This window comes from Pelecanus crispus, chromosome 7 (assembly GCF_030463565.1).
Source record: "Pelecanus crispus isolate bPelCri1 chromosome 7, bPelCri1.pri, whole genome shotgun sequence".
Classification (NCBI taxonomy): Eukaryota; Metazoa; Chordata; class Aves; order Pelecaniformes; family Pelecanidae; genus Pelecanus; species Pelecanus crispus.
Window position 1 is genome coordinate 45,344,300 of NC_134649.1, and position 60,948 is coordinate 45,405,247.

The 60,948-nt window shown below is 41.8% G+C and overlaps 4 protein-coding genes across 10 annotated transcripts in view; 1 reads left to right on the plus strand and 3 right to left on the minus strand.

Annotated features, from left to right (window-relative positions):
• The window catches only part of EOGT (EGF domain specific O-linked N-acetylglucosamine transferase), a 17,066-nt gene extending 9,454 nt beyond the window's left edge, over nt 1-7,612 (minus strand). Inside the window, exons 1-7 of the mRNA XM_009479764.2 lie at nt 7,403-7,612; nt 6,363-6,463; nt 5,693-5,801; nt 5,507-5,601; nt 4,270-4,374; nt 3,019-3,125; nt 1,101-1,204 (exon numbers count right to left, since the gene is read on the minus strand). Coding sequence (XP_009478039.1) covers nt 1,101-1,204; nt 3,019-3,125; nt 4,270-4,374; nt 5,507-5,601; nt 5,693-5,801; nt 6,363-6,463; nt 7,403-7,612 — 831 coding nt within the window. The remainder of the gene's footprint in view (nt 1-1,100; nt 1,205-3,018; nt 3,126-4,269; nt 4,375-5,506; nt 5,602-5,692; nt 5,802-6,362; nt 6,464-7,402) is intronic.
• A 4,654-nt stretch (nt 7,613-12,266) lies between these two features.
• On the minus strand, nt 12,267-30,529 carry TMF1 (TATA element modulatory factor 1). Of its 2 annotated transcripts, none has more exons than XM_075713442.1 (17): nt 30,388-30,529; nt 26,526-27,766; nt 24,634-24,737; nt 23,637-23,763; nt 22,568-22,673; nt 21,775-21,917; nt 21,037-21,203; nt 20,715-20,871; nt 20,125-20,217; nt 19,355-19,511; nt 18,432-18,624; nt 18,027-18,096; nt 17,851-17,943; nt 16,669-16,779; nt 15,878-16,024; nt 15,274-15,399; nt 12,267-14,376 (listed from the first exon to the last, which is right to left on the minus strand). In XM_075713442.1, the coding sequence occupies exons 1-17, from the start codon at nt 30,527-30,529 to the stop codon at nt 14,233-14,235; spliced, it is 3,321 nt and encodes a 1,106-aa protein (XP_075569557.1). In that variant the 3' UTR covers nt 12,267-14,232. The 2 variants fall into 2 exon arrangements, with proteins under 2 accessions (XP_075569557.1, XP_075569558.1); XM_075713443.1 differs by having other exon boundaries at nt 26,520-27,766.
• Nucleotides 30,530-31,714: 1,185 nt separating this feature from the next.
• Nucleotides 31,715-47,701, minus strand: UBA3 (ubiquitin like modifier activating enzyme 3). 6 transcript variants are annotated; one of them, XM_075713561.1, is made up of 18 exons: nt 47,664-47,701; nt 47,486-47,527; nt 44,433-44,553; nt 43,361-43,441; nt 40,283-40,365; nt 39,657-39,737; nt 38,957-39,000; nt 38,590-38,654; nt 37,577-37,732; nt 37,349-37,451; nt 36,737-36,850; nt 35,531-35,584; nt 35,044-35,080; nt 34,883-34,964; nt 33,853-33,953; nt 33,668-33,731; nt 33,507-33,561; nt 31,715-32,477 (listed from the first exon to the last, which is right to left on the minus strand). In XM_075713561.1, the coding sequence occupies exons 1-18, from the start codon at nt 47,681-47,683 to the stop codon at nt 32,389-32,391; spliced, it is 1,392 nt and encodes a 463-aa protein (XP_075569676.1). In that variant the 5' UTR covers nt 47,684-47,701; the 3' UTR covers nt 31,715-32,388. The 6 variants fall into 6 exon arrangements, with proteins under 6 accessions (XP_075569676.1, XP_075569673.1, XP_075569671.1 ...); XM_075713558.1 differs by having other exon boundaries at nt 47,653-47,689; XM_075713556.1 differs by having other exon boundaries at nt 36,737-36,847; nt 47,664-47,684.
• Nucleotides 47,702-49,957: 2,256 nt separating this feature from the next.
• On the plus strand, nt 49,958-60,240 carry ARL6IP5 (ARF like GTPase 6 interacting protein 5). The gene is made up of 3 exons (XM_075714328.1): nt 49,958-50,133; nt 57,946-58,163; nt 58,488-60,240. Exons 1-3 carry the CDS (start codon nt 49,958-49,960, stop codon nt 58,658-58,660), a joined length of 567 nt encoding a protein of 188 aa, XP_075570443.1. The 3' UTR covers nt 58,661-60,240.
• The last annotated feature ends 708 nt before the right edge of the window (nt 60,241-60,948 follow it).

Genomic DNA, 60,948 nt, shown 5'->3' on the forward strand with positions numbered 1-60,948 from the left:
TGAAAGAGTTGTTTGATTCAATAATGAGATGTAAGAAGAAGAGTTGCTTCTCAAAGTAATTTACAGTGCTGTCTGACACATCTGATCTTTTCAGAAAGTCATCAGAGCTGGATTAACAGGTCCCTGTATAACGTCTAGAGAGCTTGCTTATCTGGCAGGCACATTTATTTTGGCTTTCAAAATGTAAGAGAACTAGAAAAAAGGGTCTCTTCTAGCCAAAGAGGTTTCTCGTTAAATAGCAAGCAGGGGATATTTGCAGCTCTCTATTGAATATTAGTTGTCCTAGCAGTAAATACTCAGAACGAAAAAATGTTATGAGAACAAGACAGGCGTGGGACGGTATCATAGTCAAGAACTGTTATTTCTGGACCTGATTATACATGTTATCTGGCACGTTACAAATTGCTTAGTTTTTCATTGTTTAGTTTAACACTCTCCTACACAAAACTTAAACATTGGCCAGTAAAACTAATATTACTCTTAAATACAGTCATGTTTTCAACTCAGCAGTACAGCAGAAATAGCCCCACTTAAAAACTTGTTTTATGTGTCATCATGGCATTCTAAGAGGTGACCGAGAGAAGTAACTGCAAGGCAGCTATTTAAAGGAATTAAGTATTAGACCCTGTTTTGATATATATGAGGATTTCATTTAGTAGTTTTCTTTACTACAGGCTGCACATTACTGATTTAGAAAGATGGAAGGCTCCATTTCTTTTTAAATACAGAAGGAAGTTTTGAGTAAATCTACTTCAGTATTCTCAGAGAAAAATGTCTACAGAAAACAGCATGCAATGTTCAAATGCCACATATTAGAAATACAGATCATGTTATTTTTGAGGTCAGACCAAAAAATGGCATAAATATGTACTAGCAAAAGATGAGCTACGGAGCAGTGTTCAAACAGCACATGCTTTATTGTAGAAAAATCTGTTACCTAACTATTGTTCATGCACCCGTATTAACAAGATCCAAAAACTTATCAGTTCCACAGGGCTAAGCCCATAAGAAAGCTAAGGATTGGCTACTGAAAGCTTCAGAGTCTCTATAAAGCAGAAATACAATCCATTACAAAGAGGTTAAAAGCACAGCAGACTTACAGTGTCCCACATGACTATGTTGACATCAGTACTGAAGGAATTATTAATATGCTGTGTAATATAAAGATTGACGAAATCACAGAAGTGATGGTACATATTAACACCTGAGAAAGAAAGAATTGTTAGCAAAATACTGCATTACTTGCTCCACTTTTTATTGGTTCATGCATTTTTTCCTTAGTAGTATCTTGCATTTTATATTAGTTTTCCCCTGCTTCTGACCAAATGCTTCTTATACACCCTAAAAAAAGCAAACCTTTAAAGGGAAGTAATCAAGGTAAGAAATCTGAAGTAAAATGTGTCTTTAAAAAGTTCAGAGAAATTAGAAAAGCAGCCAAAAGACAGCATAAGAAAAAGGTAAGTTTCACATGCTGTTTCTCGTTACAGTCTGCAGCTGCTTTCTGAAGTAGATGACAGCCACTACTGCTTCAACAATAGCTAGTTAGACAGAAAGGAAACATTAAGAACAGGCCTTCGGCACTGATCTTAGCTCTGCTTTATTAGGGTCAAGGGAAGCTCTGTCTGCAGGACTACAAGACAGAACTTGCACATGCACATGAGCCAAAGCCCAAGTGATTCCTCAGGTTTCTTCTCAGAGCATTCTTGTTCATTCTTGGTTTCGTAAGTTAATACCTTAACATCATGGTGGATAAAAAACTACTGTGAAACAAAGGAGGTAACGTAGTCCAGTCTCCTTCCTAGTGAAGACCAGATCCCAGTTTTGGAACCATGTGCACACAGCCCCTGTTCCTAAGCTTCTGACCAAAAAGAGCTGCCATGGTAAGAACTTGCTGTTGGGCTTCCTATACCATTCAAACAGCAATTTTCCCCCGCCTCCCCTAAAACAAAGGAGCTGGACAAAATCACCTCCTGAGCCACAGCTAGACCACCCTGCTCAAAGGTACAAATTGACAGCACAGCAACTCTTCCACCATAGCTGTTCAGGCGCCTGCAACAACTTTGCTTAAAATACATGATAGTGGCCTGCAGGGGAAGAGGGGCCATCCAGTTTGCAGTTGCAGTATGTCACAGGGTCAGACCACAGCAGACAACCATCCGGTTTAAACCACAGCTTACCCCACAGCAGCTTGTTTGTACGCCTACAACCTGATCAGCCCCTTTCATTAACATTTGTCTGCAAAATATGTTGCATGAACGAAAAGGTTGGTGAACTTCAAAAAATGTCAGATACCACTGGCTGATTCCTGAAGATGTTTGGGTGCTGCCCCTCCCATGAATTTTGGTACAGTGTTGCACTGCATTCACCTCAGCTCTCTGTAATGAGATAGCTAATTTCTTCCTGTACTGGCTTTTCACCTAAATTTGAAACTTTAAGATTTAAACAGGGTTGTGTTTAGTTTTGTGCATTTTGGCTTTTCTGGGGTGGGTTAATAAACTAACAAAACTTATCCCCTTGAACTTTGTTTTTGAATACCGCTTCCTCTTCCATGTCATTCAATACACATAGAATCCTCAGTTCCTGAACACATACTACAAGACACGTATATCCATACCTTGTGTTTCATGGTACGAAAACTGTCATCCAGAAACACAGCCAAAAATCAAAGACTCTGTACAAGACTCTGCGTTACTCTGTACTTTGGCACAAAGTCAAAGACGCTGTCAAAACACAGTCAAGAGTCAATGACTGTGTGAAACAAGCAGCAGAAAATTTTTTCAGATTTATTTATTTATTATCTGTGGCAAAATGTAAGGATTTAAATCCAAGGTTCCATGTTCATCAGTGGAACTACAGAAAATAGGAGTTTAAAACTCACATCATTTTTCAAAAATAAAAATATATTACAAATGAACTTGACAATCACAAAGGCGTAACGTAGATGGGTAAGCTGGATATGGGGTCTTTTTACTGCAGTACTGTAGGATAACAAAAAACTAAACTAAAGATACCAGTTACCTGCATCTAATTTCATGAAGTATGTTGGCTTTTCAATAACAACATCACACTTCTCATCTTCTAGGGGCCTGAAGTTTAATGCAGTAAACGTCTGGAGTTCTGCAAACCTACAAAGATTCAATCACACAGAACATGCTTTGTCATTAACACACTTAAACAAATGTACTTCATACATCTAAGATTTAGTAACTGTTCACCCAGTCCATTTGATTTAGCAGGACTGCTGAAAACTGATAGAGTCTGACAATTAAAATGATCTGAAATTGTAATGGAAGGTTCTTCAGGTTATGAGCTTCAAGAGGTTAAACACTGCCTTTGATCTCAGGAGCGAACAGCATCTTTGATCTACAAATCAAGGCAGCAGAGATGTAACAAAGAGCCTTAGAGCCTAGATCTGTGGGTCTATCCAACTTCATCTGCATTGCCACAGACACTTCAGCAAGATCTTCATACTTTGGTCAGACTAATGAATGTAGATGCAATATTTATTATTCCTAGATCTTAACAAGGATGAGCAGTTGAAATGACAACAGCAGGTAGAGAAGAAAAGTCTTTTCCTCCTCTGCAGCTATTCTTAACTGAAATTGACCATCAATGCAAAATGAGAAAAAAAATGAAAACATGAGAAAAGCATAAAAATGAATTCTTATATGGACCTTAATGGCTCCAATTCCTTCATGTTTCATCAATTAACTGGCAATGCAGCTTTGAAGTGCTAACATGCAACCCGTGATACTTAACCAGCTACCACAAAGCACCCTCTGCGCTTCCTGCTCAGCCTGTACGCTGTTGCCCATTTCACATTCCAAACACAGGCTCCCTCGGAACACTGTATGAATATATATCCAGATCAGTCGTTGCATTAGCCCCAACATCACCAAGGACTGCATGAACTAAGACACAAGTGCAAACTTCAAGGCATTTCACAACAAAACAATTGTCTTCTCCTATAGGCAGATCAGGCATTCAACCAGCATCTTGTCCAGAAAACACCTGAAGGTTAGAACTTCAAATGACAAGACACTTCCAGCTGTAACTCAGGCAGGACACAATTACACATCGCATAGTTCAGAACATTCTGCATAGATGTAATTACCAGAGATATCTTACATGAACTCTCAAATTGACCTTAGAAAGGAGCAGCTATTTCTTCAGTATGAAATCCCCTACACACAGCTGCTAGTGCCGGTGAAAAAAATAAAAAAGAATTAGCGAGTGAACTTGGAAGCAGCCTTGACAAGCGATTCTTACCAAGACTGCAGAGGGCTCTTGCGCTGACCTTCAGCCAGAAATGCCTGAACGTCAAGGGTGCAATGACCTCCAATTTCTCCCTTCTGGAAAAAGTCTTCTTTGAATCTAATGCAAATTAGTAAAAGTCTATCAGCTTTTGTGCAACAGTGCTACAAGCGCTCTGCAATCTCAATTACACACTCAAGCCAGTGCTAGTTAATCTCAATTCAGCAAGGTACTTCGTACATATTTAAAACCTGAGCATTTTCTTCAGCATAAATCAAGCATTTCCCACAATTCCCAAGTAAAGATAGTGGTGTTCTTGGACTTCTACCCACCAATTTAGAAAACAGCACTAATCCCTCCAGAATGTTATTAGGAATCATTTTCACATACCCAAATGAGTAATTTAATTAGATTTTCCTACATGATTACTTACAGGAGCATCATTAGTTGGTTTTTTTGTTTGTTTTTAATAACAATTTCTCACTGAAATTCACCTCAGATTTCACAACCCAGTTATAACCCAAGAATTTTATACAACATACAAAGAGTGAGGTGCAAGAACAGGTTTCACAAAAACAAACTGCCAACTAAAAGCACTGTCTAAATTAGCTTTTAGGATAGGCTGAGAACATGACAAAACCCATTCTGAAGGGTATCAGCGACACAGTCATGAACCAGCTCTTTTCAAGTCAGGTGCCCAAGACACTGACTTCAAAGATAAGGCTGAAGGAAAAATGAGTGATGCCAGCATCAGTGGTATGTCTTTTTTTTTTTTTAACCCAGTTTTCCAATACATAGCATTTTAATTTGTGATGTGGAAGATCCAGGTTCAGATCTCTCTTCAGCCTCAGTATCTAAAAATGCAATTCCTGGTTCTGGTATAAAGGCACCCAGCATAGGAAAGGTCTTCTCAGGCCTCATACAGAAACAATTCTAGGTTGCGTATCACCTGATCAAGAAAGGATGTGACTGAAGACAGAGAAAAGTCTTCCTCTCTTCCACCAGAAGGGAGGAGTTCAATCACCCATCATCATTCCATAAAACTGAGACCTCAGGTTTTTAAATAACCTGTGCTGCTGACAGCAGCAGCAGACAGCAATCAAGAGGTGTAGACCTCAACAGGACTTCAGCAACAAGTCTCTGATCAGCAGTAAAGCCCATGGCAACAAGCACACTCGCTTTGTTAAACAAATTCTGAAGTCCTTTTCCCTGCCATCCCTTGGTTTTACTATAACATAAGCAAATCAGAGACCTGTCATGGTTTCTCTTTACAGTTCGTAAATCAATGTACAAGTTTGTTGCTCTGCAATGCTGAAGGTACTGAGAGCAGGTCAGAGATGAATCTCCCTGTTAAGAAAAGAACAAGTAGGATTTTATCAGTATCAAAAGTTATGTTTACTAGTAAGTGAAAAGTATAATATCTATCAGAAATACCTACTGTTGCTGCAGGCTTACAATGGGTTTTCATTTCACTGAGCCTCTCTCGAATGTAACCAAAGTCAGCTTGTTTCCAGAATATCTGTTGGGCTGTCTCAATGTCACTTGCCCTGATGTATGAAGGAGAGAGGGGGAAAAAAGAAAGGGGGAAAAAAAAAAAAAAAATCAACATCCATTGCTCAGTTCTAGTAATAACTTTAACTTTTTTCCCACTGAAAGTGGAACAGAAGACCAGCCAGTTACTTTATTGACATTTAAGATGCAAAACAGGAAGCAACTTATCAGCTGCATGTAAGTGAAAACATCAATGACAATTTAAAGCTATTCTCCCGTAAAAGGGTATAAATTTTTTTTGAACATTTTCCCTCTGTTTTTAAAGCTAAGAAAGGAAATACAGAGTTATTTTAGGAATCTGAATTCAAGGCTAAATCAGAATAATGAAAACATTGTGGCAGGAAGCATTTCAAACAGTATTTTCTTCCTTAAAAAGTTAAATTTTTAAAATCATGTGGAAAGACATACGTTACCTATAAATACACACACATCTCCACAAAGAATCACGCTTTAAACTCTAAATATCGCAATAACATTAACTTCACAGCTAATATGAAAAGAAGCCCCATACTCTTTTTTTAACGTACTGTACTTTATACATTTAAAATGAAACTTACCATCCAGTCTCAACATAATCACACACTGGGTAACTGAACCTGTAATCTGATTTACAAGATTTCTCATAACCCCAGCAGGATCTTAGTTTCTTCAAGTATTTCTGTAACACAGAATAACTGAATCAGGTTACACAACAGCAAAACGGGAAATGAGTTGTTAGTTGTCAGCTTATAAACTACCTCTTGCTAGTAAATATTGCATTAAAGGCTGTTTTCAAACTGAGTTTCAGAAAGAATGCTCAGATTCTTTACGCACAACAGAAGCTCCAAAGAGGAGACACATGCGCTTTATCCTTGCCTTTAATATGTCTGCTTCAGGACAACCACTTCTCCTGACTCAGTGAGTAGGATTCCAAAATTTTAACATCGCTGACAGATACAGGTAACAAAGCTAAGCTCACACAAAGCACAGCGCTCCAAGCCACAGGCTGAGTGTACCACTGCTCCCCAGAAACATCGGCTTCTGCGGTGCTGCAGAAAGTCAGAGAAGGGGGAGCAGAGCTCCCACCCCCAGCTCTACGAAGCAGCTCCAGCCTGAGAGACACCAGAATTGCTCCCGAGCCACACGCTGCCCAGATCCTCAGGTTTACTGTCCCTGCTTCAGGTGAATGAATTACATGCAACCACAGGGTAAGATTAAATCAGCATTTCATTGATTTGCCTATACTCTTGGCACTTCTGCGAAAGTACTGCAGCATGTTAAAAATCACAGGCCTGGAAATGACTAATTGTACTTAGTTCAAACGGCTTTCACATGCACAAGAGTCATTCAGATTAAGATCATCATTTCAGGTCTGTAACAATTAAAAGAGGGGGGAGAAAAATCTTGCAAAACTGTACGTTAAAAACCCAGTCTTGTGACAGCATCAGATTCAGGAAGAGCCCCACACAACTATTTCAAAAGCAACAATTCCAATTCCCAGTTGAACCAACTAATTGGCAAGGAGACCGATTCATCACCATCTTTAACTGCTATGACTCCAAGAACAAACCACCCCAACATTACATTTGAACAAACAAACAAAAAAAACCAAACCTACTTTATATGGGCAATGAGAATCCTGCTTACAGATGCCAGCAACATGCTGGTTGTTGTGCAGAAAGTATGGAATATGCTCATCTGGCAAGTTGATGAGTTTGTAGCTATATAATGGCTCTTCTGGAATGTTTTTGAATTCAGTAAGATTTTCAGCTTGGGAATTAGCCAGAGTTTCTTGCAGTAGCAATCCAAACGCAAGCAACATAAACATGGCAACCTATGAGTTTTGTACTTTAAAAAAAAAAAAAAAAAAAAAAAGACACTTAACATAGCAGCGTAACACATTTCAAGCATACAAGACAATATTCAGCCAAAGTCAGTCATATGCTCAAGGAATTAGTACTTGTATTTCTGGGGTGATTTCTTTTCCCTATGAAAAATAAACTTTCACTAAGCGACTAGACTGTACAACCTCAGGATTATCTTTGAATCATTAGTCATTGAGGGTTATTACGCACTACCGGCTCACAGTCAAGCTAAAATGGGTGTGTTTACTTTAGCTAGATCCCAAGGGATCCTGAGAGTTCAAATGTGGAAGCTAAGTATAGAGCATATAATATCCAGTCAGCAGGAAGAAAACGTGGAAGTATTAGGGGGGAGGGGTGAGAAGAGAAGGATTTTTAGTTTAAGTATAAAAATAATACGTTCCCCACTTTGGAAGAAACTAATCATTAGCTGAAAGAAAACTCCACAGTCACAAATAAACGGTCAAACTTAAGTCTGTTTCAGGATGCTTGTTTTTAGTAGTTAACATCGTGTTAAAGAAACTTTGAGTACCGAGTTATACACTTAAAATTAACCACAGGCCCACACATTTTCTATGTACTCCGAAGCAGAGTGGGTAACTCTGAAGCAGACTGGATAGCCTTCTGGTAACACAACCTTCTCATCAAACACCCCTGCTTTGAACCATTAAACATCCTGAGGAAAAAGAAACCCCTTTTTTGGCATTATAATTTGCCAAAAAATTTGCATGCTTGCTTGCAACTTGAAGCCTTTAGCAATATTCCTACAATACAAGCAGTTTTACCTGTTCGGTTTGAGGAGAACAGCTTCAGATTTCCCAAGTACACAAACCTAGTGGTGGGGAGGAGGAGAGCCGAGTTAAATACCTCCTGCAAAAGGAGGCTCCTCCGAACAGCGTCCTGCTTCTTCAGAGACGCTCACAGCGGCGAGAGCAGCCTCCCGCCGCCCGGGAATGTTTCCGAGCCGTCTGGGAACTCGGATCCCTGCAAGAAACCGCTCGCCCTTCCCCGCGGCACGCCCCGGGCCGTGTGTGGGGGGCATCCCGGGAGGACCACACCGCACCCCATCCCCGGCTCCCCAAAACGGCGCGGAGCCCCTACCCGTCCCCGGGGCCCTGGCTGAGGCTCGGTCGCTGCGGGAAGGCGCCCGGCACCCAGCGCCAGGCCCGGACGGTACCGGACCCAGAGCCGGGCGCAGCCCCCGGCCCAGGCGGGACACGGCGCCTCGCCGGCCCCCAAGCCCCTGCGAGACCCAGCGCGGAGCCGGCGCCAGCCCCACCCTGTCCCGCCCGAGCCGCCCCCGCGGGGCTCACCCACGCCCCGAGGCCGCGGCGGGCACCTCCTCACCTCAGCCCCGGCGGCCCCGGGCAGCCCCGCGGCCCACGGGACCGCCCGCTCCTCCCGTTACCCGCCGGCCGACGGCCTTAATCCTCATGCCGCCGCGGCAGCTGGCGGCCGTCCGGGGAGCGGGGGAGCGCTCACGGCGCGGCCCGGCCCCACCAGGCTCGGCGGGGGAAAGGCGGCCGCCGTGAGAGGGCTGCGCCCGCCGCCGCGCCCCTCCTTCACACCCGCGGGCAGCGGAGCGGGGCGGGCGGCACCGCCACACCCCGGCCCGGCCCCCCCGCCGCGGGGAGCGACCGCGGCCTGAGGGCTGCCGGGGCCCGCCCCACCTGGAGGCGGCGGCAGCGCCGAGCCGCCGGGGCAGGAGGGAGGAGCCCGGCCGGGCCGGGCCGGGCCGTGGCGGCGCCGCTCGCCGGAAACCGGGCGGTGGAGGGGGGCGGTGGGGGTGGGCCTGCGCTGCCGCTCCTCAGCGCCCCGGCCCGGCCGCCCTCAGGTGGGGCCGCGGCAGTGCCCGCCAGCGTCGCCTGGGCCGCGGCCGCCGGGGGCCGGGCCGTGCGGCACCTGCCCGGGGAGCGGCACCCCCGCCCCGGCACGGCCCCGCGGCGGGAAGGCGGTGCGGGAGCGGGGGGGGGGGGGGGAGCGGGCCGCCGTCCTTCCGCTGCCGGAAAGCCAGCGCTGCCGCCGCTCGGCACCGGGCGCGGCGTTGGCAGGGAGCGGAGGGAAAAGGCCTTTTCCTGCCGCCGCTCCGCAGGAAGCGCAGCCGCCGGCGCCCCATTGTGCGAGGCCTCTCCCCGCTCGCCTCCCCCCCGGGAGCCCGGCCCGCCCGGCTGCGCACGGCCAGCGGGAGCCCGGCAGGGAGGTGCGGTCCCGGCGGCCCCGCCGCCCTCGGGAGCTTTCATGTGCACAGAATCCTGGCATGGTTTGGGTGGGAAGGAACCACCCCCCTGCAGCGACAGGGACAGCTTTAACCAGAGCAGGGTGCTCAGAGCCCCGGCCAACCTGGCCTGGGATGGTTCCAGGGATGGGGCCCCCACCGCCTCTCTGGGCAACCCCTTCCACTGCTTCACCACCATCAGCGTAAACAATTTCTTCCTTATCTCCAGTCTAAATCCATTCTTCTCTAGTTTAAATCCATCACTCCCTGTCCTGTCCCAACAGGCCTTGCTAAAAGCTTGCCCCCCCTTCCCGCAGGCCCCTCTCAGCACTGCCAGGCCGCACTCAGGCCTCCCCGCAGCCCCCTCCTCTCCAGGCTGAGCACCCCCAGCTCCCCCAGCCTGGCCCCGCAGCAGAGGGGCTCCAGCCCTCGGGGCATTTTGGTGGCCTCCTCCGGCCCCGCTCCAGCAGCTCCATGTCCTGCTGGTGCTGAGGGCTCCAGGTGAGGTCTCAAGCGCAAGCAGAGAGGTTCATTAACCCTCTGCTTCACCTGAGGTGCCCATGGGGTGCACAGCCCCATTCCTGCGCTGCCTTTGGCGGCAGCCTACAGCATCGTAGCTAGCGATAGGACAAGAGGAAATGGGCTTAAGCTGCGCCAGGGGAGGTTTAGGTTGGAAATTAGGAAAAATTTCTTTACGGAAAGGGTGGTCAGGCATTGGAACAGGCTGCCCAGAGAGGTGGTGGAGTCACCATCCCTGGAGGCGTTTAAAAAACGGGTAGATGTGGCACTTCGGGATATGGTTTAGTCTGGTCTACCCTTGATTAGTCTAGAGTGGGCTTGGTAGTGTAGGTTAATGGTTAATGGTTGGACTGGATGATCTTAAAGGTCTTTTCCAACCTAGATGATTCTATGATTCTATGATTCTATCCTTCATGCTTTTACTCTGTTCCTGCTCTGCCAAGCGCTCCGACTCCCACCACAGAAATGGCCTCTTCCCCCTCCTTCACAGCTGGAAAATCAGGTACAGATGTCTGTGACAAACACCTGACATGGAAGACCGAAGGACCCCCCCCTCACGGCCACCTTCTACTTGAATGAAGGAAATTAGTCTAAATTTCACATTCTCTTTCACCCCATTACTGCAGTGATTTTGTAAACAATGCTTTATTTATAATGCCCCCTTGTACCTAAATATCCACAACACCACAAGATTCTAACTGGCATTTGTAACTCTAAATTCAAACTACATTTGACATATTCCAACTTTAGCAATATTTTCCTTTCATACCACTAGGCTCATACCTACCCACCCACCCACCACAGGACTATTTTTGTCTTAAAGAGAATCAGAGCACACTCTTAGCACAAAATTTTATTTTGCCCTGACCTATGCTTTTTACAGTTTATACACATTTTACAACTAGAAACCAAGGGTTCCAATTTCACCGTGCAATAACCCATTTCATTTCATATTCAGGATCATTATAGCCCTTAGTAAAACATACACAGATGAGTTGCAACGAAGTTGTAGCAGTAGCAATTAAGAAATTAATAGAACTAACCCTCTCTCACATATGGATACCTAGGATTTTGAACATCAGCTCCTGTGTTGATAAAGGATGCAACACAATGCCCAGAGAAGCGAGCGCCAACCTCACCCCAACCCGCTGACGTTACCTTCCACAGACGAGGAAATAAACCCCCTCAGTGTACTTCGAGTAAGCCTTTAAAATAGCATTTCTTCATACTTGCATATGCAGTGAAAATGAGGTATAGATTAGTTGCTTTCAGAAGGAATATTCTAAAATAATTAATTTAACCAGAAGTAGACATTAGTATTCTGACCTAAGTCCTTTCATTTTGCATGTTACTTTTCTAGGCAACCTCAAAACCAGCAATGAACTTAAGGTGTCTGACCAGACGTTAATGTTTCTTCAAAACAAGCATACAAAATTTATATCAAAGATGACCAAAACAGAATAAAGTCTGTTACCTTCCAGCAGCCACTTTGTTTTCTAAGGCTTTGATGATTAAGAAACAGTAGGCCATCTGATTCTCATGTGATAGTAAAGATTGCACTAAATGGGAATAAAGAATCCAGAAAGTCAATACAAATATTTACATCTACTTTTGTAAAATTTAAAAATCTAATGCTCTGACAAATGCTTTTGTATCTAAAACAGTTAATGCTCACTGCATGTTAAAATTTCGCATTTACCTAAGCTCTTCCTGAAAACCCCGGATAGTCTGACACATACTCAAAGCGGCACCTCTGTCAGCCCCAAAGGAGTATCTACTCACACATCACACAGGAAATGTTACCTTCAAAAGCCCTGGCAGCAGTAAGGTCCAAATAAAAGTTCAAAGGATTTTTAAAAAAAAAAAAAAAAAAAAGAAAGAAAAAAGTGCTGCATTTGTCTGCCAAGACTATAAAAAAAGGGGAAAAATCAGCAATTTATTGATTCACTGCAGTAGATGACAGCTGAATAGAAATTTCTAATCTTTGACCATCATAAAAAGTTGTTTTTTAAGAAAAGGCTGAACTTCTAACATTTGCACATCCTAATTCTAACACCAAATCAGTAAGTTCCAACAAGTGCTTTTATATGGAGGGTTTTCTGTGGGTTGTGGATTTTTTTTTTTTTTTTTTTTAAAACTTAGAGCAACAAACCATGCTTCAGGATGAAGGCGAAGTGTTAAATTCTGTGCTTTTTTAGAAGAAAAATGGTTTCACCTTCATTTCCAAAACTGAAACTAAGACAGTAAGAGATTAGTTCCTTCCCACCTCCCCACGGAAAAAAAGTCTTTTATCTTTCAAAGCAGTTAAAGTTTCTATGACAGATGGAGAGTTAAGACAAATTTTAGTGTTCTATGGCTTTATTGAAATCCTTAGAATAACTGCCTGAATCTCAAACTGAACTAGGCTCTTCCACAATTATACCCTTGCCTGTGTAACTTCAGCAACTAACCGTTTTCCCAATGAGAAATAAATCCCTAAAGCCCGTAGAAAAGTGGTATTTCTGAGAGGCTTTTCTCCAGAAGCAACTTCTCATCATTCACATCCTTTGTCTCTCTCAGGCCACTGAATACACAAGCAGGAACAGAGTCCTCTAACACAAATTGCAACGCGCACAGATGTGAAAAAAACCTCTCACAACAGAGGCAACGGTACGATAAGCAAAGAATTTCAACTGCTGAATATTTCACACGAGTACTTATCACAGCTACAGTTCTGAGATGCAGCAAAACATTCGCTGTCTGGAATGCAGAGAGGAAGACGCAAGCTTCTTCCCCCGATTCTCAGCATTCCCAAGGGTCCAATTCAAACATTTTGTCTGACATTACCAAAAATGCAGCTGAACTTCAAAGCCACGTGGATGCTATTTGACCAATACCTTGCTTAAGGAATGGCATGAGAAATACTTTGCAGCCACTGGAGACTTGCTTGAAAACTATATTAAGTCACAGTACAATTTTGCAGAAAGTCTGAACCTTGCTACTTATATACAAGGAACCATGAGAGCAGCAGCAATTAATTTAAAAAAAGAAAAATCATTTTTCTGCATTCTTCTGAAGTGTTTTAGCTACTGTTAAAAATCAACATCCAAATCTAGAACAAATATGGAATAGTTCAGATTTCTAGTAAAAGTTAAGACACATTTAGAGTGGAGCTGCTGTCTCTAGACAGCTCATGAGGCAACACAAGCAATATACAAGATGAAGCTGTGATTTATAAAGTCTCATCTGAGTCTCGCACTCTCCTTAGAGGACTTAGCATAAAATGGTCAGATAAATCTGGTTTGTCTAAGAATAGAGAATTATCATCCTAACACGCTCGGGTGTTGCAAGTACAAATACAAGATTTTCCTGTCATAAAAAAAAAATCCACCAATTATGCTTCAGATAGCAAGCCACTGCTATTTTGTTATTAAAAATTTACTAATGAGATTTTAGAAAAACTCATATTAAGAACACTTAAAAAAGACTTCTAATGTAATTGTCACAGAAATAGAGAGTTTATGAATCCAGGGCTGCTTTAGTACAACTCATGCCTTCCAGTGCTGGTCTCACGAGGTAACAATCATTGTTTCTGCTACTGTTTACAAGTAAAATGGTCCACTGTTTAGGAAAAACTTAAATAAAGGGATGACTGAGAAAAAAAAAATTAAATATTGCACAAATAATTTAACTGCAGACAGTACAAGACACTTAAAGCATTGATTTTTTTGTCAGCATATGAACTCTATTATATAGTCACACTTTCTATAATACAGGTTTGGTTTTTTTTACAAGACATTTTAAATTCATCATTTACATAAACAATTATCTTTACAATCTCTTATCATATAATGTTAAGAGTTCCAGCAGGAATTAATTTTGTCTTTGTTTTAAAAGTTCATCTATCTGAGTCTTGTACATGTTTTTCACATCTTCCAGATCCAGTCGGAGTTCTTCAGCTTCCTCCGCTTTCTCTCCATACATCTGAAGAATTGTATTGTATCTTTGATCCAAATCCTGTAAGGACATGTAGTTTGTCATCTGACTTTTTCAACTTAAAAGGTGCTGCTAGGATAGTGTTTTATACTACCAGGGAAAATAAGTGTAGCATTGTTTTATCAAAGTATAACTACTTTACAATGAAGCACATAGTAAACTCTTCAAAAATACTTTGACTCTCTGAATATGGCTACATTTATATTCTAGATATAAAAGGAAGATATTCCAAAGACAAAGATCCTTGACTACAAAGAATTAGTGCTGGCTTTGGAGGACGTACTGAAGCACCTTGAAGTTCAACTGCTATAAGCATTAAAAAAGTTAGCAAACTGCACTAAGTTTTACTACAGGAATGACCACAGTTTGTGAAATGCTTCATCGGGAAATTCAACATTCTGCATTTAAAGAACAATGATCATTTCCAAATTTACTCCAAAACTATTTCCAGTATTTCAATTCAAGTTGTTAAACATTCAGAGGATTAAAATATTTGTCCTATTACCTGTATCAGTACTGCACACTCATTCAGCTTCTGCATCAAACTCTTATAAATCCATGCTACTTATAAACACACCCCCTCTTCTAAACAGACTACTACCAGACAAGTGTGTTAAATGAGAGAAACAAACAAAAAAGTGTTCTCTCCCTGATTTAGCATGCAATCTTAACACACAATGCACATTTCTAACAGCTGCTTTTTGAAGTGACTACCTACTCATGGAGTAGGCATTTTCAGATTCTAATATACAAAACCAAAAAACAACCACCACAAAAAAAAAAAAAAAAAAAACAAAAAAACCCAGGCTCTTCAGTCATTTATGGTTAGGGACAGATTTGAATATAATCCTAAATTCATTCCTAAAAAACCCCAAATATGTCAATTTTACATCAGATTTACAACAGGAATACACTTACCTTTAACTGTGCACGTAATTTTGGTATTTCCTTCACTTTTTCTTCAAGTTCATCATTTTGATTTGTTAATTTAACGAGTTCTTCTGCCATTATTGATCGAGTTTTCTCAAGGTTTCCAATTTCGAGCTAAGGTAAACACTTTCAACAGTTAGGAGGAGGGAAGAATTTACCATATTTATAAAACACTGCATCAAAATATTTTGATACAGTAATGAAGGCTTATTCTTAAGCCAGACTATGAAACAGCACACTCTGGAAGCACTGTCACTGTCTTCTCAAATCTGATCAGTGGTTTGTTTTTTTTCTTTTTCAGATAGACAAGTTCAGTTTTCTGGATAGTTTCTTGCCAAAACAAAAAAGGAAGCAACAAACCCTTCTCTTGCTCCTCCCCACACATATGTCCACTGGCTATCCCGGTTAATAGGATTGTCATGAAAAGGGAAGAGTGAATGCACTCTGCTGCAAGGAGAGGGACCAAGCTTTCTGAATATAAAATTGATTGCATATATTTTATATTGAACACAAAATTTGAAGATAATCTTGATTGCATTAGTATTTACACTTACAAATTCTGTGTTTGGTTATGTAAGATTAATTACAGTACCTGCAGATGTGAAATCTCTCCTTCTCTTAGTTTTAGCTGCGATTGAAGGTTTTCAATTATACTTGAACCTGCTCCCATCCTTATAGCATCATAAAGATTGCTCCCACTAGTAGCTATTGGCCCAAATGAGTGATCGTGAGGATCATCCTACAAACAAAAGGTTAAAGAAACTTAAAATTAGACAAAAATGTGCACCCTTTGGAATCTTCCCTCTCCCAAAGTATCACTTAATTTAGGATTTAAAATTATACTGCTACTAGGCCAGCATTCCAATGCTTCAAGTTTGTTTTTATAACAAAAGCTTAAGGTGAATAGGTACAATCTGAGATATCTCCTTACTGACAAGTCCTCATGTCACCTATACAACTGCCATTTAAATTGGATATGGATAACCGTATCCATAGGAAAGCTGCAGAAGCAGCAGACTTCACGCAGACCACACCAGTCAATGATACTGCCTAGGGAGCACAGTTCTGCCCTAAACCAGGATTGGTAGTAAAATTAAATCAATTTATTTAACTCCTACTAGTGTTATTCAATTCTTCTAGATGAAATTAGAACATATACATGTATATACTACTCTGCAATAAAAGTTGTAGCTTCACACTTTCACAGATGTTTTATAATCATACACATCTTGTAAGCAGGTTTTAGATGTTTCTGCATAGGAATTACCTCGCCTAAGGCCAATATACTCTCAAAGAGTCATTTTCTACATTAATAAAACTTCTTGAAGAGGGGAAAAAAAAGCAGTCTGTCAAAAAAAAAAGCCAATAACTGATACATGATACCTGTGAGAGGAAAGATGTCTGAAGACCTGCCATGTCAACTCCGCTTATGGAACTAGAGCGTGACATAGTTGGAGTACTTGAAACAGTTTCAACTGTAAATGACTTCCGATCCTTAAAAAAAAAAAAGAAAGAACAACCCCCCATACAACATCACCAGTTAAAGAAAAAAGTCTACAAAATGGTGAAAGACAGATTCTGTAAAGAACAGACTGCCCTTTTCCACCATCAACTATAGAACATAATATGACAGCTAGCCTTTCCCCCACCCCTAAGACATACAGAAGTTCAACAATGAAGAATTACTGTGCTACTAAACACTTCTAGCCTACATTCAAATCCTCAGACTCTTCAGGAAACGAAGACAGAAGTTGCAAATTACACCAAAGCAATTTCTCTTTCAAGTAGCCAAGGGAGATTCAGAGGCAGTTTTGCATGCCCAAATGTATCACAGGAAGACTATCCTAAACATAGAAGCATGTCTCTTTTTAGAATGCATGTTAATACTTTTTTTTTTTAATAAAGTGTATGAATTCAATTCTGAGATTTCTCACATCTAATACTTTACTGACATACCCTCCAAACAGATTAATCTCTTTTCACAGGCAGCATCTGAAAGTATGCTAGCCTCTGAAGGATAAAGCAGTTAGACTTTAGAACTGGAGATGGTAAGAAACCAGGAACAGAAACAGTTTTACTTGAATATCAACTGCTAATTAGCAGTAACAAAGGTCCTGACTATTAAGGACTGTTCTGTGACTTGTGACGTAAGCTGGACAGCACACGGTACATTACACAGTCACATGAAACACAAAACAGGAATTCAGTGGAAGCAATGCTAGTAGTTTAAACAAAGAAAACCAGTAGCTTCAGAAGAAAAACAATCCAAGAGCATTCAAAAAAATCAGAAGATTAAACCAATCATTATCGGTATTTTAGCTCTTCTCAGGTTAAACAGACTGTTACTCAAGACTCACGTCAGTGAGTATCGCCCAAGCACTTATTTCACTGGAAACAAAAGGCAGTCACAATACAGAAAAAGCCAAGTCCCTAATGCCTTGCCCAACAGCATATACTGTACTGCTCTAAGTCCACTTTGTTGCTTGTGACAGTTTCAGGTTCTAGATACCTACTAAGACAATGATAGTATCAATACAATTGAACAGAAATGTTAGATTTTGGTACCTTCTCCTTGGCTGCTTCTTGCACGAAAATCGCCTTCTTTCTTTCCTGTTCAACTTTCATCTTCTCCATTTCTAACTGAGTAGCTAGCAGCATCTACAAAAATAAATACAAGATGTTAAACTCCTGCGCGCTCAGAATTCAATGATAACATAGCTTAAAGCTGAAGTAGGCAATACCTTTTCTTTCTTTGCGTCTTCCAAGGTTTTTGCATACTCATCTTTGAGTTCTTCAAGTTCAACCTCATACCTATGTTGAGGAAAGAAAAAGGTAGAGAAAGTCAGTAAATAAATATTCTGTGTTTACTTTAGATTCATATACTTTTAAAACAAACATAGCTTCCAAGCTTTAAAACATTATAAAAGTAATATACTTCACAGAATCTTTAGCATGAAACACAATATCCTTAGAAGCTGGGCAACTTTATCAATAGCGGCCATTATTTTGCACAGTCATATCAACCCTCAAAAGAATCAAGTCTCCCAACTTGCCAAGAGATCTGCTGCAGATGGTTATGTAAGAGACAGCTTACTCCATTTCACTACAATTTTAAAGAGACACTGCGAACCAGAAATGCAACTCACCTACTGTTTTCGTTTTCCATTTTCTTCAATCTGTTTCTCTCCACTTCCAGCTGAGCCTGAAGGCGTGTATTTTCTTGCCTTAAAAGACTATTCTGAGATTCAGTAGAAGACATCTGAATTTTATTAGAAAGAAGTTCTTCTGTAGCAGCCCGTTCTCTCTCAGCAGCTGCTGCTAGAAGAGTTTGAGACTCACCTAATATTAAATAAAGAGAAGCATGGAATTTAACTTTTTGGATCAAACATCTATAATATGGGCAATTATTTAAGCATCAAAATGGAATTTGAGATTTTTTTTTTTAGATGAAACTAATTTTTCTTTAAAAGAAAAATCAAAAAACCCACCACGCAAACCAGAACTGTTTTCTGATTTAGAGGAAATTAAGTATTTTCTACCATACAGTTAGAGGAACAAAGCAACGCAGAACAAGGAGACTTCATACTCTTTCAGAATGCAATATACAACTACAGATTGCCTCCACCTTTGGGCATTTTATGCATATTTCATTTAAAATAATAGATTACTGTATTAGCAAATACATGTCTCATTACCTATGCAGTTAGCTACATAAGTGATTTGAACCTTTACAATACAGGATCTAAGCACCAGGCTTGAAAACTGAAAATGCTGGTGTACCTCCAGCATCTCAATGTCCACCCTTCCTTCAGATGCTGTAAAGACATGTACACCTTAACACCTCTATCTTATAATCTTACATTTCACTGTCTTTTAAAGAGAATCAGTAAATTACCTGTCCAAGAACCTTGGCCACATACCATTTCCTTATAGAAAAACATTTTGTGCTCATCAGTCCTGACCCACCATCTACGCTTTGGGCAAGTGTCAAGCCCTCTTCATTTACCTTCTGCCATCTCACATCTTTACCAAGACCCTCACAGTTCAATAAAGGCTAAAAACATCTTACCAAGTCTGTCAGAAAGGTTCTTCTCCAATTTTTCCCACGCGGAGGTTTGTGCTCCCAGCGTAGCTTGCAGATTTTCTATCTGTCGGAGAAGTGGCCGTGTAGCAGATGTAACACTTTGACTTAGTTCTTGGTTCCGGCTCTCTGCTTCTTGGAGCCTCTGCAATCACAAATTAAATATAATTAAGCTTTAAAATCATATGATGGATTAAAAGATTAATACAGAATTCAGCTAAACACACAGCAGTTGCTTTACATTCAAAAATTCATATGTTCAGACTCACAATAAAGTGTGAGATTTCAAGAGTGAAGCCTAACATTTTTAGATACACAATAGAGTAACAGCCCAGAAATTTACATTTCAAGAGCCCTCTGCACATCACTTGAAACATTTTGGCAACAATCTATCTATCTTCTGGACCTTAAGAACAAGAAAAATATCCTTAAGAAGCACCTAAAGAGTAATTTAGAACATATGTGCTACCAATTTTAGAGGACTATTACAAACTTAATGGTTGTACTTTGTCTTACAGTATAAGGATAGCATTACCTTTAAAAGGCATCATAAAAATTATGATTTTGTTTTCAATATGTGATTGAAAAAACATTTCCTTTAACATTTTTATTGTTGTTCTACACAGGACAAATACTGCAGGTAACCAGGAAAACAAAGCCTCTTTTTTAGGCTATTAATGTCATGCTAGCCTTTCATTTTCAGTTTTTAGAAGCACTCCTTGCAGATACAAGTTGGCATCATCTACTTGCTATAGCACCTGTTGCAGTTCACCGATTTCATGGCGTAAATAGTCTTCTTTTCGTGCTGCCTGCTGCTCTGCACGTTGCAGTGCTAGCCTCAGGTCTGCCACCTAAGTAAACAAGACATCGTCACTAATCTCTTACCAAAAGTTACAGTACCACCTATTCATTGCTACAGTCCTATACCATTTTTAAACATGCTAGACAGGGTATGTCTGCTTAGAATTTAAAGGCTTAAGTTTGGCATGCACATAAATAGTTACACTCATTTATCTATCAGTAAAAATTTTATTCAACTAAATTTTTTGAACTTTGCATCACAGTAAGAGCACTACAAACTTAACACAGAGCCTGTCAAAGTCCCTTTATTTAGACAAGTAAAATTAAAAGTATTTTTAAATAACATTAAAATTTTAAAAGCTTAGCACAACTACCACTAAAGACTGAACGAGTTGGGTATTTACCATTTACCACTGGGTATTTGCCAAGCACACAAAAATGAGTTCCACCTTATATTGCACCTGGATCATTATGCCAGATGCACACACACCAGAGTACATTCACTTTTTCCAATTTAAAAGTTTTATTCACTGCATTTAAGACCCACCTGAATTGCCAAAGCTTCTTGTTGCTGTCGTGCCTCATCCTGGGCCTTCTCCAGAGCTAACCCAAGCTCTTCCTTTGCCTTCATTTCCCGACTTAGGGCTGCTTCTTGTGCCTCACTGTCCTTTGTAGCATTAGCTTTATGAAGATCTGCAAGTTCCCTGGGGAAGTAAAAAAAAAAAAAAAAAAGCAATGCTTTTGACAGTTTATACAATGCCAACAGTGACTTTGCAAATGATTTCATTATATATTAACACTTCACAAGCGTTGCACAAGAAATAGAAGCTGAATGTATGGTTGAAGACAGGCACACGTAATCTGCTTACTTGTATGCACTGTCAAGTGCTGCCTGGACACTTCTGTTCCGTTCTTCAAGGTCTTCCACTTCTGCCTGAAGTTTAGCAAGATCCTTTTCTTGTCGCTCTACAACACTGTTTAGTTGTTTAATGCTGTCTCGATGTTGTTTCTCAAGATCTTCCTTGCCATCAAGCACCTATTGGAGTGCAGACAAGATGCATGAGACTAACCCCAGTTCATGGGGTATACAACGCCATCTGAGGACAATGGCAACTCTGGCAACCAATTCAGGATGAAGTTAAACAAAACAACTAAACCGATCCAACACTTCGCCAAAAGAGAAAGTTTTTTCTCCCATCTTCCCCAGAGGAGGGGGCTGCTCTTCACCACAGTTTCACATACTTCCTCATACTGGGTCTGCTGCTTGTAAGGTCTCCATTCGATCACTAACTGAACCAAAAAAAAACCAAAAACCACCCAAATTTTGCTGCTACAGGTTTTCCAACTAAAGTTTAGTGTACTGAATTTGGTCAGCCCATCTGAAAGCCAGGAGTGCAAGTGCAAAGAAGCAGCTGGAAAGATACCTGACCACAGTTTTAAACTGCTCCGAGAACACACACAGAAATCACATCTCAGTGTTCCAATAATACGAAGTAGAGAAGTCTCCCAGAAAAGAAAAAAATATCAGTCTACCTAGAGCCTCCCCAAAAGGCTACTCTACAGCTAATACAAAAAGCTTTAAAAAAAAAAAATCCCAAATATCTCACCTGTTTTAAATGCTGCAACTCCTCTTCCAACTCCTTAATCTTTTTGTTCTGTTTTGTGTTAGTATTTTCTCTCTCCTTCTCTTTGGCTCTTAATTTCTTAATAATGTTGGAATTGTGCAGCTGCTGCTTGGAAAGCTTTTCTCCTGTGAAGAAAATGAACGTAAAGCTAGTGCATACTGCTGTTATTCTATGAACTCCCTCTATTCACACCCCCCCCGCTCTTCAGTCCTGTGAAAGTAATAATCAAATATGTATGGAAATACTTACTCTTACATTTTTTCATCCAAGTTCTTAAGTTTTACATCTACCTTATCCTGAGATGACCTTGCTACACTAAGCTATGGTGAGACAGGATAGGCAGCAAAAGGCTTTGAAAGTAAAGCAAATGAGCTCATCATATCAGGAAAAAAAAAAAATTCAAAATGTCCTGTTCATTTAGTAACTATAGTCTACTTCCAAAATCAAAGAGTAGTGAGGGAGACCCTGTAGAAAGGCCATGAATAATGCCCTAGTTAGATTTCTCCTGAATGGAAAGTGGAGCAGTGCACTGCACGCTGGTTTTATCTCACAGCAACTTTTAATGCATACTGCAGAAAGTACCCCTCTAGCCATATGTATTCGGCTGAACCCTCCTGTTGCTCTCTGCTATTTGCTAAATGGTTCAAATGTTCAGAAACATCTAACATGCTTCAAATGTTGTATTTTTTCCCACATAAAGAAGGCTCATATGTGAAGGCAGTACACTTCAAATTATTCTACAGAAGTTTTACTATTAAAAAGTTTTAATTCTCACCTTCCTCCATTAATCCTTTGATTTGCTCTTCTTTTTCTTTCAGTAACTCAGCAGTTTCATTGGTATTAAGTCTAGTAGCCAATTCTTCTTTAACAGTCTTTACTTCCTAAACAATAGGATTAAATACTTAGGACCATTTATTAATATATATTTAGGGAAAAACTCGCAGTAAGTTACACTGATCACCTTCTCCCCTTCCTCTCAGAAGGCTTTTATTTGAAAACAATTTAGGTTGGAAGGGAACTCTGGAAATTATCTGATCAAATCAGATTGCTCAGAGCCTTATTCCATCAAGTTTTAAAAACCTCCAAGGATTGAGACTCCTTAAATTCTCTGTACACAATTTGTTCCAACTCCTCCCTCCATTTCACTTTCTATACTTCAAACTTTTGCAAGATAGTAAAAGCAAACTGTTACATTCACACACAGGTATCAGATAATTTTTCTATTTCAACTTACTACTGTGCCAACACAGTGACACATATGGTGACAAAACAACTGTGAAAAGTATTTTTTTTCCAGTTACAGATTTGAGTTTACTTTTGCAGACTAGCAGTAAGCTAGAAAAACATAATGCTGTAATACCAGGTCAAGAACATTTAAACTCCATAAACCTTATTGCTGCAAAGTTCTTTGCTCATTCCAAACCAATCCGTCATCAGTCCTTAATTTTCCTACCAGTTAATTCTCTATTATAAGCCATTCCCATTCTTCACCACTTGCCCACATCCCCAGGCCGTTGTTCTCCCTCACACCAATGCAAATGCATATACGGGTACAAGCTAAGTGAGAGCAGACGTTAAACCTTCCCCCCCCAAACCAGACTAACTTTAACTTAAATGAGTTCCCTAACTTGGTTCACAACAGGGCTGCAAGAATACATGTGTCAACACAAGGAAATCACAAGCACCCTGGGAAGCTAGAATCAGCTTATGCTAGTCACTAATACCATGAGATCGGACCTGTGGGTCTCATGCTTTTCCCTAGCTTAATTTTTATGAATTTACCTCAAGAAATTTAATTGTGTCCTAAAATAATAAACATTAATTTCACTAAAAAGCCAAATTACCTTTTTAGCTGCATCTCTTTCTTTGCAGGCTAGCTGAAGCTTCTTTTCAGCATCCGCAATTCGCTGAGCAAACTCCTCTTTAAGAGACGAAAGGCTACTGCTCTCTTCTTTCATTCTAAAGATTTCACTACATTTAAAATTAACATTTCAGAACAGTTACACAGTTACGTGATACTCCAAGCACTTTACAACAGGTCATCTTAAATGCTTTTAAAATGTGTTTTGTTACGCATGTTGACCAGAAGGAAAAAACCAAAACACATCCATATTTGAAGTACTAGTCAAAGATCTTTATTAATTCAGTAATTTACCCGTGCAAACAATGAAATGCTTGATTTTCCTTAAATGTTTTGCCCCTTAATCAAGCTCTTTCTGATTAACCATAGTCTGTATCATATACAGGGCAAATGACTGAATGTATTTGCAAGTTAAGATCAATTTAGTCATTAAATAATACCTTTGCATATTATCTGTAAATTTTAAAATTTGATATTTGATCAGTAAACTAGTAACCCAACTTTTCTTTTTTTTTTTCCCCTTTTAATTTTAACTGAATTAAGTAATAAATTCAGGTTTTCCCCTACAACCAGCCCTTCTGCCATATTTTCACTGCCTACATTTTAGTCAGCAATAAATCAGGTTCATCCACCTGTATCAGAAAAGTCAGTCTCCCTTAATAGCCGAATGCAGTCTTATAACAAAGATCTTTATTAATAACCAAGTCTCACTCTACACATCCGTTTGCCATTCCTACTGCTTGCTTACTGAAAAATCTTTCACCAGCCTCTTCCCAAAAGAGATTTTGGCCCCAAGAAATAACATCTTTAAAAAATACCATCGCAGCACATGCAATCATTATTTCCACCTTTCCCAAACAGTGCACACCCCTTGCAACCTTTGCTCTAGCTATAAAGCTACTTGTTTTACCATATTGTCCACTGACTGTATTACATTAAAGTTACAGTTACACCCACTGCTGTTACATTTTCATACTTACTCTTTTAGGTTATCATAAGCTTCTTCCAGGCGCGCCTTTTCTTTACTAGTACTTAATAACTGTATTTCCCTCTTCTCCAGTTTCTCAGTTAATGAATCAATCATCTGGACAATGTTTTTACAAATAAAGATCAGATGAATGGGACAGTTAAAACACAGGAGGGGCAGGCTTCCCCTTTCCCCCCACCATTCCCTCCCAACACTATTTAAAAGCTGAACTTGTCAACGTTTTTAGAAATTTGAGGTAGAAGTCAGTGAAGACTACCATGTTTCTGCCACATTAATTTAGAACTAAGCAATATCTAAACACAGGCGTAGCAATCCCAAGTAAGCACATGTGGTTCAGCTAAGTTCCTCAACAAAATCATCAACAGTTTATTTAACTATAAATTAAGTTTTTAAACAGAGCTGACAGCCTATAAACCTATAGCTAACATTAACCACTAAGACCTCCAGTGCTCCTTACACCACTATTACATATTGATTTACAAAAATCACAGAATAATTTACACTGGAAGGTCTCTTCTGTGAAACGTTAGCACAAAGCAGCAAGAAGCAGATGAGGGAAGCAAACTTCCAGGCAGGATCAAGAGCTCTTAGCTCACATCATCAAAATAATTTCTTAGTACCAGATTTTGGAAAGCTAAATATGGAGAAAACACACAAACATACATGCAAATGTACAAATATAAACAAATGAAACAGACTCTATAAATGTAGCTCCATGTGGCCAATGAAAGATAAAATTCGCTGTGGTCCATTATCACTATTTCCCATAACGTATAACCATTTAAGTTAGGAACACTTACGGGGAACAGTACGTGGCTATGGAGCTCCCTAAGGAATTTACACTGACATTGTGTACAACTTACACAAACAAATGCTTTCCTTAAAACAAAGATTACATTGGGGTTTTATGAACTCCCACAAGCAACTGCTTTTCCCTTATTACTATCAGAAGCAGCATCAGTATTGTAAACATGCCTACCGGGCCTACAGGGCCCATCTATGTCATGTATTAGGCACTATGTCATGCATTAGACTATAAGCAATGCAAAATGCAAAGAAACAGAGCAAAACACATGACAAAGGAGCTCAGAAACTAAAAACAAGAATAGAGGGACAGGAAGGTGACAAAGGAAACGGAAAAAAGACAGCGCACACAATACACTGGCAGAACTGGACAAAACACACCCCTTCAGAGCTCCAGTTTAGCCTTCCATACCCTTGAGTATCCATTTCACCACATTTCTAGTAATTTCATCCACTTAAACTAGTCATCCACATTTCTTTTATTCTATTCACTATCCATAACTAGGCTTATCTTCTTCATTAAAAAAACATTCTTTTTAAAAGTAAAGACTATTTCTGCTAAAAACAGATATTAATTTATATAGTAAAAAGGACTTATTTACACTAACTACTACTATCTTCAAAGGACATGAATAACACTCCTGGAATGTAAACAAATTTCAACAGTTTCTAAGTCTGTGGAAAAACACACTTGCAAAATATTGATTATTGCAGAAACAGTAAAGGCTTGTGGTTCTGTAATGCAAATCAAAATACTTCAAGGATCCTTTCACAGAAAAAAAATTACACTAAAGAATTAAAATAACACATTTGACTTATCAAGGCTTCCTGTTTGCTAGCACTACTCACAATTCACAATAACGGTAACTAGGTGGATCAGGTGAAACCCAAAACTATTTGACCAGAAGTTTCACCAGTATTCTTCCACCGCAGAATATCAAGGACAGTTTTCTACAAGGTAAGGTAGTTTGGCATCAATTAATTCATTCAACTAAGGTGAAGCTAATACCTATATAAGGAGATGCTAGGAGTTTCATTTGTAATTAAAGGGTGTGTTCGCAAAAACCGTTTCACAGTTACCTTTTTAAGCTCTTGCTTTTCAGTGTCCTCTTCTAACAATTTTTCAACAGCATCCTCCTGTGGCTCAGCCTCCTCTTTCACAATCTGTTCTTCAACAGTTTGCACAGTAGCGACCAAAACATCTGGCTGCTCAGAATTAACAGGAGTCGCGCTTCTCCCACTCTCTTCCATCTCAGCTTCCTCAGCGTGTAAGACAGGAGCGTCATTCAAGTTTTCAGATTTATTTTTCAGGGCATCAACCATTTCTGTCTTTGGCGCGGGAGGACTGACAGCAACAGATGCTGAAGCAGAAGCCCTGCCTGATAACTCATCATCTGAATTTATTTCGCTTACACTTCTACTATCTAAAGACTGTACACTAAATGAATCAATTCTTTCAAAAGCATCAGAGGAGCCGCAGCTCTCGGTCATTTTTTGAAAGTCATCTAAACGATTATAATCTGCACAGGCAGATGTAGATAAAAGCTGAAATGACGTTTGCATTAGATGAAGACTGGATTTTGAATCTGCAGCTTCTTGTCTTGAGCTTACTGAACTCTCACTTATTACACTTTCATGGTCCAGAACTTCAATATCACTGGTTGTGGATGTCCCCGAGGAGAAAGTGCTAATTGGAGGCGACGGGGTATTGCTTTGCCTGTCCTCGGTCTTTCGCTCCTTAGTTTCCAAACCCATGTCTTTTGTACCTGCATGAAGAGGCTGCGAAGCGCTATCTGGTGTGCCTCCCGTTCCATCCCCTCCTACGCTGGATTTTTCATTAAGAGCATCTTCAGGAACTTCCAAATTCAGAGCAGACACCTTTTTGTCAGTAACTTCATTTGTGCTTTCTTCAGGCTTGGCATTAGATTTAAGCACAGAATTCTCTTCTAATTTCTCCTTGGGAACATCAAGGTTTTTCAAGTCCACTAGGCCAGCTACAGAGGAATCCTTCACTTCTGCCTCTGTTGTCACTGGTACTTCCAGCTGACTGGGGTGCTGAGACTCCTTCAAAGTGCTTTTCACCTCTTCTTTGGGTCGCTGTGATTTGGCTGGAGGTTTGGATACCACTGGATTTTTTTGTATACTCTGAACGTCTGTCGGAGAGAGAAAGGCACTGAAGAAGTTTTCAGATTCATCTACTACCGTCCTCCTCACTGGCTTAGTGATTGCTGTTGGTGATATTGGCTGATTCTGTGGTTCTGTATTTGAACTTAAGCCCCAGGAAGATGTATCCCATCCTCCACTTATAAGAGAATTTGTTCCTAAGACAATAAAAAAAGAGAGAGGCCAAGAACACTTAAGATGTATTATTTTTCAGTATTTGTCTTTTTAGATGCAACAGTTCAGAAAAAATGTTTTCTGTATCAAACTTAAAGTGACTATTATACACGATCCCAAACAGCATCATTTTTGTTACTACTTCCTTACAAAGCCTGGAACTGATTTTTAGACAAAGCAAAAGAAGCTTAAGGGAGACACAAAGTAATTCTAAGACTTAAGGTGGACAGAGTCACCTCCAGAAAGCAGGAGTACCTGAATGGAACCAACTTGCTCCATCCCTGTTAAACAGTAACTTAAGCAAAGGCAGAAAGAAACCATACACAAATTACACCAGTAAATCCAAGAGTGAGAATTTCAGAAAGAAGATGGAAAGAAGCATCTGGGAAGGGGAAATGAGCCCACGCAGCATTCTGAAAGCTGTAAAGGCAAGTCTGAAGCCTATCTGGGCACAAAAAGCAAGCATTACCTTTGGGAAGGGACCAAGGGAAAGGGAATGTGGCCTCCTGCTTCCCACAGTGAGAGGAGGCTAGGCAAAACAATCTGACAAACAGTAGTTAAAAAGTAGAGAATTATAGAGATTACAACAGGAGGAAACAATTACTAGGTCTTTAAAATTATCTGCCAGTAGAACACGGCCAAACACTTCACACACCGTTACAGAAAACAGGAAAAAAACAAAAGCTTTAAATATTGGTAGAATTTACACTATAAGAAGGGTTCTTGCCCTTTCAGTTTGTGACAAGCTTCATAATTTTCCTCACACACCAGGCAACAGCCTGAAGCTGACAATACACATTGTCAGCAGCGCAGCTAAGATGACAGTTTTCTTCTTCTCCTGTGGAGAAATACTGAATTGATTAGCTCTGAAGCAGCCCTAAAACAAAGGTAACAGTTAGTTACTATTATCGTATTTCTTGTAGGTTTTCCAGGACTTGTCAACAGCAAGGACAGTAAGAATTTCATCACCAAATTTCAGCAGCATCCCAAGTAAGACAGATAAATCCAAAAATAATATCCAATTTGATTTTGTACCTACAAACATAATCTGGATAACATAACTATTTCAGGCTACTTAAAAACAAGCTTACTTTATACAGCAGTATCTATTAAAAAACATTGAGTTATATTTAAAAGCAGACTACCGCTTTCAGAAGCTGTTGATACCTACTGGCCTGAAGATCTGAAATTCAGATAATTCTGCTCTCATTGCCAAAAATACTACAAACACCTGATTTACCACTACCTTGTCTGTGATTCAATAGCTTCAGAAAAAGCCCCGTGACTGAACTGTAACATTCAGAAAATATTTTGACTACTTCTAAAAACAAATACCTTCTCCCTGACAAACAGATGCAGGCTGGTCTTTGCTGTTTTCCTTATGAATTACAGATCTACTGTAAATACTAAGACATAAATGAAATTAAAAACCAGTTTGGACAAGTTTAAAGTTTTAAGAAACTAAGCACAACAGAGTCTTCTATAAACAATTACTGTAATTAAAGACGACACTGGACTAAGTAGGACACTGCTGAGCCCTTGCTCCCACAAAGGGATGAAGACATGCAAAGCTGACTGCGCTTTGCCGAGCAACCAATCTAGAAAACACTTTCAATTGTTACAGCTTTCGATTTTCAGAAATCTAGCTCTGCTGTGAGTATACCTGGAAATAACCTCCTACTACAAACACGTGCAGTTCTTCCAGACGTAGCTGCAGTAAGGACGCTGATTCCACATGACTTAATATCTCAGCCTTTCCTTTATTCATTCTTAAGGTATTACTTAAGGGAAAAAAGTTTTTAACGCGAGGGCTCCTTTTCGCTCTTTCACTTCCAAACAGCAACTTTGGACTGACCATTTTTTCAGGTTCTACATTAGCACACGTACAAAGGAGACACTTCCTCATAACCAAGCCGTGACAATTTTTCCACCAACACATTCTTTTCAACAGATGCTGGAAGATTACGAACTTAACGCCACAAAAAATAGAAACCTCACTTGGTTTATGCGGACCAGACTTTGAGCTTTTACTCTGCTCTTCCTGTCGCAGACAGCAAATCTATGCATGCCTCAGAAAGACCATAGTTTCCCTTTTTTTTATTAACTGATTTTTATCACCTTCTAACTCCACTCTTCCTGTCTCAAAGAGCAAATCCATGCATGCCTCCGAAAGACCATAGTTTCCCCTTTTTTATTAGCTGAGCGGTTTGTATCACCTATTCATCCCTCAGCAAAAAAAATAACGCCTTGAGAGAGATGAAGCGCAGTGCTACCCATGCATCAAAAGCCGGGCACTGGTGACCCCAACCAGGCCCTGCTGAGGCTCCCTCAGCGCTCTGCCCGTGCTACCCCTCTCTCACCTGCGAGCGGGGGGCCACAAGCACCACAGAGGGGCTTTGGACGTGGCGGCCGGTTAACCCCACCAGCTGCCACCCCGGGCCAAGGCGGGCAGGCAGGGGAGCGGGGCGGGGGAGGCGGCTGAGGGGAAGGTGCCGCCGCAGCCAGCCCGGCTGCAGGGGCCCGGCGGGAGGCCGGGAGGCTCAGCCCGCCCCGCACCGGGGGCCGGGGGCTCGGCGAGGGCCGCCCGCCGTCGCCCCAAGCTTACCGTCGCCGTAGTCGGGGATGACGGCGTCGGGCCAGGGGCTCTCCTCGGCCTGGATGTCCAGCACCCGGTCGATGGACTTCTGGGCCTGCGACAGCGCCTGCTTGGCGAAGCTGGACAGCTGCGAGGCGTTGAACCAGCTCATCCTCCGCCCGGTCCCGCGCGGCGGCGGAGACGGCGGCGCCGGGCCAGAAGCGCGGAGGGCGGCGGGGAGCGACCCGCCCTCAGGGCCCGCTCCCCGGCGGCGGCGGGACCGGGGGGCTCGGCGGGGCTCGGCGGGGCTCGGCGGGGCTCGGCTCGGCTCGGCTCGGCTCGGCTCGGCTCGGCTCGGCTCGGCTCGGCGCGCGGCCCCGCGCCTGCGCGCCGCCGGGCTCCACGTCGCAAATAAGGCCGCGCGCAGCCGCCGCCCCGCCCCCTGGCGCGTCACGAGGGGCGGGGCGAGGCATCAGCCCCGGTAGCGGTCATGGCGGCGCGCCCGGCCCGGCCGCTGCCCCGACGCGCTAAGGGCAGCTGCGGGTCCTGCGCCTTAACGCCTCCTTCGGCTGCTTAACGCAAGTAGCGGGCCGAGCAAACGCCCTCCTGGGCCTCAGCGCCTCCCGTCGCTGCTTTGAGCCCCACGGCGTCCCGTGCGGCCCGGAACACTTCCCGGGGCGCGGTTGGCAAAAATCACCGGGTGAAAAATTAGAGCGTCCCTCCCTTCGCTGCGGAGTTCTAGTGCAAGGCTGGAAGATGGAAAGCTTGAGCACCGCTCATAGTTTAAAAGGTGGAAAATTTAAACAGAGTTGACGCGCATGAGGGAGCTGGGGGTGCTCAGCCTGGAGAGGAGGGGGCTGCGGGGAGGCCTGAGTGCGGCCTGGCACTGCTGAGAGGGGCCTGCGGGAAGGGGGGGGCAAGCTTTTTAGCAAGGCCTGTTGGGACGGGACAAGGAGTAAAGCATTTAAACTAGAGAAGAATGGATTTAGACTGGATATAAGGAAGAAATTGTTTACGCTGATGGTGGTGAAGCAGTGGAAGGGGTTGCCCAGAGAGGCGGTGGGGGCCCCATCCCTGGAACCATCCCAGGCCGGGTTGGCCGGGGCTCTGAGCACCCTGCTCTGGTTAAAGCTGTCCCTGCTCGCTGCAGGGGCTGGGCTGGGTGAGCTCTAAAGGGCCCTTCCCACCCAAACCATTCCATGATTCTACAAAAATCAGAAAAATCACCTTGAGGTACCTGGCACCGCTGACAGAAAGGTCTCTGACTAAAGCAGCCAACGATGCCCTAGATTTTTTAACCAAGATTATAAACGCTCTTGACTATCCACTGATAAGCCACAAACTAAGGTGTCTTTATGATTTTTTTATTAATAAATACCTTAACAGCACCAATGATAATACAACACTTGTGCAACACTGTGCACAGCAGCTGCTTGGGGACTGCGAGTAGAGATGTCTGTATTTTCTTGTACAATTGATCATTTTGTACTTTCCTGTTTGCCTGTAAACAAAGTAATCTCTTCCATACTTAACACCTTTCATAAAATTGATCAAATCAGCATCAAATAAAAGGAAAATGCTCATTTTCATCTACTGCCCTCTTGGTTTTCAGGTGACGCAAGTGTCAGTGCTACAATTCAAAACCAGATGGCTGTGGTTCCTTTTAAAGGGTGTCCTCATCGCATATATGTGTGCACACATATGTTGAAAACAAGACTTTTGGCCACCTTAAAATTTCCGTGTGTCTGAAAGTACATTAGCATTAGCATTTTGACAACAAAAACTGGAAAAATGTGTATTCCTATACATCAGAGTTCTGTACATTAATAAGCATTTATACAAATATAATCCACCAAATATTGGCTTTAGGTACAAGTCTGAAAGACGGTGATTCATTCGTATTACCTAACCTTCAACAATGCTAGTACTAACATGAACATTTCAGGTTGTTTTAACACCCACAGGATACGTTTGTTTTACAAGGTGGGTACAGATTTCTCTCGCCGTGTATGCAGTTTACGTATGAATAAATTAAGTGGTAAAGTGAAGCTTGAACAGCATCGTCTGTGGTGTAGTAACATCAGCAACTGCAAGTTCCTGGCCATCCACAAGCCCCAATTCTAAATAGAAAGAAAAGTGTAAGTACAGCAAACCCATTTGGTTTGTCTTTTTCTTAAAGAAAAAAATCCCGAAAGTTATGAATGCCATTCCCACAAGCCATACATATGATGAAATAAAGCTGCAAACAGCTCACTAGCTAAACTACTATTCACCTAATTCAACCAGGAAACTAATAGACCTTGTCAAGAAATATATAAACTACTATTGAAATATGTTTAGTTTACATCAGTTATCAGCTTGCTTTCTTGCAAGTTCTCTGCCATCCACCCACACTTCACATTTAAGCAATTCAAAGCTCATCCCTAAGCAACCTGAGGAATGTATATTGCATGTAAAAAGATAACAAAGCACATTCTACTGCATAGTGCAAAATAAAGCCAAACATGCCGTACAGAGGGATGAAACTGACTGATTCTCTGTTTAGAGGATGTCCTGGTTTCGGCTGGGATAGAGTTAATTTTCTTCCTAGTAGCAGGCACAGTGCTGTGTTTTGGATTTAGTATGAGAAGAATGTTGATAACGCACTGATGTTTTAGTTGTTGCTGAGTACTGCTTATGCTAGTCAAGGACTTTTCAGCTTCCCATGCTCTGCCAGGTGCACAAGAAACTGGGAGGGGGCACAGCCAGAATAGTTGATCCAAACTGACCAAAGGGCTGTTCCATACCATACGGCGTCATGCTCAGTATATAAACTGGGGGGGGTTGGCCGGGGAGCAGCGATCGCTGCTTGGGAACTGTCTGGGTATCGGTCGTCGGGTGGTGAGCAATTGCATTGTGCATCACTTGCTTTGTATATTATTATTCTTATTATCATTGTTATTATTATCATTACTATTTTACTTTATTTCAATTATTAAACTGTTCTTATCTCAACCCAGGAGTGTTTCTCACTCTTACTCTTCCGATTCTCTCCCTCATCCCATTGGGGCAGGGGGGTGAGCAAGCGGCTGCGTGGTGCTTAGTTGCTGGCTGGGGCTAAACCACAACAGAGGAGTATCTTGAAAATCTACACGACAACTGCATGATACCTTTTAGTGTCTTGGAAAGATTTGGCCTTGTTCGTTCTTCAATTGAAGCTACTGTCTGCAAAAAAAACGAGAAAAAAAGCTAAAACATTTCCTTTCAAATTCAGGAAAGTAAATTTAAATAAATTAAGATTATGAAAGACAATTACGTATGTTCAGATTACCTGTAAATAAAGTGTTTTATTTCCCCCATACATAGTTGCTGTGATTGCAGGAGATTTCATCTGCCTGTATATAAAACATTTTTTAAAAAAGCAGACAATCAGGTAAAAATACATTTAGAAATTACCTTTTTGAAACACTAAACTACAAACAATTATCAAATAAGTCAGAATAGTTGCACACTTACAATGAAGCATTATTTGTCAAGTAATCCAAGATCTCCTGTAATTTAGCTGATGGGGAAATCTCTATATTTTGGGGAAGCTGGCTGCAGGCTGGACAGTTCTCCTACAACAAAGTAGCACAAGAACGCATGGTATGTTAAATATGATTTTTAAAATGCTTCTAAAAGTCTCAAAACTATTTGTGTGTGTGTTTTTTTAAAAAAAGTTTTAGCTCTAGAGATATTAACACTGTTGCAAGTATTAATGACAAAACCCAATTCCTCCTGAAGTCTGTCACTGTCCGACTGGCTCCCAGCAGCAGCTAAGTATGAACTACAAATTTCACCTGACATAAAATTTAATACTACAAACTTTCAAATCAATTGTTGTCATGACCTCTTTTTGAGAAGATTTGCTTATGAGTCTTCTTGAGATTGCATATCTTATTTTGAAAACCACATTTCCTGTATTACAGGGGAAATCTTTAGGATTCGTTTTCAAAAAAGTTAAGTATGTTTTCCTCTGCAGGTAGCACAGCAGAAACAGCTGAGGTACCGATGTTGCACCAGCAGACACCACAGAAATAGCTGTCTGAAGAACCTCCCTATATCAGAAGTTACTTTTCCAAATATTAAGACACTTTGGCTAAACAGGCAACAATTAAATATGCCATTACATATATTATGCAATAGGTTTTGGTAAACTGATGGGTAGAAGAAAAGGTTTCATTAGCAGGACATCAAGTAAAGCATCTGTTGATCTGGAGGTAAGCAATCCTGCTACTCTACCTGGACAGACCGCCACTGTCATCACTATTAGACCCCAAAACCACAGAAGTTTTTTTTAAAAAAAAAATTCTGACATGCTAAAAACAATACTCTGGAGAAGTAGCAGCCTAGTAACATTGTAGTTTCTGCTTTTAAAACTTCAGAAATACTATTATTCAGTGCTAGGGACCAAGAGATTCAATACTGGGTTTCAGAAATACACACGAACTGCATAAGTTCAATAAAAATCAAGGAAACAACCCTGCAAGCCTTTAATGGCACTAACCTTTCTTTCAGCTTCAAATGTGTACGTGTATAATCCATCCGCATCATTAAACACCAAGTAGTTGTTAAGAGGAATGTATGCACTATAACGACAAATGTGTTAGTGTTAATACACGTCATTATGTTGGAAAGCATATATGTTACTAATAAGAAATGAAATACCTTGTGGCTATTTTAAAAACTTCAGTGGCGCAAACAGCTGGAATGAGAAAAATAAAACCAATGTCTTCACTTTTTATCTCAGAACATGCAGACATTAGTGCACAGGGTTATACCAGAGAAGTGACCAAAAAAAAAAATTAAGTATAACAATTTGTACAGAGAAAAATAAACATCTGAAGGTAGCTGGTAGTTCTATGCATTAACACCACAGATTTGGCATTAATCTGAGACTATGTTAAGCTTATATATCGTGTTTTCCAATTTTTTTTGCCCAGTCTCAGACGGTTTTGCTCACTCCCCGTCATACATGAGCTTAAAATGTATACAGTCACATGCAGTTTCTCTATGGAAAACAGAAATGAGACTGTAAGAATCAATCAGATCTGCTTAAAAATTACTATTATCCTCCCCGAGTTCTTGATTCCAAACTGTTGCCTTACACTCTAAAGTCTGTATTGCGGAAGGGAAATGAGTTCTTTTAGCATACCTGCAATTACTGCATTTGTAGAAGCTACTGCTGGAATAATTCGTTTAACCACCCCTGTAAAAACAAAACATACAGCTTTCATAGTTTCCTGGAAACTATACTGAGAGATGACTTTTAGCCAGAATAATTACAGAAGGGTGTACCAAAGGTACTTTAAACTTTCCAGGAATTTCTGTAACAATAAGGTACAATGGCATGCTGCTCAAGTACTTGGCATTTTTTTTATTTTAGGAATGGATCAAGCATGTTGAAAAAAAGAAGGTATCACACAAAAGAGAACTAGTCAACAAATTCTTCTCTATTTAGCACTGAAAATTAATTTAAAACTCAGTTCTATTCCTGTTTAACTGGAGAAATGCATAAAGGAAAGGTATTTGGGTTTGGTATTCCTTCTGCAAGAACAGACTTGCCAAACTGGCAAGTCAAATCAATTGCTGTCATGACCTCTTTTTGAGAAGATTTGCTTATGAGTCTTCTTGAGATTGCATATCTTATTTTGAAAAGCACTAAAAGACTATCTGCAATACACTAGGTGGAATCTGAGGAAGATACACGAGCAATCAGGTCGCCCTTTTTTTGACAGGAAGGCACACACTGAGGTTTGAGTGTGGCATTTCAAGGCCAGCATTTCAAATGCGTTCTCAGTACTACAAGTCAATAAACAGACAGGAGTTACCACAAATTCTGGAGGTTCTGTATGAGATTCTCCACTTCTTTTCTATTTCATTAGCGTTTAAAATACTGATTAAATGAGTGGCAGCATTCTGCACTTACATGTGAACAGAGGCATACACAGCAGTAAAAAACAGATGCTTAACCAGCCTAAACTGGCATAAAGTGTTACTGTTGCTAAAAGAGGCAATCACATTCTTTTGTTCCTTCTCTTCGACCCAGCAAAAGTGGTCAGTCACAGTGTAATGTAAACTGTGGAGCTGTTCCAGGTTAAAAATAAAATCGCAAAAAGAATGTTCAGTTTTGGCCCAGGTAAGTTCCTCTGATTCATCATGAACGCCTAAACATCTGATTCATCATAAAAATATTTGTGCTGGCACAGGAAACAAGCTGCTTGTTTCTGTTTTAAGATGTTAAGGGAGAAAAGCACTATTTCTTTCTCAGCAGAGCTGCCAGCTTAGTCATAACAAATACAAAGAAGACCAATCCAGCCTAACTGCAAGTGCCACAAACAGTGAAATGCCATACCCTTACCTTGGGTGAGTCTGTATGTAACACCTTTAATATTAAATTGTGATGCTCTTTCTAAAGATTTCTGATAAATCCACTGTATATGTTCAGGGTCATCTCCATCCAATGCAACACCTTCTACAGCAAAGTTAAGAATTTACAGATAAGTTACAGTTATAAGAGTTCTTCAGAAATACAACATTCTTTTTGTCTAATAAAAATCCCTTTGTTTTACTTTGGGTTAAAACAAATACCCCATTAAGCTATTAAAACTTGACACTTTAACTAATCAAAATATCATTTCTACAAACATCGGAAGTTCTCACACATTCTATACACAAACTCTCTGAACTTCATGGAGTTATAGAGCTGTTACAGGTTACATTTTGAGTCAGGAAAGACACTGTGCAGTATGAGAGAGAGAAACACATGAACAAATACGGAACTGGAGAGTGAGTCTGAGAAGAGAAAATCCATCACCAGCTCAGCGGAGGCTTAGCTTCAATACAACAATGAGCCACATAAAGCTCAAAAAGGCAGGATTGTTTTATTAAAAGTAGCTGTGTATACCTAACTCAAAACAAAGTAGTTAAAAGGAGAAATGTCAGTTTAGCACCAGTGCAATATACTAATTACCTCCAAAAGGTTGCTCCTTTGGCCACTGCAATATCCTGACATACTCAATACAATGCTCTGGTAGTCGGGGCATAGATGCAATAGTACACATGGGAAAATTGACCTGGTGTGCGCAGGGCAAGAAAACCAGAAGAAAGCATGTAACACATTATGTATAGTGCTAGGAAAAGAAACAAGCAAATCAGAGGAATACAAAAAAAAAAAGGAACCAGCACTGGTTGCAATTACCTGTGGTGGATAAAGCTCAAGCGTGCATTCAACACATGCTGTCATACCAGGAATAATCACACGAACATTTCCTTTGAAACCTTCTGTCCCTCCATCTATTAAAGGTATGATGGAACTTGGATCCAGTACACCATCTTCATAATGTAAAAATGACATCTAACGAATAAAGGTGGGTGGGTTTGTTGGTTTTTGTTTGGGTTTTTTTTTTTTTAAAGCAAGACGCAGGAAATAAAAAAAAAATCCTAAAAATGTTATTCTTAATGGTACACGACAAGATTGAATGCTTAATATAGTTTCTTTTCAGGGTACATAGTGTATAAAACAGTACTTATTTGTCAGTGCGCAGGACTTCAGCTACCACCTTCACCCTCCACCTCCTCCTCCCCTTACCCCCCCGCAATAAATGCTATTGTTTCTTTATAGTATACCAGAGCAAACGGTTGGTTGATTTGAAGGATTTGGGGTTTTGAGTCTTGGTTTGTTGTTTTGGGTTTTTTTTTTTTAAATACTGGTAAATACTCAAGATCATTATTTTATAAACAAATTCACAATGATAAAACTACCTAGTCTAATGACCAGCTTTCTACTACTTTGTAGCAGCAGGGCTCCAAAAGATGACATTTACAAGTTGCAGCATGGTAAGTACTGTTTGGCTAATGAAAAAAAAAGGTTCACATTGGGAGCATCCAGAGAGGCCGTGGAACTTCCCTTCTTACGATTTTTAAAAGCTGACTGCACAAGGCCACAAATAATGTAATCTAACTTTGAAATTACCCCTGCAGGGCACTGCACAAATACTGGCTAACACTCCTCAAGAAAAAGGCAGGTAAGAGAGTATGCATTTTATCCTGTTCACAAAAAGAAAAAAGAAAAGAAAACAGAAATAGATACAGAAAGCTGTGAGTTTCAACAGCCTTCATTTCATTTTAATGACGCATTCTACACAAATCTGTTCAATTTTAGTTATCTGTACTCAAACAACAACCAGGCTTTAAAAAGACTGACGACTTTACCAGCATGCCATTTATCCATCTTCTTGCAATTATAGAGTCCAGCCCACAAACAATAATATGAAACTCTAGGGGGGGGAAAAAAACAAAAGTGATTTAAAGTCTATACTGACGCATACTTCTTAAGACAAGTGAAGTATTCTGTCCGTAACAGTCCAGAGGAATTGACTGTAGTTTAACTATCTCCCCTAGATTACCTACATGACAGATGCATTTAAGTTTTGTCTATTTGTTACTTCTACTTCCAGTATACTGTAGAAGACTAAAATAATTAGCAATCTAACTACCATGAAAAGCAGCAAGCAACAACAACTGCAATGTTCCCCTAAAGCACCAGTGGGTGTTTGGCAGGCAAACAAATACCACTTACGTCGATAGAAGCTTTCATCCATGTCTTGAATCTTTTTAAAATATCTGAATGTAAGCCCAGTAAAGGAATATATTTATAAAGTGTGTGTGTGGGGGGTGTTCTATTTTTGTTTTCTACTTGCTAACCTAAAGCCAAAACATTATCTAATTATTATTATCATTTTATATGACACTTTTTTTAAAAAACTAAGTGATTGAAAGATTCAAAATTCCCACAGCTGAAGCTGTAGCCTCTGACAGAACAAGTAAGGGACACAATGTAATACTCACACAGAGCAGAAAGCTCAGCAGTCAAACTATTGAGGAAGCTCAAAACATGTGCTCTCACACAGTCCTGCTTTAGTAAGTGCTGCTCTATGTTTACAAACTAACGTCTCCTACCAGTACATACTCAAAACACTATGGTGAATAAACCTGTAATTCTAATATCTAAGGGAAAATCAGAATATTGCATTCAAATAAAAAGACTCAGTGGAAACATAGAAAATAGTTTCTTAAAGCCTAGTCTTCTTTCCCCATGCATATTTCCTGTATGCTAATGCCACTGAGAAAGAATTCTCAATCACCAGCTGAATGAATCTGTTCTTTATTGTATGAAAAAGAGAGGATGGCAGCAAAATACTTTAGATAGTCTTACCACCTACAGAGTTTTCTAGGTTTTTTGAAGTCTTCAGGGCTACTACTTCTCTATAAAAGGATACGCTACGACAGCACAGTTGGGAATGCGGCTGTTTAGGAATTCGGCTGCAACTTCAGCTTTTGGTCGCCCAACATCCTTCGGTCTGGGAAAAAACCCAAGCAATTTCAAACGCATTATTTTAGTAGATTCAATCTTTCCAGACTCCATGCATTGCAATACTGAATTAAGTGACCAACTGTTACTGTAGGACAATTTATTGATACGGATAATATCAAGGCATCAGCTTATGAGAGCCCCAGAGTTATCTAAATACGTCCATGTAACTACAGTTATCAGCACCAAAAAAAACTCCAACAATTTTTCATTTTGCTTGGAAGAAAAGTGTACCAGAAAAATTGATATCTCAATCTGTGTGCATTATTCTTTGTTGTCACTTTTTCCATTAGTCATTAGCTGTATTTGAGTGGTAAGGAATATATGTTAATTTTCTTCACACTCAAACTATGACACCACAGATCTCAAAACAGGAAGGAATCACATGCAACATTTTGTTAATTATAAGCACTACTATGAAAGTTCAGTCACCTTTAATGACATCTTCCTCAAACAAAATAATGATCATATTCACATATTTTGTTTAGGTACATTTAAAAGAACCAAAAGTCGAATTGTGAAAATAGCACTTACCGAAACAGAAACTGTCTGTTAAGATTAGAAACATCTATAGTATCCATGTCAATAACATGGATCTGTCTAAAGCCAGACAGTGCCTGTGAAAAGAGATAGTCAACTTCATTTAATAGGAAATGAAATGCTTACAGTGCTCCAGAATTTGTTCCACATGCCAAAAAAGCAACCTTTGGAGGAACAAACGTATTTATTCTTCATTCCCTGTGCAGACAGCTATAGAGTCGTTCTTTGTTAAAAGAACATTCTTTGTTGGGTTGCTAATGCTGATATTTAGGCACATGGAATTAGTAACATTTCAACGGTCAAAGACAATGTTCTACTGAACGCAATATTGCGTTAGCCTACCTAATCATAACACAAGGAAGTCAAGGGCAGGCTGATCTATAAGGGGAACTTGCAGTATTCCCTCACAACTAGAGTAAATCAAAAGCGTCCATTAGGGAAAAAACCACAGAATTTGAAGAAATACCATAAGCACTTCCTTGCTTGGCAGGACTAGGAAAACAAAGCTTAATTCTTCTAAAATTTTAAGGTTTTGAACATTCACCATTTTCACAGCTGGCGTAACTGAGTCTGGCATATCCACCCCCAAATCACAGTTCAAAATAAGCCAGCATTCCACACCGCATTCAATGCTGGAACAGAACGCAAGCACAGAAAGTCACCTCTCCAAGAACATGCTGAACCTCTGACAGGAGTTCTGCCTGATCTCTGCATGCAGGCCATCACGAGTTTGGCAAATAACTTTAAAGTAAAATTGTCTTAAAACTGTATTGCGGGTCCGAGCTGGTAAAGTAATAACATGTCACACGCAAAGAAACAATGTGAATTGTGGCTAAAGGGAAATAAATGCTGTAAAACACTGGTTTTAGAGAAAGGAAGTGTGTTGCGATGCTCTGAAGTGACCCCAAAAAAATTTGAGTCACATCCCCTACCTTTTTTCCTTTAAGATTCAATCTTGTCATACAGAGACACTTCCAAACTTTTCATTTTACATTTTCTGAACAAACAGAGCCATTCCATGCATAACAAGTATTGAAAATGCTGTATCAGAAAACTGATTAAACAAATGAACAACAGGCATAAAGTCTTTTAGAATAGAAATTCATTTCTGTAAGAAAAGCAGCACAAATTTCTGCATGTCATACTGGATACTCTTGGTGCTGAACAATCATTTTGTTTCAATGGTAAATGTTCAGCTTTTGTTCAATATTATCAAAGCAGGCTGGGAGCACCTGCTAAAGAGAAGAGCGAGCCTGGGACATCACAAACACACAGACTGGAGTCTCTATCGAATTTATATTCATTGTCCCAAAGACATGAATACATGTGAACAGAATCTACATTTACTTATGAGCTTATCTTTCTGAAAATGATAAAAATAAACCATGGTAACTTAAAACCTTTTTGAAGAGATGGGAACTGAGTGCACACAGCACTTAAGAAGTCCCTTACCCCATACAAATCCTCCCGCTCAACAAGCTATCAACAGATTGGATTTGTTATGTTCCAATAAACCCATAAAACAGTAGCTCTGGGCAGAGGTTAAATTCACCAGCACTAAATTCCCAAAGAAAGAAAACTGCCTTGGAGCTGTCATAGTCTCTTCAAGTAAAATCCTGCTTAAGCATTGCAGTAAACAGAACAAGAGTATACAGAAGTGCTGGAATTGTAAAACACCGAAGTTAATGGATCTGGAATGCCTGGCTTTAAATGAGGCTATTGATTTATCAAGCATCTCAAGCTTGGAGGTAATCTGTGGAAATACTGAAATAGCAGTACATAAATTCTATAGCAAAGTACACTAATGCGTAAGTGTTAGTATAAATTAAGGAAAAATGTTATTTCATAATAAGTTATTATATCAATCCACACATTTTCCATGGAATCCATAAGGACAGAAATTCTTAATATTAAATAGAAGCATGGAAAAGTACAGCATTAGTCTAAACTACCAAACTCAAACGGGATGGTAACAGTGAAACTCTATGATAAATATGAGCATCTGTGAGGACAAAAACCACATTAATAGGATAATTAAATTCACACGCATTTATCGGGTAAACATCTGACAGTACATGATCCCGTGACTGCATTTTAAACACTTAAAAATTGCTTTTCAGAACACGTAGCGAGAGAATCCATTATAAACTAACATCACATCAAGAAAACTATCTGGTAATCTGTACACCAGGGAAGTCCCGTCATATTCTTTCCCTGTTCTTATACCATCACCTATTCCTCCTTAGCCATTTCCATACAGAATAGCGCATGCTGGTCTGACTCAATAAAGCTGCCATTATATAGGCTGAATTTAGCAATACAGACACAACTCTGAGGGAGTGTTCAGGCTCTGCAGACATCCTCCAATTTACTGATCTTGAAGAACTGGAAAACCCGAGAGCCACTACTCAGGAAGGCCAAATGGATTCCACAGACATGAAGGTCACCATAGACACAGTAAGTCTGGCTCCACTAATTTCATTATGGAAGAATGTAAGTAATTCCAGCAATTCTAACCTCACTTTGAATTAATCCAAAGATGTAAAATAAACTGAAATTAAATTCAAGTTTGACTGTCAATACTAAACTTTGTACTAGCTACATATGGCAGTTTAAAGTATCGCTTTTCAGCTGAAAATATACATTTCAAACATTGTATTCCAAATGACACTTCCTTGTACCATTATGAGCAGGATTTCTTCTTAGTTTACTTCATTTCCCTAGATCTGGTAATTAGGGAAAATTACCAACATTAGATCGTATCTAAGGCTGCAGGTGAACTTTTGCCTACACTTCCTAAACAGCACCATGTTGTCCCTCATGACAAGCTTTGAGATAGCTAAACAAATAATATGCAACACATTAGCCTACCACCTTCCAAGCTTGTTAACAAAGTCCATTCTTCAAGTTCATTGTCTGCATCATCACATATTTTATACATTTTGATTAGAACTTAGAAATTTAGTAGCTACATACAATCAAAACCACCAAATTAGCAAAGCAGAAAAGATAACGTCCTCAAGGAAAAAAAAGAAGATTCTAAGAAGCAAAGGATGAAAACTGAGTAATTACCAGGTTTTTCAGGAGTTCGCATCCTAATCCTCCTGCTCCAATAACTAGTACTTTACATGTGCTTAACAAAAACTCAAGAGCCTGCAGAAAATATAAAACAAAAAATTAATACACTAAATAGGAAAAAGTATAATTTGTCCTTTGCTTCATAATCCTTAAAAAATGCATTATTGTTAATTTTCAGTGCCTAGTAAGTTTCACATAAAACAACTTAGATCAATAAAACAGTTTGTGCTTGCAGGGGTAATTAGATACTGGACTTTAATCAGTTGTTGAGTTCATGCAGTTCCTATATCTCAACTTACAGAAAAGCAAGACCTTTGCTGATATCAGTATTCTCTTTGTATTAATTTTGACCATGAAAAAAGCAAGGTCCAGCTGTATTATTATTTGATTTAAGGAGAAAAGGTTTTCTTCCTCTAAAAATTTTACTCATACATAATACAAAATACATCTAAACAGACAGAAAACATTGGTGGCCAAAAAGAATTGAAATTTTTAACTATACAACTGCTTCCTGTGAACTGTTCTACTAGACCCCAGCCTCAAACTAGTAAATAATGGAACAGTACATTAGAAAGGTAACAGTAAAATACGTTCAACTGTAAGCTCTGAAACCAAATGTACCAAAAAAGTAAAACGGAAGAAATAATTAAAAGTCTGAATTTCGCTTTTCCCTACGAAAGGTCTTTCCGAATTCTCTAAGTACTCATATTAACCTTAATTCCTTCTTCAAGTACAAGAAATTCCTCACTGTATCTCATTACTTAAAAAGTGAGAGACAAATGCTGCTGTTTTTCATCTGGAACTCAAAGACAGCATAATTCGTATGTTGTTATACATCTCTGTATATGATGACAGCAAGCTTGTAGTTGACAAGTGTACAATTTAGAAATACAAGCTTATAAAAAGAATACAGCATGTTCTAGCAACATAATGTTCAATTGATTAAAATAAAAGCTTTTCATGCAGTTTTAGTATTCATACACTGCTGGTGGTCAATTAATGAAACTGTTTACATTAGTTTGCAACACACGCTACAAATTTTTTATTTAAAGTAAGTGTTTCTCACTTGAGTGCCTGGCTCGAAATCAGGATGTGTGAATGGTCCAGATCGCTCGAGGAACTTCTTTACATGGTTCCAGCGACCTTCCCAGTCTCCAGTGTCCCCACACCCACCATCAACAGCCATTCTGCACAGAACACAGTAAATTCAGCTGCAAAATCATAGAGAAAAAGCCACACCTCTAATTTTTTTTTCTTTATATATCTTAAAAATACCTAAAATATTGACCATTCATACAAACACATTTGCATATTCTTTGTGCAAGTTATGTGCATGAACATTTGCAAGACTGGGTTTTATTTGTGGAACTACAAAGCAATAATACAAAGGGGAAAAAACCCAGGCATTTCAATAAATCCCACTGATTTAGCTGTTACTAGTAAAAGTTGACCTGAAGTGAAAAAAGGGTCTATCCTTTTTGCTTTTATTTCCCTCATATTTAAAGAGGACACAGAAAAAGAGGTTGCCCCTTTAGATTTTGAGGGTGCCCTTTTTTTCATGGGAGTCAAGTCTTGTATTCTTTTTTTGACAGACTTTTTGAGTTTGTAAATCATATTTAGAATTATTAGTATGTAACTGTAATTGTGAGGCACTGAATAAATAACAGCAGCATGCCCCAGCACTGTCTCCTCTGAATCGCCATAGTAGTTTATTTAAACAAGTGTTAAAAAATACAAATCTGGAATGCTCTTCACCCTCAACTGGCACCATGTCATTTAGAACACCCCCATTTTTCAGTCATCTCCTGAGCCTGTCAGTGGTAAAAACCTGACTTGAAAAAGGGAATGTTTGCAGTTATCCTCTTTTAAATTTGCGAGACAGAATTTTACATCAAGTACTCTAGTACCCTTTTTCCCCCCTTCTGCAGGTCACTTTTAGTAGTACATAACTATAAATTTAAACTCTGTACAGACTTACTGGTATGGTTCAAAATCAGCTCACTGAGGTAATTTTCTAACATAAGATCACTGCCTACACAGAACAAGCTCTTCCTTAAAACAGTGCACTTCCCTTTTTAAATAGGACCTCCACTCAATAGATATGGATGATTATGTTCTACACTAACACAAAACTAAGCTTCTAATAAAAGAGCTTTGCCAATCCTGAGTATGAAAGGTTGTGTCATCCTTGATAAGGAGTATTGTTTGCTTCCTCCTATGAAGTAATATGAAGAACGCTTGTATCAATAAGTGTTGTTGGGTAATGTATAGAATTTATTATTATTTCCTGGTGACTCATCTCAAAATAAAAGGAAAATGTAGTGAAAACATCTAGACAGCAAATGCCTTTATCCTCACAGAACTCAGAAGATGGACAACACAGCACATCCATAGCAATTTTAACTTCTGGGCAAGAATTTTGCAAAAGATTTTCAGTAACAGGGAAAAACTTCACTAAAGTGCAGGAATAAATAAATCATAATTTGCCTATATTTTGCTTGCAGTCTGAACTCATTTTCTGGTTAACTGTTGACTTTAGGTAAGTTAACTTACTGTACTAGCAGTTCAATAAGATCTAAAAGAATCATTTGAATTCATAAGGGTCTTCTGACCTCTGACTTGCACTTTGTACCTCTCCCAGTTTTCACAATAATGTGAAAATGCACCCGTTTCACATAAAGTGAAATAGTGTGAATAAATACAACACTCCCACTGCTGAACCGTGGGCTCGTCTGTTGTACACCAGTTTTCAGGATATGCATTAAGCACTGACTTAAGCAAATAAAATGGGTCAATATACATCACAATAATTACTTCTATGGGTTATAATTTTTAACCTTTCTGGAAACAAGTCCAGAAGCTATGTTTGGTGCCATTAAGAACAACTTTTTTTTTTTATCTTTTACATAGTCCATAAACCACTAAGCAGCAGTACTCCTTTTCTGTTTAAATGTGTGTTTTCCTTTGTAAGTGATAAAACAGTAAGACCTAGTTTCACTTTTGCGATTATACTACAGCTTGGTTTTTCTACAGGGTTGGACATTGTGGAGATCTGAAAAACATCAATAACTCAACCTGAGATTTTATGCTTAACTTCAGAGACGGTTTTTTTAAGTGTTTTTGTGTTGTTACAGCATTACCAGGTATCTGTATTATTAGACTTTAACCAAATCCTTATCTATTTCATTGAATTACTCCATTTTAAAATTTTGTTTAAAATATCAGAGCACCACAGTCCTTATGTTGCTTTAGGCCCAGACTTTTCTCTACCACCTTCACATCTCCAGAGCTCCATGCTTTTGAGGGACTTGGCATGCACACCCCCCTCCCAATCCAACATGCCCAAGGATTTTTGTGACCCTCACCCCAACACACACATGCACTGCCTGCGAGTCCACCGCTCGGGCAGGCAGGTCTGCTCTGTGATCTTTGGGAAGAGGGCCACGAGCAGACGGAAGGGAACAGTTAGGGGATGGAAGCAGATGAGGTTAAGGATTTCTGAGCATTAGTTTTCAAGGCCGTTAGGACAGATGCATAGAATTTAGGGTTTTAATAAGCAGAGGCAACTGTTCTGTAGCCTGAATTTTTAATTTTCAGCCAAAATTTAGTCACCTGCTTCTAGCCTAGAGGCCCTCCCCAGGTCCCTGACCGGCAGTGCAGCTTTTCCACTCCTGTCACAAAGCTCTCCAGCACACCAGCCTTTACTCATGCCAAGCTCCAAGCCCGCAGCTCCCATCCCCACTCCGGGTGAGCCCCGTGGTCCTCTCCCCGGGAGATTCCTCTTCCCCAGTCCTTGCTGGTCAAGCGCCCTTTGGCGTTCCCCCTCCTCACACTGACCCACCTAACACCTTTCCTCCGGCTCCCTCCTCCCGCCCTGGCCCTGGCCTGCGCCATCCCCACCCCTCTCCGCCCGCCGGGCCCCGGGCCGCTCACGCACGGTCGCCCCTACCAGCCCCTCTCCAGCGGGCCCCGCAGCCCTGAGCTAACCCGCAGCCTCCTCCCAGCCCACACCTCTCCTGCGGGGCTGCGGCTCGCCCTGACCTACCAGCCGCCCCTCAGCAAGCGCTGCCTGCCCCTGCCCCGGGCCGGGAGCCCGCTCGCCCGCAGCCCCGCACTAACCCATCCGCCAGCAGCTCCTCTAGCCTCCTTCTTTTCTTCTCCCTAAAAGAGAGAGAATAAAAGAAGGGTCAGTATCGCGCTACAGAGACCGGGGAGGAGGGAGAGGGGACCCCGGGGCCCACCCGTCCCCGGGAAGCGGGGGAAGGGGCGGCCGAGCACACACATACAGGGCACTTACGGTTCCTCACCATCCGCCATATTTCCCTCTGCTTCCCACAACGCCCCGCGGCGCCTCTATGGGCGGTGCTTTGCCAGAGCGCCGCCACGGCCGCGGGCCCGCGGAGCCGGGGCGGGGGGATAGAGCGCCCGCCCGGGGCGGGGATCGCCATGGCAACAAGGCCGGACACCCCCCTGCCGCCCCCGGCCTCCCCCCCGGTCCCCCGAGCCCTGCCGCAGAGACCGGGCAGCCGCAGCCGCCTCCCTCCCTCGCCCCGCGCAGCCGAGGGCTCTCCCTGACGCTTCCCGGGAGCCTCGGACGGCGTCCTCAGGGGCAGAGCGTGTGGCGATGGCGGCGCCTCAGAGCCCTGCGGGGTCACAACGACCCCATGCAACGCTGCAGGCTTGGGGAAGAGTGGCTGGAAAGCTGCCCGGTGGGAAAGGACCTGGGGGTGTTGGTCGACAGGCGGCTGAACATGAGCCAGCAGTGTGCCCAGGTGGCCAAGAAGGCCAACAGCATCCTGGCTTGTGTCAGGAACAGTGGGGCCAGCAGGACTAGGGAAGTGATCATCCCTTTGTACTCAGCACTGGTGAGGACGCACCTGGAATACTGTGTCCAGCTTTGGGCCTCTCAGTACAAGAAGGACATTGAGGTGCTGGAGCGTGTCCAGAGAAGGGCAACGAAGCTGGTGAAGGGTCTGGAGCACAGGGCTGATGGGGAGCGGCTGAGGGAACTGGGACTGTTTAGCCTGGAGAAGAGGAGGCTGAGGGGAGACCTTATTGCTCTCTCCAACTACCTGAAAGGAGGGTGTAGCGAGGTGGGGGTTGGTCTCTTCTCCCAAGTAACTAACGATAGGACAAGAGTAAATGGCCTCAAGTTGCACCGGGGAGGTTTAGATTGGACATTAGGAAAAATTTCTTCACAGGAAGAGTGGCCAAGCATTGGAACAGGCTGCCCAGAGAGGTGGTGGAGTCACCATCCCTGGAAGTGTTCAAAAAATGGGTAAATGTGGCGCTTTGGGACATGGTTTAGTGGGCATGGTGGTGTGGGGTTGATAGTTGGACTGATGATCTTAGAGATCCTTTCCAACCTTAATGATTCCTAGTTTTACTTTCATTAAAAAATAATGCAGCCACCAAGCCAGGAAACATGAAATTATTACTCTACCCGTAATTGGTTTAGTGGTGTACTTGGTAGTGTTAGGCTAATGGTTGGACTTCATGATCTCAAAGGTCTTTTCCAGCCTTAAATGATTCTATGGTTCTATGATTCTGTGACAGAGACAAAATGTGAAGGTGGGATTAGGCTCAGGCTGGTGGCTGCCCACAGCTGAGTGGCTCCTCCACCCACCCGAGCTGTGCTTTCTAAGGGATTTTTTGTCTTCTTGGCGCTCCCTGGGCAGAGGCCAGCCTGGCCATACCCATGGGCTGTCCTGGGAGCGCACCTAAACGTGCTTCTACACGCAGGAGCCTTCACTCCCCAAAACAAACACAAGGAATGGCGTCTCAGTGCAGGCCGGGGAGCAGGCTAGCAGGGCTGATGAGGGTTGCGCTTCAGGCCTCAGGCTCCTAAGCTTTAGGGACCCAAGTCCTTCGCAGACCGAGCTGCAAGAAGCAGCTGCCAGCCACCAGTACTGTGATCACACGTGGCTTACTGCCGGCCTCCATTTTGGGTCGGACTTTGTCGTCCGGCATGGCGGCATTGCACGACGCGCACGGACAGCGTGCGCTCGAGCCGTGGGGGATGCAGCGTGAAAGCACTGAAAGCACAACCATCCTCACACGGACTGCTGGGGTTCGAGCACCATGGCTGCTGGCGCCGGCTCTCCCCTCCGGAGCCAGAGGGCTTGGGGCGCAATCGCCCCGCTAGCCAGGTCTCCCTGCAATGGCTCGACGTGTCCCTCGCTGCCTCCTTGGCTGGGGCAGCCATTTTTGTGACCCCCCTCCAGACTCAGACTGCGACTCCCTGTTTTACAAGAGGACGCGAACTGGATTCGCCGTGTGAATATTAAATGCACGTCATCTTTTGCTGAAGAAATGATGAACGTACAGCCCGCGCTAGCAGCGGCAGCAACAGCAGCGGCAGCAGTGGCGGCAGCGGCAGCAGCGGCGGCAGCGGCAGCAGCAGTCCCTGCCGGCTGCGGCTCCTGGGCGTGTGCGGTGCTGCTGCTCGGTTCTTCCCTCAGCAGCGCTTACTCCCCGCGTCCAGAAGCGGCCGGCGGCGGGGCCGGGCGGCGGCGGGGCCGGGAGCCGCCCCGGGGCGGTGCCGCGGCGCTCTTAGGCCTGCGCGGCGGCGGCGGGGCGGCGGCGGCGGCCATGGAGGTGCAGGTGGCGCCGCTGCGGGCCTGGGACGATTTCTTCCCCGGCTCGGATCGCTTCGCCCGGCCCGACTTCAAGGACATCTCGAAATGGAACAACCGGGTAGTCAGCAACCTGCTCTACTACCAGACCAACTACCTGATGGTGGCCGCCGCCGTCGTCTCCATCGTGGGGTCAGTGCGCGGGCCTTGCTCTCCCTCCGGTAGCGGCGGCCGGGGCGGGGGGGTGGCCCCGTTCCCCGGGGGTGGCCCCGTTCCCCGGGGGTGGCCCCGTTCCCCGGGCGGGCGGTGCCGCGCCTCGGCCCGGTGCCACGGGAAAGGGCCCGGCCCGGCCCCGGGCGCTGCCCGCAGGGATGCCGGGGGTGCGGGGGCAGGGAAGCTGCCTTTCCTTCCTCTGCCTCTCCTTAAACCTCTGATTTACCCGGTGTCGCTGATAATAATGCTACTGAAAAAAAATTAAGGCCTGGTTACGGCCTCCCTTGGCGGGGGGTGGGGGGCTTCTTTGGATAAGAGCATAGAGTAGGGCTTAGGATTTATTTATATATAAATAAATATATATATTTATATGGGGGGGGAGTCTAACAGATCCGAGGACTCCCTCTTATCTTCCTCGGACTGCTCATCAGGCCCTTTTGCCCAAGGGAGGGGGCTCCAGGCAGCCAGCTTGTTGCGGGGCAGAAAGCAGCAATGGTTTTGTGTGCTGGATGTCGCTGCTCTGAAAAAACTGAACCGCATCCTGCGCAGTGACCTGCGCTTCCTCGCTAAATCTGTCCGGTGTGACTGCTCAAGCTGAGATAAGCTTCACTTTGAATTTAAAAAAAAAAAAAGGGGGAGATGAATTCTGCTCTGTGTTACAGTTCTAAGCTTATATCCAGGGGACAGAGCAGGCCTTTCTTATTTCTGAGTTAGCTCGTACTGAAAAACCTTTATATAAAATAAATAAGGTACCTATTCATTTCCTTTTGGTGGGCAGGATTGAGACCTTCAAGGCAGGACCATCTGCTGGTACGATGTTCTGTCAGGCCCACCTTTTCCAAAGAGAGCTGGGAAATAACCATATAACCATCTTTTGAGTCAAAGCTTATGTGACTCTTCAAGGGTTGCTCTAGGGTTTTTGGTCAGAAAGCTCTTAAGCAAGACATGCAGCAGAGGCTGATGATTAAGCTTTTAATATAGAAACTGGAATGCTCCACTCTTCACAACAAACAACGCGCAAATGCTTAGATTGGAGAATTGCCCAGCCACTAGGCCAGAGTGGTTTTGGCTGACGTGTATCTTATCTCGTATGTTGCAGAGGCTTAAAATTCTTCCCCTAAATCCCTCCTTTTCTTTTCTTTTCTTTCTTTTTTTTTTTTTTTTTTTTAAAGCAGTCTGCGTCTTGTTAGGGCTCCTGAAGCGGTTGACCCAGTGTCTGGGCTGGTGAGCATTCTCTGGGTTGCAGGGAGCTTTGGCCTGTGCTGTGTGAAAGGATAGGCCGAGAACCCTGCTTTCTCTTCTTGACGTGCATGATGGTTAAAGGCTTGGTATAGTGGCGTAGGCTTTCTTCTTCTTAATTTTCCTGTGAATATGTTGCCGTCAGTTCAATAGACTACTAGACTGACAAAGTGAGACTTCCATGGTCTTGCTGTTCTCATACCACCTTGGTCTAAACTTCCGTGTTCATCTACCCTTGTTTAGCAGTGCAATGCTGTAGCCAGCTCTCAGTGAGTAGGTAAATCACAGTGGCCCTGGAAAGCAGTGGGACAGCTCTTCTCCCCAGGAAGGCGTAAAAAAATGTGAACAGTTTTGATATCTCTGGCTGGAAAACTGGGATGGCAGCAGCTTTTACTCAGTCTCCTAAACTCCTTCTTACTTTGGAACTCTGATCTCTTTTCTTCAGATCAAGGGTGATGTATCTCCCACTTATTTTCCACTATTTTGCTGGGGTGGGAGGTGGAGGAAGAGAGCCACGGGAGATGGAGATTAATATCAGAACTGCAATTCTAATATCTTAATATTGAGTGGTAACCTTCTGAGTTGAAAACTTAAGGATGAGGAACACCTGGAGTGGGACCTTGATGTCAAATAATTTATTTTTATTGTGTATCTTAGAGCCTTTGGTATATGATGAATCTGATTCTTCTAAGACTGAAATAAAAGAGTATGGGAGAAGAACTCTAAAGGAAACAAGATAACGCTTCAATAGAGAAAAACTATCCATTTCTTTTCTTAAAAAGATATTTTGCTTGGCCAGACTGCGTCTTTGGGAGAAAGGTGAAGAAAGTTCTCCTGATAAATTTAAATTGATGACTAAGTTTTTGTCTTAGTAATGGGCGGGAATCCCTGCGTGATAAATGATGAATCATGGCTTTTTAGGAACGCCAGGGCTGTATACAGGCCTAAGGGCAGGATTATTGAAAGTGCTAATGTAGTGGTCTTCTTGTGATCAAAACTAAACTTAGCCCATGACCAACCCTACCTCTTCTTAAACCGTCTAGTTCTATAGACAGACTTGTAATGCAGAGATGGTATTTTCAGCTAGTGTAGTACTTGATAGCTGCGGTGGTGCTGGGCTGACATGGAAATTGTAGCCTAGAGCTTTCTTGATAATGAAGTACAGTGCTTTTTGCCACAGCTTCAGTTTACTGCCTCTTGTACAACAAAGTTGACCTCTCCAGCCTTCTACCGTGTCTCTGCACGGTATGGAATAACCTTACCATGAGTGCAGTGGAATTGTAGTGCCATTGTAATGAATTACTGCATCATTTCCCTGCTTTTCTCCCTCCATTTGCCTTCTCCGATAGCTACTGTTACATGTAAATGATGTTCTGCACTTTGCAATAATGTAGATTTTATTTTCAGCCTACAGGACTAGGTAAAAATTAATTGGTGAACAAGAAACTAAAACTACTGAATTGGTGTCACTCTGCTAGTACAGGCTGGTGGTAGCAGCCTTGTCTCTTCCACCCTCCTTGCCCTGCAAATTCATTTAAGAATTAATCTGGACTAGTGTGCTGGGTTTTTTTTCCCTTACAATTCTGTTGCAGTAGACTGCTGATAAAAACCAAGATCTTTACTAAATCAAATTATGCCCTTTCTCCCAGTTGTATAGGAACTGGACTGCCCATTCTTCCCCTGAGCCAGGGGCCCTGTCACTGTGAGTGCTGTACAGATATTTATCAAAATTAGTGCCTCCCACAAGAGCTTGCAACTCTCCCTCAAAATATCAGTGGAATTTGTCTGTGCTTTCACCTACTCCAACAAGCCTTCTCTGTCTTGCAGTTCAAACTTAACTGCTTCAATTGATGTAATTACTTCTAGGCTTTTGTTGCCAGGTACTTGTTAAAAATTAGTTTCTAAATGTGACAGTACTAAAAGGTGTACTGGATTTCAGAGTGCTGCATATAAGAGTCTTCATTCTCTTCTGGCATAATGTCTTCCCTGCAGCCTGAAGTTCAATGTCTCTTTCCTTTGCCACTTCTTCTCTAAAACATCTGCTGTCCATGTGCACAACCCCTAGCAATCAATGACTGTGTGTCTGTTTTCTTCTTTTTTTTTTTTTAATTTCCCTCCCCCAGACCACTGCCTTAGCTGATGTGCTTATAACGATTCCTTTGCCAAAACAAAGACTCCAGAGCAGCGAAATGCTTAGTTTCTCTAATGCCTAATGAAAGATTAAGAATGAGCGAGCAAAACACATCGCTTTAAAACATATGTTGCATAATAATATTAGTACATAACTTCATAAAAGTCTGGCAATTCTGCAGAAAGGAATCTGTCTCCTGTTCTCAAAGCAATCTAAGTGATCAACAGTAAGTAAAGAAGCATTGCTAAATCTGTGGATGCTGAGGGCTGTCACCTGGGACAACATGCCATATGTAGTTTTATGTGCTACCTTCAGTCCCAGCTGTATAACCTCACTGAAGCTAGAAGTATGGGGAGAGAGGAAGCAGAACTTTATCTTTAAAGTTGTTTAAATTAATACAAATGAGAAAGGAAGCATTTAAGTGCTTCCTAACCTGACCACCGCTTGGAACACAATGGAGCAAAAGGCCTTCTAAAGGGGAATTTTCATGCCTATTTGATGTAATGGCCTGAGTTGCTCAAAGTAAAAAAGATGTTGTTCTCAATGACTGGAAGTCTCCTACCCAGTGCCTTTGTGCAGACTTGCCTGGTCACATGCAAAAGAAGCAGATGTTATAGCAACTGCTGAACAATCACCCTGAGAGAGTCATCTAAAATGGAGATGATTTAAGGATGGAGCTAGCTTGCTTTTTTTTTATGTGGCCTGTGCTATTTCTGGGCTTACACTGCTGGGTGCTTCTTGTGCTTGCACAAAGGATGCGTGTTGCCTAGCTCTTTTTCCCCTAATGCTGTAGCTGTATATTCTCCAAGTAACTGCTCACCTCTCCTGCTATAAGGCTGTGCACAAGTGTGCAGATAGGAAATAACCTGTCAACAAGAGGTGATGCGGTAAGTCACTGAAAGCAGAGCTCTTTGGGCTTTCTTGCACCTATATGGGAAATCTAACCTGTCTTGTGATGTGTGTAGGGCAGAGTCTAGAAATACAAATCCAGTTTTAAAAAAAAAGTCATCTTATTCTGTTTTTGCTAGCCAGAGGTGGCTGCTTTGCTTCCAGTACTACTTCTCACGCAACTGCACCCACAGCTGCTGCATCTCTGCTGTCTTCTGATATTACTTCCACAAACACAAAGTGTCCCATGGTGCTACTTGGTACAGGACAACGCCTGTGTCCCTGCAGCCTGAAGCCAGGCAGGATGTTTCTTTTATTTTACTTTTTTTTTCCCCCCCGTCTCTTTACTTTGTATCAAAGCAGGTGCTGAAGGAAATCTGGTCTCTGAAGAGCAACAGGATGCAATTGCAAGTTGCCCCGCAACACTGCTGGAACTGAATCTTAGGTGACAGCTTTTTCTTGCCAGTTTATCCCAGCTGTACTGGAGGTCACAGCATCCTACCAGGGTTGTACCTTGTCCACTGCAGAGAGCAATGAGGGTGCTCTGAGCTGTTAGCACCCCCAAATGCTGTTTAGTCCTGCCATACCGACTCCTTTCAGGGTCGGGAAAGTTAGTGGTTTTCTTCTCCAGCCCCCAAAGAGTTTTTCTTCCCCCAAGTCATCTGAGCAGTGTAAACTCAAGTTACCACGCCATTGCCATGCTAATAGTTCTGAGCATTGCATCTTTAGGTGTTTGAGAGGTCTCATAAATCCCTGCTAAAGGGAATTACATTACAAGATACTTTCTAAATGTACTTAATAGCTGGTCACTTACCTTGTCTCTGCAGCTTTGAAAGACTTCCAGCCTTCTTGCCTGAGCATGATTTTGGCATAATGTGTTCTCATCTGTATATAAATAAGGCCAATATCAACATTGGTTGTTCAACTATAAGATAACTTCTAGGGCTGTTATACAGCGCTCTCTTCCCCAGGCGCTGGTGTTCTAAAATAATGTGTCCATGGGTTTTTCTTTTTAGTGTTTAGCTATTGTGTTAGCGAGAGCAGTGTGCCAACAGATCTGAGCGAAACTGCCTAATGGTGGTCTGCCTTCCCAAAAAACACCATTGCTGAAGAAGTTGTTTCTGTATGTGAATTTCTAGGAGAATCTTAGTGCTGTGAATTATGATGTGGGCGAGTCGAGCAATAAAGGGGAGCTTGGCATCTGACACCCTATCCAGTACTGTAATCAACAGTATTGAAGTCTGTGGACACATGGCTGATAATTTGAATACCAGTTTTTAGTGGCAACTGCTATCCCCATCTGTTTTCAAGTGGCTCTGAATGACTTCATTTGATACTTATGTTCACTGTTTCCTTTTATGCGTTGGAATGCAGCCCACTTCAGAAAACATGTAATTCAAATAACTTTCCCCAGTAAAATGGGATCTTTTGAATGTTTGGTGTGGTTTTTTTTTTTTCCTTTACATCCCATGCAGTCAGTCAGTTATACAGAACCTGTGTAGTACCAGAAAGAAGCGTAGAGCAGAAAAGTCTTTGGTCTTTTCCTTATAAATATGGAGGGATCGCTCTTCACCACCCGTTTCTGAAGTTGTAATGAAAGTAGAAGGAAGGGTAGGAAAGATAAAGCTTTGAGAGTATTTACCAGACACGTGGAAAATGTAGAGTGGAGCTCTGCCTAGCCCTTTGTTGCTGCCAGCATTATCTTGTCTGTAGATTTTTGGGAACAAAAAATTGGTTGCTGTGACTTGCCTGAATAAGTTTGGCCATTTCTGCTCCAAGCTAGCTGTGATGTGGAGGTGACTTCTAATTTAAGAATCTCATATGTCCAGTAGTACATATATAAACCAGGCACTAGTGTGGTCCAGTCATGAGTCACCCTCCTCCTGCTGCAAAGGAGCACAGATGAAACTGATTTCTTTCCAGAGCAATGCTGTTCACTTTTTCCAGCCTGGAAACTTAAGATTGACCATTCGGAGCTAAAAATAATATGGCTGGCTACAGGGAGTGACTCAGATGCAACAAGCAAGTCTGCCCTATCACCACTTCCAAAAAGCCTTGTTGGCTTTTTCAGCGTGAGTAGCAGAAGCAGGTGGGGAACTACTCTGAATTTTAATCTCCTTCCATCCAGTTGTCCTGTCGGCTTTTGGCACAACTGACTTAATTAAGAGCCAGTCTCTGCTCTGAAATAATTCTTCAGGGTTCTTCCTTCTCTAGGAAAAGGCTCTCTGGCACTGCAGGTAACGTGTTGGCGTACCAGTCCAGCAACAGATTTCTTCTGCCTGTTCCGGATATGAGGCACAGACCACAAACCATAGCATCCTCCTCAGCAGTGGGGTGGAGTGGTGTGTCACTGCCTGCTAGCTCTGGAACAGGAAGACTGACTGCAAAGTCTACGAGAGGAAATCTTGACTACATCTGGCTTTATCGGGGCAGTGTTATGCTGCTGTCATAATTGTAGCGGCTCAGAGCCCTCAGCTCTTGTGTAATTAGATCAGTGAACATACAAGCAAGTAAATCAGAATGCACATGGAATCACATAACTTAGTACTATATAAGTGAAATATAATAGAGGCTGGACTTTGTGCAAGTATAGAAACAAGCTAAGCAATGTCATTGCTGAAAGCTTGACTCTAAACAAGCTCTAAATACTTGGGAAAGTGGTTTGAGCAGGTGATGTTCTTGCCCTGGTCCAAAAAAGGGACTTGCTGTTTATAGTCCAAAGCTGATCCACTTGATGGCTTGGTTTGCTTGGTAACTCCGGTAACGATAATAGAACACAAACCTCAGCAGTGACCCTCTTGCCAGGCCTGGCTCTTCTTCCCGCAAGACCTTTATCCCATACGCCAGTTTTCTGACTCTCAGGCATGCTTGGGACTGGTCTTCATCTGTTGTGCTGATGGTAGTAAGCTCCTTCTGGAGGTTCATAAAACTACTTTGTTTGGGTGTAAACCAATAAGAAGGCTTATTTGGAAATAAGAAATTGTGAAGTAAGTTACTTTACTCAGTGTTCCCCTACCTTTCCCATTTTCCAAACCTAGACAAGACAGTATGAAAAGCTAGTTCATCTGAAGGCCTAGGCTGAGCCTGGTTTTGGTCATGTGTATGGAAAAGATCGATCCCTTGGGCAACTGATTGTTGGCTCTATCCGCTTGCGGGATTTGCCAACTCTGGGTCTGATGTCAAGTGAATGTGGTGATTGCAGAGGTAGGAAGGGTCCTGGTGGTAAGTGCTTCTGTTGATGAGGTGCTGCAGAAACTCTCATTATCCTGAGCTATGCTCAGGAAGAGAACATAAAGATTATCTAAATTTGCTGCTAAGGGGTGCTTGTTCAGTTGCACTTGTTGAAGCTAAGTATCTTCTGCCTAAAAATCAGAGGTTGATGAAGGTCTTGACAGCAATAACTGACTTCTTAGTGCCTTACCTCCCTAGTAACAAGTTGCCAGTGAGCTAGATGTTTGCTATACGGACACAAGTCATGAAGGCTCTGAAACAGGACACTTTCTTCTTTTTTTTTTTTCCCCTCTTCTCTCCAGATTTCTGAGTCCCCTGAATATGCTTATTGGCGGTACTGTGGTGGTGCTGGTGTTCATGGGGTTTGTGTGGGTATCACACAACAAGGATATACTCCGCAGACTGAAGAAGCAGTACCCAACCACATTTGTAGTGGTCATCATGCTGTCTAGCTACTTCTTGATCTCCTATCTGGGAGATGTCATGGTGTTCATGTTTGGGATCACGCTTCCTCTCCTCCGTAAGTATTTTTCCTCTTCTCTGGCAGGCTAGGGGCTTGTGACTTGAGCTTTCCCAAATCTGCAGAGTCTAAATTGACTGTTGCCTTTGCTATCTCTATTGAAACGATCCCAGAACAAAACTGGGGGGGAAGGGGGGACACAAAACAGCACAAGCCATCTTTAATGGTATTGTTAAATGGGTACCTGCAGTTACTTAAGTGGTAGTTGAGAGTTTGTCTTCTTCCAGTGACGTCATGGCATTGGAGTGTGTCTTAAGATGAATGCTGCAAGGACTATGCATTCCTTGGGCATTAACAATTAATAAGTGTGTTTCTGTCATGCAGTGATGTTTGTCCATGCTTCTCTGAGGCTCCGGAACATAAAGAACAAGCTGGAGAACAAGATGGAAGGAATAGGCTTGAAGAAGACCCCGATGGGCATCATACTGGATGCTCTAGAACAGCAAGAGGATAGCATCAACAAACTGGCTGACTACATATCTAAAGTGAAGGAGTAAGCAGCTGCAACGTAGCATTTTTACCTGTTGCAGGAGTGTAGTTGCTATTTACTATTGTTCAAGCTTGCTTTCAGTTTTTGTACAAAACAGGAAATGCACGTGGTACAGATTAATAGTTGCAGGATACAGGTATTCCAAGATCTTCAGGGCTCCTCTAGGAACATAAGAGCAGCAACTTTTTTCTATTGTATAGCAAAACGTTCTGGTGTTTACACAAATACATACTAACTTAAATGTGTTTGCTTGTCTCTTCTTGTGGCGGGTAGAGGAGGAAGAGATGGAAACCTATGGAATGCAGTCTCTCAAACTGTCTTGTAGCAAATGTGTCCATTAAAAGTTAACACCCCTTTCATCTCAGTTCGACAAGATGGCAGTTTAGCCAGTTTATGCTGGGTAGCACCTTCAGGCTGGCAGTGCTCAAGGTGAGCTGGAGCATGTCAAAAGTAGGTATCTCTTGCGTCCTCCAAATCCCTCTGTATTGAGGGTCTGTATTGAGACCACGTTGCTAGCTGAACTGGCAAGTGGTAAAACTGTGCAATACTTGTAACGAACATGGGTTCCTGTCCTTGCCTCACATTCCTCCTTTAGCAGTGGGAAACAGTCTAAATAGATCTAAGCATGAAGAATATATAGGGCACTGTGCCTCTGTCAGTTCCAGTAAAATGCACCTTTGTTCTCTCTGAAATCTTGATCTATAGAAACTGCTCCTCTCTACAGGAGAGCCAAACTTCCTTGCATACTGGCTAAACTCTGGCCAAGCGTGGGAGGAAAAAGAGTTTTCAGATATGTCAGATGAGCTAAGTTTCTACCCTATTGATATTTTTAAATACTGCTACTTTAGGACTTACCTTGTTCTGCTGTAGTCTGTATAGGCTGTTTTGCAGATAGAGGTGTATGTGTATTCTCAAGCGTGGGTCATCTTTTTCTTTCTTCTTAACCAAAATGCAAAGATACAAGTAAAACACGCATCTCGCTGACTCTGTACTTCTGACACTCTTCAAAGGAATAAACTGGATTTCAAGTTTACAAGCAACAGCAATAAATGTCAAGATACAGTTTTTGAAAACCCATTCCAAATTCATGAAGATATTTGCCTGTAACAACTCCTGAAACTGGTGTGTGGGATTCTTTTATATATATTTTAACTTAACTGCCAGCTCTGATGGAATTATCTTGATAACAGGAGCTTGCCTACAATAGTGGGGAAAAAAGTTGTCCAGGTGACACTCAATTTCAAATACTCTTGCATTTCTCTTTTCTAACAAAGGAATTAATTTAACAAAAAAGCAAGGAACCTTAAAGCTGAAGCTTTTATGTAACTTACCGTGCTGTTTTCATAGTGGACTGTGTAGAAATCTGAACATGTCATTCCATTTAAGTGTTAAAGTGATCAGTATTTAGCGGAAATGTCTGTATATTCCAGCTGAAGAGTCAATGGCCTGTTCCTCACTCATAGTGCATGGTCTTTGTTTTTTGAAAACTGTTTCCACACTTAAAGAACGTAGTAGCCAATGACTTCATCGTTACTGTAGAATTTTAAAAACTGCACAGTTATGAAGAAAAATAAACTCCAATGGTGATTACTGAGTGCATTTATTTCGGGTTGGGAAAAGTGGCTGGAAACTGGAGCTTGTCTTTGTTGCTATGGTTGGTGGAACTCCCTAGAGCAGTGGTGGGAGATCTGCTGTCACCCTGCAGCTCGTGCCACAAGCCCATGCTTGTGATCAGCTGCTGGCTTGAATGCTCTGTATTAATTTTGTTGAGGCATGAGGGACCTCTGAGCTGTTGAAAGGTTAGGCCTTGCTCTTGCATGCTTACAAAGGCTTCTTGACAGAGATGGTGTACTTACAGTCATGTTGTTTCAGTCTCTTCTATAACTCTTACTTTACTTAACTGGGATTTTAAATTTCTTTTAATTACCTGAGAGGGATATCTGCTTCTAGAATTACTGGGATCTGTGCCTTCAGCAGGACTAGGAAGCCAGCTCTGCTGCAGTCAAACCAGTAGTGCAGTCTCTGTATCTGGCTGCCTCCCTCCACCCGTGATCACTCAAGAGGTTGCTCAGTGGGAGAACGTGGATCAGTGCAGGGCTTCACAGCTCCGGCTGTACGTACGCTGGTAATACGTGTCAGCTGCTTCTGGGTCTAGGAGTAATTTGCACCTGGCAGCTTGAGTTGTAGATTGTAAAACACTTACCTTTTATTTTCCTCTGTAACTCCCTGTCCTAACTGCGGAAGGCTTAGCTGCACGAGCCTGGCCTTGAAGTCAGTATGGAGAACAGCGTGCTC

Excerpts from the sequence above, each read along its gene's own strand:
- TMF1 (XM_075713443.1), bottom strand. The coding sequence starts at position 30,529 with ATGAGCTGGTTCAACGCCTCGCAGCTGTCCAGCTTCGCCAAGCAGGCG. Across the intron at positions 19,512-20,124 it reads AAATCGGTGAACTGCAACAG|AGGCTCCAAGAAGCAGAGAG; the intron begins GTGCTATAGCAA and ends TTGTGATTGCAG. Across the intron at positions 18,097-18,431 it reads ATGGAAAACGAAAACAGTAG|GTATGAGGTTGAACTTGAAG; the intron begins GTGAGTTGCATT and ends TCCTCAACATAG.
- UBA3 (XM_075713561.1), bottom strand. The coding sequence starts at position 47,683 with ATGGCGGATGGTGAGGAACC. Across the intron at positions 47,528-47,663 it reads ATGGCGGATGGTGAGGAACC|GGAGAAGAAAAGAAGGAGGC; the intron begins GTAAGTGCCCTG and ends TCTCTCTTTTAG. Across the intron at positions 39,738-40,282 it reads AACAGACAGTTTCTGTTTCG|ACCGAAGGATGTTGGGCGAC; the intron begins GTAAGTGCTATT and ends GTTTTTTCCCAG.
- ARL6IP5 (XM_075714328.1), top strand. The coding sequence starts at position 49,958 with ATGGAGGTGCAGGTGGCGCCGCTGCGGGCCTGGGACGATTTCTTCCCC. Across the intron at positions 50,134-57,945 it reads GCCGTCGTCTCCATCGTGGG|ATTTCTGAGTCCCCTGAATA; the intron begins GTCAGTGCGCGG and ends TCTTCTCTCCAG. Across the intron at positions 58,164-58,487 it reads GATCACGCTTCCTCTCCTCC|TGATGTTTGTCCATGCTTCT; the intron begins GTAAGTATTTTT and ends TCTGTCATGCAG.